This window comes from Podarcis muralis, chromosome 2 (assembly GCF_964188315.1).
Source record: "Podarcis muralis chromosome 2, rPodMur119.hap1.1, whole genome shotgun sequence".
NCBI classification, from domain to species: Eukaryota; Metazoa; Chordata; class Lepidosauria; order Squamata; family Lacertidae; genus Podarcis; species Podarcis muralis.
Genome location: NC_135656.1, coordinates 7034331 through 7093287, shown reverse-complemented (window position 1 = coordinate 7093287; position 58957 = coordinate 7034331). Strand labels below are relative to the sequence as shown.

At 45.9% G+C, this 58957-nt stretch overlaps 2 protein-coding genes across 2 annotated transcripts; one reads left to right on the top strand and one right to left on the bottom strand.

Moving 5' to 3' along the window:
* Window positions 1–19173: 19173 nt before the first annotated feature.
* Window positions 19174–42955, top strand: LOC114593010 (keratin, type II cytoskeletal cochleal-like). The gene is made up of 9 exons (XM_028721472.2): window positions 19174–19787; window positions 21257–21465; window positions 29556–29616; window positions 31887–31982; window positions 33555–33719; window positions 34525–34650; window positions 39074–39294; window positions 40461–40495; window positions 41754–42955. The coding sequence occupies exons 1-9, from the start codon at window positions 19380–19382 to the stop codon at window positions 41942–41944; spliced, it is 1512 nt and encodes a 503-aa protein (XP_028577305.2). The 5' UTR covers window positions 19174–19379; the 3' UTR covers window positions 41945–42955.
* A 7779-nt stretch (window positions 42956–50734) lies between these two features.
* LOC114593009 (keratin, type II cuticular Hb4-like) lies at window positions 50735–57962 on the bottom strand. Its single transcript, XM_077923822.1, has 5 exons — window positions 57503–57962; window positions 56439–56564; window positions 54800–55020; window positions 53274–53305; window positions 50735–51425 (listed from the first exon to the last, which is right to left on the bottom strand). The coding sequence occupies exons 1-5, from the start codon at window positions 57614–57616 to the stop codon at window positions 51133–51135; spliced, it is 786 nt and encodes a 261-aa protein (XP_077779948.1). The 5' UTR covers window positions 57617–57962; the 3' UTR covers window positions 50735–51132.
* Window positions 57963–58957: the final 995 nt, after the last annotated feature.

Below are 58957 nucleotides of genomic sequence, written 5' to 3'. Positions count from 1 at the left end.
TGTTGCTCTGTCCTAGCTCCTGCCAGTCTAGCAGTTCAAAAGCACGCCAGTGCAAGTAGATAAGTAGGTACCGCTGCAGCGGGAAGGTAAACGACATTTCCGTGTGCTCTGGTTTCCGTCACGGTGTCCCATTGCGCCAGAAGCTGGCCACATGACCCGGAAAGCTGTCTGTGGACAAACGCCAGCATCCTTGGCCTGAAAGCGAGATGAGCACCACAACCCCATAGTCGCCTTTGACTGGACTTAACTGTCCAGGGGTCCTTTACCTTTTACCTAGACAAAGTAGGGATGGGTCGGGAGCAGAGGAGGGAGGAGAGGTTAGCATGAGAAGGAGTTTCAGTGATGTAGCTGCATTCGACTTCAGGGCATCCTGTGTTATGGGTTGCATTTAATGTTCTTTCAAGACTGAGGGATTCTGGGAGACAGAGGAAGGAGGAAGAAAGACAGTGTTTGGGGACCCCTTGGGTGTGAGTTTACTTGTCTATTAAAAATATATATATTTGCCCTCTTCCACCTTGGCTCACACCATAAGACATTTTTCTTAAAAACACATACACCATAAAATAAACTGCAACAGCAAAATTAAACAAACAAAAATAGCCATACATGAGTCAAGATAAAGAAATAAAGCAACGACTTATACCGTCTGGGCAAAGGAAATATTTTTTACCTAGCACTAAATAAGAAAGGCATCAGGTCTGACTCCCTGTGAAGGGAATCTCACAAATAAAGCAGGACAGCTGAGAAGGCCTCATCTCCCCTTAAAGGTAAAGGTAAAGGGACCCCTGACCATTAGGTCCAGTCGTGACTGACTCTGGGGTTGCAGCGCTCATCTCGCTTTATTGGCCGAGGGAGCCAGCGTACAGCTTCCGGGTCATGTGGCCAGCATGACTAAGCCGCTTCTGGCGAACCAGAGCAGCGCACAGAAATGCTGTTTACCTTCACGCCGGAGCGGTACGGTACCTATTCATCTACTTGCACTTTGATGTGCTTTCGAACTGCTAGGTGGGCAGGAGCAGGGACTGAGCAATGGGAGCTCACCCTGTTGCGGGGATTCGAACTGCCGACCTTCTGATCAGCAAGTCCTAGGCTTTGTGGTTTAACCCACAGCGACACCCGAATCCCTCATCTCCCCTTACCACTTGCCTAATGCCAGACTGCAAGGGTCGGGGAGAGCATGTCTTCTGAGACCAATCCCAATGACAGGACAGGATTGTGATGGAGCAAACAGCCGTGAAGATACCTTGCTCCCAAGCCACATTCTCCTTGTTGATAAGCTGAGGTCACTTTTGCAACAACACCAATATAGGACCATCAGGAAAGTAATATTTTAGTCATCAATTTGAAGGGCTGTGAGAGGACTATCCACTGTTCGAAGGGTTGTCTAATCTTAAGTCCACTTTAAAGGTAAAGACCCATAAGAAGGGGGAATAGGGGCCTTGAAGTTGCCCATCAGCAGTTAGTTAGCATGTGGGCAGCAGGCTGAGTAGACACACACAGGTCACCTGCTCATAGTCTTCCTCAGTACGGTGAGACATGCTGTATTTCTACTCCCCCCCTAATTTGCATGCAAACTTTCAAGCAACTCAGCATCCTCTTTTGTGATGTGTGAGTGGATACCGTACAAGAAATGGAGCCCAAATGTCCCAAGTCTTGAGCAGAACTGAGCAGAAGTCTTTGGTCAACCAAATAAGCATAAAGTGCCAGGATAATAGTATGTGTGCCATTCCTTGTCTGAATGAACACATGCAAAAGTGTCATGGACCAGAAATAGATGGATCTGTCCATCTGTAATTGTTACCTCTCCCTTGAGTGATTGAAAGTTCCAGGAGTGTTCTCTTATGGGCAGTGGCATAGCGTGGGTTGCCAGCACCCAGATTCACGTTGAGGGGGGAGGGAGGGAGGGAAATGGATGGAGTACACATGCACATTCAACTGCTTAATGGTGTCTGCATCACCCAGGAGATCACAGCTGCAGAGATAAGAAAAGAAGAGTAATTCTGTTGTCTGGAGAGGTCACTTCCTGGTTCGCATGGAGAAGCCATTTTCAATGGAGCCCATGACAGAAGCATGCCGTTGTATTGAGGCAGAACTGGGTGTTGAAATTTTGTACCCCTAACAAGAGCCCCTGGGCTCCTCCAATGCTATGCCACTGCTTATAGGACTTAATTCCTTGCAGTGAATGAGAGCACTAGAGACTTATGATTCCTTTGTAATATCTGCGGAAAGTTGATCAGTCAAAAAAGCTTATGTTATAACTTTTTTTTTTTAAAGGGAGCATGCATTTTTTAAGGGAGTATGTGTTTTTAAAAGGCATGGGCATGATCCCACCTTGCTCTGTTGAACAGCCTCCTTTGCTTATGTGTAAGCAAGCAGAGTATTTTGGGAGCATATTATTTTCAAAAAGCACCAGCGTGAGCTCTGCAGACCTCACCCTTGGGTTGTTTCATGTTGAACTAGCCTGAGCTGAACTCCCAGCTCTCTTGTCTGACTTATTGTCTATGTAAATTCAAGCTGCTTCCAGCTGTCTCACTGGGTCCTCTCTAATATCTGACGGGCGTGTTATTACAAAGGCTGGAGAGAAAGTGGAAGGACCATTATGCTCCCATTGTTTACCATCAGCTGCAAGGTTTTGCAATAACATTGTTGTTGTTGTTGTTTAGTCACGTCTAGGTTTGTCATTGCTTTTCTCCCAAGAAGCAGGCGTCTTTTAATTTCGTGGCTGCTGTCACCATCTGCAGTGATCATGGAGCCCAAGAAAGTAAAATCTCTCACTGCCTCCATTTCTATTTGCCAGGAGGTGATGGGACCAGTGGCCATGATCTTCGTTTTTTTGATGTTGAGCTTCAGACCATATTTTGTGCTCTCCTCTTTCACCCTCATTAAAAGGTTCTTTAATTCCTCCTCACTTTCTGCCATCAAGGTTGTGTCATCTGCATATCCGATAAGCTAATTCACAATAATCTGGAAAACCAAACCCATAACAGTGTATTTGTGACAAGGCTTACTCCCAAGGAGATGAAGAGTTGTAGAGTTGGAAGGAACCATAAGGGGCATCTAGTCTAACCTCCTGCAATGCAAGAATCTTGTTGTCTGACATAGGGCTCGAACCCTTGAACCTGGGATTAAGAGTCTCATGCTCTACCAACTGAGGGTTTTGCCACCTCAACTACTGCTACAGAAGCCTAAGAGGAGGCTGATTATGTAAATAAAGAAGACTTCTGTTCTTATTCTACAGTGAAGGGAAACAACTGATCCCAGGTCAAACAAGCAGAGCTGTAAACAGAGACCAGATCTTCTGGTTTATTGCATTCCAGAGCCTCTCCCGCTGTACCACACACTGTGTTTGTTATGTCCCTACAATACCTGGGAAAACATTCTGAGATCCAAACGCCTCTGCATCCACCCATTTGCACAGGAAAATCCACAGTGGAAACTTGCAGCACCCAAATGGCTGTGCTTCCAACTCCAAGGAAAAGAAACAAGCACACTCCTATAAAATAAAAATGAACACTGGGTCAATAAAAGCAGCATGGGGGAAGGGCATGGCACAGACCTGGGTGCACCATTCCCACATTTGGAGTTTACTTTGGAGGAAAGGGTAGTACGATCTTCTGATATTTCTCTAATTGGGTATTTACAGATCAAGAAGATATTAAAGGGAGTGCTGGGGCAAGCACAAAGGCAACACCATCACCATGGGTCCTCTTGGTCCTTGAAATGCAAAAATATTGGCTCGAGAGATTCCTGGGGTGACTGCATTGTGTTCTGTTTCCTTATTCTGCCAAAGTAATAACCAACAAAGGAGTGGTTGCCTAAAGTTCTGGCTCAAAACCCCTTGATACCCCCTGTCAAGGAGCCTTGGAGTTGTATTCAGTGCTAATCCTACTCAGGGTAGACCTGGTCAAGTTAATAAATATGACTAACTTGGGTCCATTGATTTCAATAGGTCTACTCTGAACAGAATTTAATAGGCTGCAACCCTCGATGTTTTTGCAAAGGATTGTGGATTGTGGAGAAAACATGGATGATGGAATTGTGTGGGGAAACATATTGTTCCTGCCTGCATATTCTACTGAACTGAAATGAGAGATGAAGGATTCCCTCCGTTTCATTTGTTTATTATTCTCTGGGTTTGCTCTGCCCTATGGTTTTCTCAGTAGTGATGTATGAAAGTGAAAGCTGGACCATAAAGAAGGCTGATCGCTGAAGAATTGATGCTTTTGAATTATGGTGCTGGAGGAGACTCTTGAGAGTCCCATGGACTGCAAGAAGATCAAACCTCTCCATTCTGAAGGAAATCAGCCCTGAGTGCTCACTGGAAGGACAGATCCTGAAGCTGAGGCTCCAATACTTTGGCCACCTCATGAGAAGAGAAGACTCCCTGGAAAAGACCCTGATGTTGGGAAAGATGGAGGGCACAAGGAGAAGGGGACGACAGAGGACGAGATGGTTGGATAGTGTTCTCGAAGCAGCCAGCATGAGTTTGACCAAACTGCGGGAGGCAGTGGAAGACAGGAGTGCCTGGCGTGCTCTGGTCCATGGGGTCACGAAGAGTAGGACATGACTAAATGACTAAACAACAACAACACAATTCTTGCCTCTAATTAGGAGACTTTCTGAAATTAATTCTGGCATGGCAGCGCACACACTTAGGGGTGGCTTTTGAACCTTAAGATCTGGATTTCCCACCATCCATGTTTTATCTAAGCACATTAAAACTTGGCACAAAAATGAACTTTGATGTATCACACATGTAGCTGCATCAACATGCTTTGTGAAGTCCTTTGCTGATGTCATGTGCTCATGGGGGAACACTATTCTTCTTTGATCTCTCAGTGGTCTCTGAGACCATTTGCAGTGGCAGAGGTGTTAACTTGAATAAAATACAGGGGGGGGCAGGTAAGCCCCACCTTCCATAATTGATCACATGGCAATGGTCCTCAACTTTGGGGGGCAGCCCCCTCAAATATTTTATGAGTGTGTGTGAAGGGACCATGACCCCTAGGAGTTAGCTCCTATGTGCCATGGTATCCTGCTGCACAGACTTGTTGAGATGGACATTTGGGAATACTGTTTTACAATGGTACCTATCCTCTTTCTGGGGCCAGTGTCAGAGAATAACATTGTGAGGCTATCTTTTGGTCCCTTGGCAGTTCTGTTGGCAGGCTGGGAGGGCAGCAGGGTATTATCTTGTCCCCTAGCAAACTCATTACAGTGGTACCTCTAGATGCGAACGGGATCCGTTCCGGAGCCCTGTTCGCATCTAGAAGCAAACGTAACCCGTGTCCGCAGGTCACATTTTGGCGCTTCTGCACATGCGCGTGACGTCATTTTGAGCATCTGCGCATGGGCAAGAGATGAAACCCGGAAGTAACATGCTCCGTTACTTCTGGGTTGCCGCGGAGCGCAACTTGAACGCGCTCAAACCGAAGCACATTCAACCTGAGGTATGACTGTATTCAAGTGCAGATTCTTGTGTCACAAAATCCCACCATCCACTTCCAAGAGGGGAGATATCAGCAGGCTTGTGGGACCCCTAAGGTGTTTTAAACACCATTAAAAAAAAACTATTTAGAAAAAACCCTACATGCCAAACCCACCACCCCTACCAGTCCAATAAGAATTAAGCATGCACACTCGGCACACAGTGCTGACTGATTTTTTTACTTAGGGAGACCAGGTGGAGAACAGATAACCAGGAAGAGGAGGATGGAATGGAGTATCCTGGAACTCTGATCAGGAGCAAGTCATATTGCATCGTTTTGTTTCAGGTCCCATTTTTATTTTGAAAGATCCATTTGTCCTTTACAGGTAAATGAAAGACTTTGGTACTAGAGCCTAGATATTTTGCCTGCTTGCGAGGCAGAGAAACCTCTTCAGAGATGGTCAAAGTAGAATGACAACACTATACCATATATATTATTGTCTAACCATCTGTGGTTCCTTTTCAAGCAAGGAAGACTCCATTCGGTTGCCCATCTCTGGATATGCTTCTGGGAGGGGAGTTTCCTCTGCGGACGTCATTAGCTTCTGTTTTCAGAATTTGCTGCACAGGTAATGATGGTTTTCCTCTTAGTTGAGACATCTAGAGTCCCGGAGGCCTGTACATCCATATATTAGAATCAATTATCTCTAATTACTGCCCTTGCTATCTTAATAGTAACCACACACACGGAGTTTCCTCCTCTGCCATAGTTCACCTCGTGTGGAGGAATATCACACCCACCTTGTCCAGGGAGAAATGTCATTCCTGTGAAGAATCCTGCAGGGATCCACCTGGATAATCTCACAAATTGCCCTGGATAGACACCAGACCAGATTTACATGGCACATAATTAGCTAATAGACTTCTGCAATGGCTATGGAGATAATGACCATGATCTCAAGTGGTTAGAAAAGAGTTTGAGAAACTTGCAGAAGGCAGGGCTATCATCAGCAACTATCCATTGTAGTTAATGCAATCTCTTTATTTGTAAGCAGTATACCAGTGAATGCCAGATTCCATGGACAAAACGTGAAGGAGGGGCATCAGTTTCATGGTATGCATGTGACCCTTCCCATGTGATGTTGCTGGCCAGGAAAGAAAACAAAAAGATTTGTACAACCTTTGGTCTAATGCACCAGGGATGTTTTTTTATCCTGGGGTTTCCAGTGTGGCGTTCATGGGAACAATGCACCCTGGTACCCACAAGGCCTCTCACCCCTTTACATCAGGCATTGAGGGTGGTCACCTTTTGTTGAAGAAGGAAGCTGGAAGAGTGATGCTCTTCCCAACCTCCTCTTTCAGCTCTGTGGGTTTGTCAAGGCTCAGATTGGCACTTGAGAAGCTGCCAGGCAGGGGTGCCAACTTGGAAGAGAGAATGAAATGCCAGAGAAATAAAGATGGGGTGGAGAGATGCAGTGATGAGAGAATGGTACATATACAAGTTATATAGTATTATGGGTTTGCAAGGGGGCAAGAATCCTCTAAAATTCCTGGGTGCCTCTTCCCCCCCCCCCCATAATTGCTGAAATTCGTTAATGTGGGGTTTGAAGCCAAGCCAGCTTCCTCAGGAGATTGGCTTAGAGAGGTAGTATCAAAGAACAAAGGCAAAAGGTGAGACATTCAGCTTCAGACAAGGAGGGGTGCGATAGTTAGCAGAAGACAATAGCAAAGCTGAGAGGAGGCTGCCAGGATAATAGTGTGAGTGTGAGTGTGACTGTCAGCACAGGAAAATAAGGTGTCCTTAGACAACAAAGGTTTTGGGAGCACTGGTTTCTGAGAAGGAGGAGCAGGAAGTGGGCAGAACTCCATGCTATGAGAGGAGCAACCAGAGTCATTCTTGGGATGTGATGCTCTCCATACTAAGGCCCAGGTGTTAATATGTGTTAAAGAAACCGTATCTCTTAAAGACACTAGTCTCCGCTGTGCCTTGGTTTCGCAACGGAAACACAGCCCTGGTTAAGTGGCAAGACCCGTGGAATCTTGCTACTGATGGCAGAGATTGCAGAGGCCTACAACAATAATCTACCATCAAATCACATCTGTCTCCATTGACTGAACTAGCCTGCTGCATTTGAAGATAGTGGTAGCACAAAAGCATGGATCCAAGGCCTTGATCCTTATGGTTCCTCATAACTTTTATGGGTCCCCACAAAACTACCATCAAATCATAGGCCTCTGCTGGTGGTTATGTTGCCATCCTATGTAAAACTGTAAAGCTTCATGCCTTGGATCAATGTTTTTGTGTTGCTGGGGTTTTTTACTGTGCAGTCCACCACTGTAAATCTTAATGCTCCCAGATCTGGCTTTTACCCAGTGTCCGGATTTACGCTGTCTCTCTCACACCAAGACATGGCAAGCTGGCATTACTCTTAGATTTATTTAGTAATTACACAGCAGTTTCAGTCCGAGCCCTCCTGGCTCAATCCTCCCCTGATGAGGCAGTTGGACCCACTGGTTGACACTGTCATCGCCAGCAGGATATCCTCCACTGGTTGCCCCACCTCCTGCTAGGCTGGCCTTGTGGCTTTACTCTACTCTTCCGCCTACTACGAGGAGACTCAGGGGCAGGCTGTTGCCCCTCCTCCTCCTCCTCTTGAGCCGAATCTAACAGCGGCTGTTCCTTTTTTTTTACTGTTGCAGTTAAATTTATTAACATTCACCTAAACTGATTTATCTCTATCGGCACGTTTTCACTTTTTCTTATCCATATTACTTTTGAATGCTAGATGTTTACATGCGCTCCAGTTTTGAGGCAGATTGTTCTATTTCATTTTCTTTCTTTTTTCTTGTTTTTTTAATAAAAAATTCTTTATTGAAATTCATTAATGTCATTACAAATTTAACTTCACACATACACATACACACACAAAAATATTCTTAAATTAATTTAACATAAACTGTTAATTTAACCTTCTAATTCCACTTAGATATCTTAGATAACAGCGGCTGTTCCTCTGAATCAGACTCTGCCTGCTCTGTGCTGTCTTGAGGATATATAGCCTGCATTCCTGAATGGGTGGGGCTGGCATCACTCTCAATGTGGGAAGGAATCAACCCTCTATTCCCCTCAGCCTGCCCCCCTTCTTCTCCGGAGTCTTTGCTGTTGCTCTGGGAAGGGATGTTCCTGACACCCAGGCCCTTTGGAAAGGCAAATAAAGGAGTGCTCTCTCTGTGTGTATGCATGTGTGGACATATGTGCACTTTGCCTATTGAGAATGGGGGGAAATTGACCCTGGAAAGGGATAAGAGGAGCATTCAGAGACATGGTGCCCAAAAGGCTGGCAACCCTAACTGCAGCACAGCACCCTCTCAACAGTATAATACCATCACTGTAAAGCCAGTTATAATGCAGTGGACTAGAACAGTCTTGCAACATATTCTACTTAGGCTCTGCTGTCATTACTCCATAGCAGCAGCGCTCAGGTTCCCCTGCCATAGCATCGAGACACTGCAGCTCCACCTACAGACATCGCAAAATTAAAGGGACAAAGTTTGCCACTGAACACAGCCAAGGAGTTGGGCTCACCTGGGTCATAAATAGACAATGTTAGAGTACCTGCACGTCACCTAGAGACCTGAAATTTGGTACGCATATTGAACAGGAACCTGCAATGGTTAGTAAACAGTGTCTCTCTCCAAAATGGGAGACTCAAAATGCACCCCTAAAATGTTTGTCTCCTCCAGGTCCCTGTGAGTCCTGAAAAGACGCTGCTTATTCAGAATGCAGAATTACAGCCTAAATAAATTATTTCTTACTTCATCTTCATTCCTTTCCCATTCCCCTTTTTTGCCTGTTTTTTTTTTTAATCCATTATCTTTTTTTCTTTTATTCCTTTTTAAAGCAAATCATGTTAGGAAGGATTCCCAAAGCCTAAGACTGGCTGCTATCCAAGATAACTTATCTAACATATTGTATTTTCCCCAGCAGTTTTCCCCAGCACTCTGGGGTCACATATCTGCTAGTCATCTTAGGCTTTTAAGTTCATGTTAAAGTCTTGGCTTTCATTTCAAAAGGAAAACATTTGTTGTTATAGATGTGGAGGAAAGCTTGGAAACAGAGGAGAAGCATGCTTTAGCATTTCCGGACATGTATTTCTTAACCACATCCAACATATCGTTTATCACTTTCTGTACACAACTTTGAATAGATATTTGGCAGGGATTGTAAGTGTTCGAGTGTCCACAGAATTTTGCCTGGAGAAGGCCCTCTGCCTGGTTCCCTGTGACCTCACTTCTCGCAGTGAGGAAACTGGAGGTTCGGCTTCTGACAGTCGTTCAAAAACTGGAACACTCATTTCCAGTTTTTGATCGTTCAGGAGCCGAAACGTACGAGTTTCAAGGCGTTCAGCTTCCAAGGTTCCACTGTATTGTGATGCAGCACCATGAATCCTCCAATGGGGGCTGTGCAATGACAGTCTTAGATTTCTATGTACAGTGGTACCTCTGGTTGCGAACACGATCCGTTCTGGAGCCCCGTTCGCAACCTGAAAGGAATGCAACCCGTGTCCGAGCACGCGCGGGTCATGATTCGCCACTTCTGCACATGCGCGTGACGTCATTTTGCCCATCTGCGCATGTGTGAGCAGCGGAACTCAGAAGTAACCCTTTCCGGGACTTTTGGGTCGCCGCGGAATGCAACCTGAAAAGACGTAACCTGAACCGAACGTAACAAGAGGTATGACTGTGTATAAGAATGAAGCTTTTGCTAACTCCAGGGCAAAATTGGCAGTGAGCTGTGTCAAGCGGACACCAGCGTGGAAGTTGCAGGGCCAATAAGGCAATTCAAATAACAAGGGGAAGGCCATTCTCCCTCAGCCCACACCCTAACTTCTTTCATTGGCTCTGTGATCCCCAACTTAGAGTCTTAGTTCACTGTCACTCTCACTTTGGGGTAACATAATTTTAAAATGGTGGGCAGCCAGAGCATTCAGTTCCTCAGGTGTGACTCCTTCTGCACTGTGGTGGTGATGGTGGAGTATATTTGGGGCAGTTAGGGGAGAAGCTGGCCTAAGATGGATGCTCTGGGTTGCATGGGCACTGAATCTTTACTCTCTAGTCTTGCCCTAGTGCTGACGGAGGGAGGTCACGCCTACACCACACATTTGCCTCAAAGTATCCTGGAAAGTGGGGACGCGGGTGGCGCTGTGGGTAAAGGCCTCAGCGCCTAGGGCTTGCCGATCGAAAGGTCGGCGGTTCGAATCCCCGCGGCGGGGTGCGCTCCCGTTGCTCGGTCCCAGCGCCTGCCAACCTAGCAGTTCGAAAGCACCCCCGGGTGCAAGTAGATAAATAGGGACCGCTTACTGGCGGGAAGGTAAATGGCGTTTCCGTGTGCTGCGCTGGCTCGCCAGATGCAGCTTTGTCATGCTGGCCACGTGACTCGGAAGTGTCTCCGGACAGCGCTGGCCCCTGGCCTCTTGAGTGAGATGGGCGCACAACCCCAGAGTCTGTCAAGACTGGCCCATACGGGCAGGGGTACCTTTACCTTTTATCCTGGAAAGTAGAGTCTGTGAACTGTAGCAGGAACCCCCCCCCCCCATCATTCAGTTTGTACAAACTTCACACATACTCACACTCACACTCACACACTACATACGCTACGCTTCTGTTATAAATTAATAGAAAATCAACCATACATCGGATTTGCACTGTTCCACTTCTATTTTACTCCATGAAGGAAGGACTACAAAATGGGGAAGGTTTGATGCAGGGCAGCCATAATCCCTTCAGCATACCAGCACATCCACAGGAGCCCTGCCCAGTTGCTATGCCAACCCTGATGGTCCTAGACAGAAGACCATCAAGATCACAAAGAACTTGCATATGGGAGTGGATTCAGCACGGACTGGAACAAAGGACAATAATCAGCTCTTCCCTCTGGGGGAAGGAAACTGCAAACTCCCCTTTGTCCTCTGGAAATGACTCATGGGGAGGGGGAAAGGGGGAACCAGCCAGGTGATAGGACACTCAGGTTACCACCACAACTCCTCCCTCAACCCCTCCTTTCTGTGATGAAGGTGTGATGTACCTGTGGGGTGGTCTTGATCTACAGGGTGGGAATTTCAAAAGTTTTTATAAGGCCTTGCACACCATTTTTCTGTGTCTTTCCTCTCTCCTGCAAGTGAGGGGAGCACCCTGTTGCAACAGTTCAATAAAGGCCAAGCCTACAGGCTGCTGTTTTGCTCCAAGTTATCCTGGTTGGTGTCTTTGTTTTTGTCCAAGGGAGCCCTCGGATTTTTCCGTTAACAGAAGGATGCTGGGAACTATAGTTCTGGGGGGTGTCTTCTAATACTTCTCAGCATGCATAACAAACTACAGTTCCCAGAATTCTTTAGTGTTAGCCACGACTGTTTAAGTTCTATAAGTGCTTTAAACGTATGTTGTGGGTGTGACAAAAGAAATAAATGGTTTCAAAAGAGACTGTGCCTATTTGGTATGACTCCTGCATAGTGTTGCCTGAGTCATGAATGAAAATTGCATAGAACAGTCCTTTACAAAGTTTGGTGCCTTCAGGGAACATTTTCTACACCAACTGGTCTGCCCATAACCTTTCAGTGTCTGCTATTGAACCTGTCAGTGTTACAGAGGATTCTGGGACATATTTTAGGGTACACACTCAGTGCATGCCTGGCATGGTCTAGGCATGTGGGGCTTCACAAGTAACCCATGTGAAGTGAAAGCAAGGCCTCAGGCACACCCTTTTCTCATTTCCATACCGTCCAACATTTCTCCTGTGAAAATAGGGACATCCCATTCCATAATGATAATTTTACTATTTATAGCCTACACATCTGACTGGGTTGCCCCAGCTACTCTGGACAGCTTCCAGCACATATAAAAACATACTAAAACATTAAACATTTTTTAAAAACTTCCCTGTACAGGATTGCTTTTAGATGGCTCAGGGGCCGGATAATTCCATACCCTCCAACATTTCTCCAATGAAAATAGGGACATCCTAAGGAAAAGTGGGACATTCCAGGATCAAATCAGAAACCAGGAAGGCTTCTCTAAATCAGAAATGTCCCTGGAAAATAGGAACATTTGGAGCGTCTGCATTTCAGAGGGATACGTCATAGTATGGAAAAGCTATCTATCTAGAGATGATTATCTGCCATAAGCTTTCAGAGTTCCCCTTAAGAGGTGTGGTTCTGAGACACAGGAATTTCTCTAGCTAAAGGCCTTGTTACTGGTTAATCACAGGAGTATCTTGGAGTGTTTGCTCATGTATGGCCAATAGAAAATCTTCAGTGACTTTCTGCCGTAAACCAAGGGCCACGCAATATGCCTTGTCTTTACAAGGTTGTAAACTTTAAGCACTGTTGCGGATGACGCTTGGCTATTTCACTGTTGGACATTGATTTACTACCAACAGCTTTTGCTCAGGCACCTTCCTTTCTTTGTTCTCAACACCCTACACTGCCTTTCTTAGGGAAAACACAATACAACAAAGCAGGTGTGCAAAGAAGCTTAGGGATTTAGCGCATGCCAAAGGGCTACACCTACTGCCTAACCAGATTTTGCCCCCAGATAAAACTCTTGTTTGGCAGTGGAGCATAACAAAATTTGGGCTGTTTTGAACTGGCTGTGTTAATGCAGAGATCTGCAGGGACCAGACTTCAGCTTGTATGCCTTGGTGTTTGCTTTAGCCAAGGTTGTATTGTCTCAGAGAGAGTTCCTGTTTTCTTCCATCCTCCCCTCCCAAACCCTTATGTTCATGGAAGGAACTAGGTAAAGGTAAAGGACCCCTGGACAGTTAAGTCCAGTCAAAGGTGACTATGGGGTTACGGCGCTCATCTCACTTTCCTGCGAAGAGAGCCAGCGTTTGTCCACAGACAGCTTTCCGGGTCATGTGGCCAGCATGACTAAACCACTTCTGGCGCAACAGAACACAGTGATGGAAACCAGAGCACACAGAAATGCCGCTTACCTTCCTGCCGTAGCGGTACCTATTTATCTCCTTGCACTGGCATGCTTTCGAACTGCTAGGTTGGCAGGAGCTGGGACAGAGCAACGGGAGCTCACGCTGTTGCAGGGATTCGAACCGCCAACCTTCCGATTGGCAAGCCAAAGAGGCTCAGTGGTTTAGACCACAGCTCCACCCACGTCCCTAAGAAGGAACTAGGACTACAGAGGCACCAGGGTGATTGGGGGAGATGTACGTGTGACGTTGCAACGTCCCAGTGTCATGAACATGATATCAGGACACCAGGAGGAGCTCGGGGTGGAGCTGAACGTGACGGCCACATGGCTCAATGGCCAGCAACCACTGGAAGCATGCCAAGCTTGGCTCCGCACTATGGCTCTGTGCTTTTAGGATATTGGGGACCACTGGCCCCTATCCCAAAAATATGGGGGGGGCAAAAGGACATGGTCCCTAAGAGACAGTGCTGCTGCTCGGTTATGTATGAAGATACCACACTGTGGAGGAAAGCACACCTTTGCAAAAGACGTTCAAAAAGCTGCTCCTGTAGCTTTGACATCTTATCTAAGTAAGCATTACTCTCTATCTTGCAGGAGGAAGAGGCCTGCAAGGTCACATCTGTGGGGTGCTCTACCGCACAGCCGAGTTACCATGGCTTCTAAACAACACAGAGAAACATTGCTTCTGATAATGGCATTGGCCTGAGACTTCCCAGGGCAAATTCCTGTCTGATTTTTTAACCTGCCCAAGTGAGACTGGCTTGATTTATGAGAGGAATGCATCGCTACCACATTCCACCTAAAGCAGGCACACATCAGCTCAACATGTCTCCAGATGGTCACTGTTTTGTAGGTGGGATTCAAGCATATACCTGAAAGTTAGGTTTGCACAGTTAAAATAGATTAAAGGGCTCATTTGAAAAGAGCTACCGTACTTTTCGCTCTATAGGATGCACCAGACGATAGGACGCACCTAGTTTGGGGGGGAGGAAACAAGGGGAAAAAAATTCTGAATCCCAGAAGCCAGAACAGCAAGAGGGATCTGGCTTCTCTTGCTGTTCTGGCTTCTGGGATAGCCGCTGGGATAGCTGGTCTAATAATAATAATAATAATAATAATAATAACAACAACAACAACAACAACAACAACAACAACAACAACAACAACAACAACAATTTATTTGTACCCCAACAACAACAACAACAACAACAACAACAACAATTTATTTGTACCCCACCCATCTGGCTGGGTTTCCCCAGCCACTCTAGGCGGCTTCCACAGAAACCAAAAATACACTAAAATCACAGATTAAAAACTTCCCTGAACAGGGCTGCCTTAAGATGTCTTCTGAGTGTCAGGTAATTGTTGATCGCTTTGACATCTGATGGGAGGGCGTTCCACAGGGCGGGCGCCACTACCGAGAAGGCCCTCTGCCTGGTTCCCTGGAGCTTTGCTTCTCGCAATGAGGGAACCACCAGAAGGCCTCGGCGCTGGACCTCAGTGTACGGGCAGAACGATGGGGGTGGAGACGCTCCTTAAGGTATACTGGGCCGAGGCCGTTTAGGGCTTTAAATGTCAGCACCAATACTTTGAATTGTGCTCGGAAACGTAGGTCTTTTAAGACCAGTGTTATGTGGTCTTGGCGGCCGCTCCCAGCTAGCTTGGTCTAGCTTTGCACGAAGCCTCCGCAGGGCACGGGGAGCCTTCATCCCCATGCCCTGCGGAGGCTTCTGGGATAGCCTGCGAAGCCTCCGGAGGGCAGCGGGATGAAGGCACCCCGCTGCCCTGCAGAGGCTTTACGCAGCTAAGCCAGAAGCCAGAACAGCGAGACGGAGTGCTGTGCAGCACTCCCTCTCCCTGTTCTGGCTTCTGGCTTAGCTGCACAGCCTGCATTCGCTCCATAAGACGCACACACATTTCCCCTTACTTTTTAGAAGGGAAAAAGTGTGTCTTATAGAGCGAAAAATACGGTATTTTTGCAGTTTGGAAAGTGATAGGGAAATGCATTGAAAAGTATGGAATAAACCAATTACAAACAGGAAGGCTTGTGGATTTCTGCGCAAGCAAATTGGCATGAATGCAGACAAATGCTCATTGTCATATAACCTCCCCAGAAACAAAGCAGAATGAATGCACAATAAAGACCAGGTATAATCTCATCTCCGCCTGCGCGATGGTCAAGTAAATCAAGATGACTACTCAATAAACAGGTCATCTGGAGGCAGTGGCGGAGGAAGGGGGTGCGATGGGGGCGGGCTTACCCCTGGGTGTCTTCGCTGAGGGGGGGTGACATTTGGCGTGCCACTCGCCCGCCTCTCCCAAGCCTACCCTGAGCCGTCTGGGAAAGGGGGAGCTGCGTCGCTTTGCCAATGGCATCCCTCCCTCCCCCCCTTAGTTTTGACAGCTCAGGGGAGGCTTGGGAGTCGCAGGCGGGTGGCACACCGAATGTCTGCCATTGGTGGCTCACTCTGCTGCCACTCCGCCCCTGGCTGCAGGGCACGCACACAGCTCTGTTCACCTGAGCAGCTATTCTGTGCCTGGGAAGAAGAAGAAGAAGAGTTTGGATTTGATATCCTGCTTTATCACTACCCAAAGGAGTCTCAAAGTGGCTAACATTCTCCTTTCCCTTCCTCCCCCACAACAAACACTCTGTGAGGTGAGTGGGGCTGAGAGACTTCAGAGAAGTGTGACTGGCCCAAGGTCACCCAGCAGCTGCATGTGGAGGAGCGGAGACGCGAACCCGGTTCCCCAGATTACGAGACTACCGCTCTTAACCCATACACCACACTGGCTCCCTCCGTGCCCCACGCCCCTTGGGAGCGCTCTCTGCCCTGGGCAGCATGGGCATATGCTCTGCCACTGTCTGGAGGCACCCTTACCAAGGCAAAGGCAAGCCATGAGAAGTATGTGTGGAAAAGTTGCAGCATTTGGGACTTCTTCGTTTAGATAAAAGGTGTGTAAGAGGTGACATGATGATGGAAGTTTATAGAAAGTAAATGGAGAAACGTTTCTCTCACAACGCTCGAATTTGTGAACATCCCATCAAGTAAAATGTTGGAAGCTTCAGGACAAATAGAAAGCAAGTCTTCATATAGCACATAGTTAAGCTATGCAGCCACCCCTACAAGGAGCAGTGATGGTGCAAACTTGGGTGTCTTTTAGAGAGGATTAGACAAATTCATAGAGGATGATCAGTAGCTACAAACCATGATGGCTATGCTCTGCTTCCATGGCTGGGGGCATTAATGCTTCTGAATCCTAGTTTCTCGAAAATACAGGTGAGGAGATTGTTCTTGTGCCCAGGTTCTGCTTGCCACAGGTTCTGCTTGAGTCCAAGCGCTTTCCCACTTGACCTGTGCTTTCTAGCTGCGGGTCCAAGTAGTTCTGCCTTTGTTCCACTGCCTTCTCCCAAAAAAAAAAAAAAAAAAAAAATCTGTTCTCTAGTGCTACATCAGAACAAACAACAATCCACAGAACACCCACTTACTGTTTATTCTGATTAAACGCTTAAGATTGGAATCTTTGGGGGGAGCCACATGCTTTAAATGTGTATTGGATGTCCTTCAAAGGTATGGCATGAATCTGCCCTAACAACACAAAGTGAGAAGTTTGAGCTCATGGTGGTGATTACTGTATTATTAGAGTGATCATTTGCAAACATTAGGTTTAAATGAGAACAGAATGTGGCCAGTAATTCCTTTGCTTAAAATACAGCTTAGAGGTTATTTACATGTTGCAAATGGGTGATCTGGGCCACATTTCTGGGATGTAAGCCTCAGAAAACCTCCTGCAAGGTTGAAAGCCCAGACATGAAAGGATGCAAGGCCCCCAGTTCAGCTGCACTAGAGCAGTTTGTCTGTTTCTTCTGTCTCAGTGTAGATCAGATACAAAGAGTTTCATTGTTCATGTTGGCTCTCACAGCCATTGTACTACAGTAGACAGGGTGTTTACATTTGGGAATCTAAGTTCCAGTCTGACTTGGTGGCTGTGGAAAAGTGAAAATCTCTCAGCCTAGCCTGCAGCCAGCAAAATGAAATAAAGACATATTGACACCTGCCCATGGGATATAATAATAATAATAATAATAATAATAATAATAATAATAATAATAATAAATAATTATTTATACCCCGCCCTTCCCGGTTCAGAAAACCAGGCTCAGGGTGGCTAACAACAAATTTAAAACACTTAATTGATGCAACAAAACACAGCATAAAATACAGTATAAAATGTGAATAACAATAAATTCAGAATTCAAAAATCAATTTAGGGGGAAAACGCATCCCATAAACATTAGATGGTCACCAGGGCTAGCTGGCTAAATTAGTCCTATTTGGGCCAGCGAGGAGACCAGGGGAGAATTAGCTGTGGGATCCCAGAGCGGGTAATCTTCATAAAAAGGGGAGGGGAGGGAAGAAGGGGAATAAAAGATCAGGCTAAGTTCAAATTGAAAGCCAGGCAGAATAGCTCTGTCTTACAGGTCCTGTGGAAGGAGATCAAGTCCTGCAGGGCCCTAGTCTCATGGGACAGAGCATTCCACCAGGTCGGAGCCATCACTGAGAAGGCCCTGGCCCTGGTGGAGGATAACCTGACTTCTTTAGTAACAACATCCAAATGGTTAACTGTGAAGGTGGTAGATAAAAGAGTTGATGAGCTAAAGAAAACCCACCCTGGCTGTGATGCCACACAGATTGCACCTCTCGTCACCCCATGTATGCTAATTAGCACTGTTAGCACCTTGTCTTGGGTCAGTTGGTTGCTCTTCTGCTGGCAGCAAAATGTCTTGGATCAGCCCTGCTTACAAGCAGAACCCAATGAGTTCAATGGCACTAAGTCTGAAGTTCTAAGCTGACTTACTGAGCCCTATTGAACACAGTAGTGCGTACCCCTGAGTGGGGTTGTGCAGCATGTCTGGGCCCAGGCAACAGAACAAGGTGATAAAAATCCAAAGGTGGAAGGCTTTATCATGTCAGAGTGGAGAGATAAGAATTTGCATTCCCTGGACATTCCCCAACATGAAAACAAGCAAACAATGGAGTCCTTGTGCTTAGAAAAATAGTGCAGCAGGGAGGCAGCAGACAGAGAAAATGTCTCCCCGATTTGCTGATTTTCTACCTGTCGAGAGGCTTGCTTGTTTCTAGTGGGAGGAGGCATTCAGGAAGATACCCTCCCCCTACTTGCCGGCCAAAGAGGGACATTCCAGAATTCCCCACGCCCTCCCACACCCTTCAGCCAGCTTCCTTCTGCTTCGGTGTGGACGTTGCCTCTTACTTCCTGGTAATTGTGCTTGGAATGGTAACCCTGATATGAACTCTACAAGATAAGTGAATCCTCTTTTTAAAAATAATAATAATAAAGCCTCAGGAAAATAGCACAGAAGTGAAATGTCAAATGTGAGGCAACATTTGAAGTACACCTCTCCCATCACATTTTGTTCATCTGTTTTTCTAGTTTCCCTCACCCACCCTGGCTTTGTCTGCCTCTTAATCTTTTTGCTCGCCGCAGGAGGTTGAAAAAAATGTGCGATAGCTGCGGCACCCTTCCCTGACTCCCACACGAACATGGACAAATCGAGGAGGGAAGGGAGAATGTCCTAAGGCTATGGAAGTATTCAGAGTGCAACCTGCTCTCTCTGTGCAGCAACAAAGGGCGAAAGCCGCCTCTGAGCAAAGGTGGGGCGAGTGCAAGGTGCAGGGAGTGGAGACGATAGGGTTTCCGTGGCTGTGTTTCTCCTGTGTATGCTCAGCAGGTTGAAGGCAAGCAGTGGGACGGCCGCCAGACACACCCAGTCCAGGCAGTAAAACGATCCCTGCTCTGCCCCCAAGCTCTTTCTAACGGATAAAAGGAGAGGAAGTGCCAGCCTGCAGGTTCAGAGGGACGCTTCTCTCTTTAACTCCTCTGAGCCTCACTTGCTGTTCCTTCCCACCCCCTCTCTCTCTCCGAAATAAGGAAAGCCCTGCTTGAATAGGCCATGTCAAAATTTGGTTACAGCTCCCGCTCAGCGGCCGGGTCTGGTGGGTTCACCCAGGTCAGAGTCAGCTCCGTCTCTTCATCTCGTGGAATCGGAGGGGGCGGCAGTTTTAGCAAGCCGGGGGGCTTTGGCAGCTCCAGCCTCTACAACTTGGGTTCTGGCGTCCGGAGGATTGCCCCTGCCAGCTCCTACAGCGTCCAGTCTTCCTACGGCGCCCTCGGTTCCAGCAGACATGGAGGGATGTATGGTGGAGGGTTTTCGCCCGCAGGCATTCAAGAGGTCACCATCAACCAGAACCTCTTGTCCCCCCTCAACCTGGAAATCGACCCCACCATCCAGAAGGTGCGCAAGGAGGAGAAGGAACAGATCAAGACCCTCAACAACAAGTTTGCAACCTTCATCGATAAGGTGAGCTAGACGTAGCTTATTCTGATCCTTCTCTAGTGTCCCAGCAATCCATAGGAGCTTCTCTATAGGCCTCATGCGGTCATGGCTGTGCTTTGCTTAGAAGCGTTGTCTTTTGTTGTAAACTCAACTGTGGCTCTGCTAGATGTTTATTTGAAGCAGCACCTGGCCTTTGTTCTCTGCTTTTGATTTGTAACTCGATGACCAACATGACCTGCCATTGCTTTCTTGGGGAATCTCCCTTATTCACTGCCTGGTTAATAGCAGGGTGTGTTGCTGTCACAGCTTCAACATGATGGCTTTTAATCCCTTATGTTGTGAAGACGGTGACCAGCACACCCCACACTGGGGAAAGTGGAATGAGAAGGGGATCCAAAGTAAAACATAGATACAGTGATCTTTTGCTCGCTGCAGCTTCAGTTCTCTGAACCTGACATCTGAAATTAAGGCAGTTAAAGGATTTGATAGGTTCAATAATAATTATTTTTTAAATGTCAATGAATCTGAAGCTTCACCTCTTTTAATGATTGATCAATAAATCTCTGTTAAAGTGCACCACACTTTATAAGGTAAAAGAGGACAGATTGCAACCCCATGAAGATAGTCTATCACCCATTTAATTATTTTTAATACATGTTTTATTACACCTGCTTCTAGCTCCTCGACCATTTTTTTTTTTTAATTTTTAGTTCTCTCAGATACCTGGGAGTATCTTATTTGTTACCCTGTGGTATATCACAAGCATTCATTAGCCCTAACCTTCATGGCACATTGCAGTAGAGTTTGCATTACTTACCCAAGAAGAAATGTGTTGAATTTAATAGTCAGCCCACACTGACTTCCTGTGAAGTATTATGTCCACACACACACACACACACACACACACACACACAATGAGTCCCAGTAACTTTGTGTATTCACATCCCTCCCCCATTGCAAGTGTGATGCAGTCAGCAGGCTGTGAGTTTAGGCATGATGAACCTGGGGCAGGGGGTGGAATCAGTGATCAGTCACAGGCTTAACTGGGTTGTTTTGAGGGGGGGATGCAGTAAAAGGTATAGTTAATCAATCTTGATGTAGATCAAAAGAAATCTAAATACATATCGGAAGTCCAAAAGTTCTGCAAAACATGTACCTGAATCCAAGATTCTACTATTTACACTGTGCTCTGGATCTCACTCACCTGATAAATGCAAATACTTGATATGAAAAATCTCCATTTTCAGCATAGTTTTACCCAGAATGTTGCAGTTTTAGCTGTTCCTCTCCCACAAATAATCAGTGAATCTCCTTCCTCCCACGCCCTCATCTATCTACATTCCTCGGAGGACGCCTTCCCCCAGCCCCATCTACCCCCACGTCTAAGAGCTGAGAGGCATGAAGGGCCATAATCTTCTACTGTTTTGTGGTATTTCAAGTCCTGCTGGCAGAATGACAGGCTTTATGGAATTTGCCTCGGGGGCTTTTTTCAGGTCCGATTCCTTGAGCAGCAAAACAAGATGCTGGAGACCAAGTGGAACCTCCTGCAGGAGCAGAAGACCACACGGAGCAACATCCCTGCCTTCTTTGAAGCCTACATCAGCAACCTGCGGAGGCAGCTGGATGCCCTGCTGAATGACAAGGGACGCCTGGAGGGAGAGCTGAAGAACATGCAGGATCTTGTCGAGGATTTCAAGAACAAGTAATGTATTCATAACGGTTTTTGCAGAGATGAGCAGATTCAGGTGGCCCATTCACAAAGCATCACCTGGCTCTAAATGGGAGAGCTTAAAGCTGCGATCCTATGCACGTTTCTTTTGAGAGCAAGTCCCATTGGTTTCAGTGGGGCCAACTCCCAAGCAACTGTAATTGTGCACTGTGAGCCTCTGCACGTATACTCCAAAATATCTCCCACTAGGCTTGTCAGGTGCAAAAAGAGAGGTCAGGATTCCTGCATTTTTAACAGTTAATACCAAAGAAAGGATTTCGGCAGATTTAGCTGGCAAGGCAAGCTACACCTGTTGAATCCCCCTATTCTAAGGGCACATACACAACATACATTTAAAGCACATGGCTTTCCCCAGAGAATCTTGGGAACTGTAATTTATCCCACAGAGCTACAGTTCCCATCACTCTTAACAATCCACAGTTCCCAGGATTCCTTGGAGGAAGCCACATGCATTAAATGTGCATTATATCTGTGGTGTGGATGTGACCCAATGCAACCTGCAAAGGTGTAGAAATCCTGTCCTCTTTTCCCCCTTGACTGCTGCAAGCCCCACTGAGCTTGCTAGGGGTTACTTCTAAGCAGGTCTATGCAGAGATACCCTGAGATGACTCTCATGCTGTGAACAGTGTGAGCATGCAAGTGTCTGCTCAAAACTACAAACTATTGAGTTCAATGGGACTTCCTCCCAGGTAAATGAGTGGAGAATTGCAACCTCAGTATGAGGGTTTGCTGCATCTTCCAAAGCATGCAAAAAATTAATCAACTGTTTAAGAAACTGCACTGGGTATCCAATAAACCTAGCACAGGCAACACCAGGCATATATAATCTTGGAGTGCTTTCAAGGGCCCAGGTAAGTGCAGGGTTGGGGAACCTTTGGCCTGTTAGATGTTCCTGGACTACAGCTCCCATAATCCCTGTCTACTGGCCATGCTGGCTGGGGCTGATGGGAGCTGGAGTCCTGCAACATCTGGAGGGCCACGGGTTCCCCACCCTTGACTGAAAGCACCCAAGATCTGGTAGCCTTTTAGTGTCTGAATATATTTCGTTGTGATCCCCCTCCTTCCTGCATAGATGCCAGAAGCCTGCCTGCCTGGCATTGAGCGTCCCAAACCGAATATTGATGCAATGGTTTGATTGCATCCTTGTTAGACTCTTCTCATTGGAAGCCACACATTGCATGGTCCCTTATTGTACCTGCTCCTGCTCCCCATCCTTGGAGCAGGACCTCAGAGTGCATTCATGTGGACACATATTTTGCTTAAGATAAGGGTGTTAAATAAATGTCATAAACTTAAAGGTATGGAAGAGGATAGCAGCAGAATGACTTTGCTTCAGCCAGGGTTGGGTACTTGCAGGAGTCCAGTGTTTCTGAACTACATCATCCCTGACCATAGATCTTGTTGGCCAGAGTTATGGTTCACCAATATCTGGAGTTTGGAAAGGTTTACCACCCCAGTGTTTCTGTGTTCATGGGAATCCATGGTGGCTGCATCCACAGTTTTTATCTACATTAGTTCCAGGAAGAATGATTGAACAAACATGTCTCCAACCTAGTTGAATTTTATTTATTTATTTAACTTTAAAAATACTTATATACCACTCTACCACCAAAATGTATCAAAGCAGTTTACAAAAGCATTTTTTTAAAAAAAGAAAAATATTAGAATGCAGTAATGTAATACATTGGCAATAACCACAAAAAGCACAAGGAAAACACTTGGGCTGTATAACACAAGGCTAGGAAATCTGCAATCATTCAAGTATTGCTGGACTACAATTCCCATCAAACCTAATCATTGGCCAATGGCTATACTTCCTGGGGCTGATGTTGCTGAGTTGGGAATCCATCCACATCTGGAGGATCACAGGCTCCCCGTCGGTGGTATAGCAGGTATTGGTTGGTTAAAAAGCAGGCTTTTACCTTGCTAGAAGCTAGTCGTGGAAATCTTCTGGAGTCGATCTGGGATGGGCAGCAGGACTGTGCTGATAAAAACATATTTGTGATGTCAAATTGAGAGGTATTTCTTATAATGAGACATGAGAGGACTCTACAGCCACATAAGAAGCAATAACATATTAGAGGAGAGACTTCAGATTGAGACTTACTCTTTTGTTAAAGTGCAAGAACATTAAACAGCAGCGGAAATTGTGTGGGTATGTGTCAAAAATTTAGAAAGAATATATGGTTTACTCCCAATGGGCCTGCATGCATGTCACATGAGACATCATTAAGCTCTCCTGATTTGCCTTTTAAATATCAAGCCTTAGGGCTGATTTCCTCATGCCGAAATAGTACCTGGGTGTGGCACAGCCCACTATGGACTTCAACATTTCAGGCTGTGGAGCGGAAATCGCATGTCTGAATGCTACCCTCACCCATATGCTACCCTCTCCCACACCTGTAGCTCTCTGTGCATGAAAAGCAGTCCTGCTGGGCTAGGTTAAAGCCTTCTTCTCTGATCCGGCTAGCTTTTTTGGCATATGGCAGGAGAAGGAATTTCCAGCAGGTTTATGGGCTTAAACACCTCCATCTTCTAATAATTTCCCGGTATACATAACTTATTAGAGAGGTGCAGTGACCTTAAGGTTAAAAGCTTGCTCACGTCTACCCTAGCAGCAGTTTTAACAAGATTTGGCTTCTGGATTCAGTTGTGGTCTGCAGATTGTTATGTGTGTGGTGGTGGTTGTGATGGTGTTTTACTTCCTTTTGCGTTATGTGCCTTTGGATTAGTTGCACGACTCTTCTGGGGCTGTTGTCACAGGCTCTCTCTCTCTCTCTCTCTCTCTCTCTCTCTCTCTCTCTCTCTCCCCCTCCCTCCCTCCCTCCCTCCCTGCCTCTCCCTCTCTCTGGTTTGTATTAGGAGGGTCAGGTGTCATCTGTGAGGTTGTGGATCAAATGTTTTCCCCGCACAGTCACAACACAGAGTTGGGTTAGATAGCTTTTTGCCCCTGCCCTTCCAGCTCAGATGGTTTATTCCATCTGTAGCCACCCCCATTATTTGCCCCCTCAAGGTGGGCTAAGCCAAGAGAGAGTAACTGGCCCCAGCTTGCCCAGCCAGCTTCAAGGTTGAGTGAGGATTTTCGCTCAGCTCTCCCCAGACCACTCCCCAGCCCTCTTAACTACTATGCCGCACCCTGAATCTACAGAACTTAAACCAAGCTCCTGCTCTATCACATATCCGGTTTTTTAAAGCTTTAGTAAATCAAGTTTCAGCTGTTACGCTTTCACTGTGTACCCATATGCTGCGTTCATGCACGGCCACGCATTTAAAAAGCAATGTGTGTGCATTTCGTGTCCTCTAACAATTGAGATTAGCTGCTTTGTGCAATTAATTCAAAGAGGAAAATTCGAGTGAGTGAAAGGTAGCTCCCACCCCTCCCTGGCTTTCCCTCTCCCTTGGCAAAGAATTGCTACAAGGCCGGTGGGGGGGGGGAGTTTAGACGTTGTATCTGTCGACAAACTTTGCAGTTCACAAAGGAACACACCTGGTGTTATTAAAAAGAGTTCCATGGAGACGAGCGGAGCAAAGGTTGGCAGTTTGATCTTGTACAAGAGGTCCTTCATGCGCCTAGAGGAAGTCTCAATGGGAACCAACTCCTCACCCTAGCCCCCGCCCCACCTATAGTGCTTTAAAATATATATGAGTTGGCAAACTGGCTCAGACCGGAACGGAAAGCAAACAGTACTGATAAACCCCCAGGGTGTGACCCACAGAGGAGAAAAGTCAATAACTAGTAATCCTTCCCCAGGTGCAGCCGTATTATGCATAGCTAGGATAACTGGGGGGGGGTGCAGAGAGACAGCGACCCTGGGTAGGGCTTGGTTAGGGTTGCTATATTATTAATCATCTGAATTACCCCTTTGAAACAGCTGCCAATGCTTTACAATCAAAGGGCGTTTTCCTGAACCAAGGGCATATCTATAATGCATATTTAAACTGGTATAAAAGTCATTCTTTTTCAACAGTCACCCCTGGGATACATAGTTCTGTGAGAAGGGCGTACTTAAAGATATGCAATGTAGAGAATTCTCAGCAGCCTCAGCAAAACTACAGCTCCCACAATATTTTGGGGGAAGGAAGAGAGAGCTATGACAATGAGCATCCTATAAAAGTGATATAGATTTGTGGAGTAGTTTTTCCCCCTCTGATATAAGTGAATTTGAAACAGTCTCATATTTCTTGCCTTGTGATTTCAAACAGGGATGATTCAAAGACCAAGTGTGAAGACAACTTTAGCTGCGCTCAGGCTGCCAACAATATTATTGGGGAAACATAGACATGGGTAATATCTAAAAAGACAGGGGAGTAATTTGAATCAGTTTAAGGTGAACTTCCCATATGTGTTGTTTACGAAATACAATGCAAACCGAAAGACAAAATTCACACTTCTCCGAATTTGGCAATGCTGTTCCCCTGCCAAGTTACATGTTCAAAAATGCACATACAAGTGTGCATAAAAATGAATGCATTTGTGAAAATAACATACAGAAATGTCTTGCATTTGGGAAATCTGCTCTGCAGAAATGTGCCTCTTCAGAGAAATTCTCATGGAAATGCTGATGAATTTTTGTGAAGACTTTCTTTGGGAATGTGGAGAAACCAAAATTGACAGATTTGTCCATCTGTAGATGTGGGAGACCTAGGTTTTTCAAAGGGAAGTGCCTTTTGCTCTTCATCTCCCCTGCAGCGTTCAGCACCTTAGTCCACATGATGTGGGGAAGGAGGAATAGACAAAAATCACCTTATCTTATTCACCGGTGGAATGTGCCCTGAGGAGAACTCGGGGGCTGCTGCTTCCACTGAGAGTGAAGCCAAGATCCAATCCATTTATTTTAGTACAATTTTATCACGCCTTATACCAAAGTTGCTCAGGGTAGCCTTTCTTTATTTTCAGGGGTGGGCAGAGCGCAAGATAGTGAGATCCACTCTGTTATTTGCTAGAGGGATAAGGAGCAAACATAGAATTAAAGAACAGGGTACCAGAACTGGGTGTACAGTCTGCTGACTCACAAATCCACTCCTGGTTTTCCCCTTAAGCTTTCTTCATTTCAGCAGCCTAATTCAGAAGAGCGTAGGTACGAGAGAGGGAGTTGCTATTGTTTTAGCAGCTGGTAGTAGAAACCCTTAGTGATTTGCTGGAAATCACTCAGAGATCTACCAGTAAGCCCCTAATCTACCTTCTGCCCCCCCCCATCCCACCCTTAATCTCTGGACTCCATTCAAGTCTTATTCACAGAATGCATATAAGGGTTGCCAAATTTTGATACCTGAGCAGGACCTGTGCTCAGCTGATCAGTGACCACATGGAAGAACATTTAGTTGTGAAAGTGCTACTTCATATTTCAAAGAAATCCTGTTCACCAGATCACTTGTGTGCATGCAGCATCTGTCAGCCTGTGGCCCAAGGTTGTTCTTCCCGTGATAGCCACAATCTTGGATAGCTTTAAAGTGGGGTCAGACCAATTCATGGAGGAGAAGACTACTAGCCATGCTGCCTGGGTTCTTCCTCCACCACCAGAGACCCCTTTGCCTCTGAATACCAGTTGCTGAGGAGCACCAGTGGGGAGAGAGGTGTTGTGACCATGTGCCTCTTGTGGACTTCTCATAGACATCTAGTTGGCCACTGTGAGACCAGGGTGCTGGATGAGAAGGGCCTTCAGTCTGAAGCTCCTTTTACATTCTATGCAATGTTGCAGAGTTGTTCTTGAGACTAATATGTGCTGCACAAGCTCCTTCAGGGAAGGGCAAGGTATTTTAAAATCAAAAGGGGGGGTGAGAATCTATGTGATCTATGCTGGCTCAATAGCCAAGGGTTCTAGGCTAGATTTGATATTATATATATTGTGGAAATAATTTGCCAAAAACAAAAGTAGTAGTAGCAGCAATTTATGAATTGCTTCCTGTGGTGCATCTCAAAGTGACTTACAAGACACTAAAAACATATATAAGTCAATTACATACATATAAAAAGTTAAAATATTGCATATATAAAATCGGTTGTTTGCAAGAGGCCAGATAGGATAACAATCTCCACTGAGAAGGCTTGTTGAAAGAGGAAACTGTTCAACAAGCACCAACAAGACAATAGAGAGGGGGATATGAAGTACTTTGAAGTCATGATGGCTGTGCAAAGTCCGTTTACACGAACACTGTAAATGACACAGAGGAAGGCCTGCCCTTAACTACACTATCTTTGCACAAAGGCCTTTGAACTCTCTCTCTCTCTCTCTCTCTCTCTCTCTCTCTCTCTCTTGCCAATAACCTCATGAAAAGACACTGGCAGGCATCTGAAGTGCAAACAGGAACAGCCCCACTTATGCAGCTCTGGCAGCACTGAAGGGGCAGAGAATATTATTGTTCTATCTTTTGCCTTTGGGGTTTTGCAACAGTATTGACCAATTATGGAAACTGAAATCCATTCCACTCCTCTGGTATTTATGCTTAAGGGCCATTGCCAAACCAGTTATCCGCCTTCAAGAGCGGAGAGAAGGGAGGGGACGACTGTTTCTTCCTCTTTCTTTGAAACAGTGCCACATTCTTGACTCTTACATAGTTGAAGGTCAACTCTAATCCTTAGATGCTTCTCAGAAGGATGGTTGCCTGATTAGTTATCATCCATTTTGTACCTACTGAATCTTGTGCTTGTCAGTGTGGAGTCTGAATAGTGTTTCTTCTTGGTTAAGAGCAGAAGAAATTGTGGCCGCTGCAAACCACAGCACTATTTTCATGTTTTTTTCCCCCATGTCAGGAAACTTAGGGTATCTAATTTTCACAAAGGTTTTTTTTATTATTATTGTTCATCATCACACTTTTTCCATTCCATCTTGCTCTTCCATCTTTTGCATTTCCTGCCATGCTGTGAAATTGGTCTAGCTATGTAAAAGTGTTTCTTAGAGCAACATCTTTCTCTCCCTCCCTCAATCTCCAAATTTCCAAATCCAAAATAACTGGCTTCCTAGATTTAGGACACACCTTTGCAATTATGAACAGACCAGTTTTGCTCCTGAAAATGAAAAGTACAGATGTTTGTTGTGTTCGCATTTGGCAAGTTTGCTCAAATTGTAGTTTTGCTCCTGAAAATGAAAAGTACAGATGTTTGTTGTGTTCGCATTTGGCAAGTTTGCTCAAATTGACAGCCAAGTAGCAAAGGCTAAACCAGAACGCTATATTGATGTTGCATATTGCAGGTAATTGGTGCCTAGAATTTATTTGATTTAAGGACAAAGTGCTAAGACTGGTGGGCGGAGAAATTCAAAGGTGGTTTCACCCTCAGCCTTGCTGGACTCTCACAAGCAGGCTGGAGGTGCTCCTGCAATTCTCTATCCATTTCTTAGGGGTATTCTTTTCTTTTTTGCTTCATTGGGGGCACCAGGAGGGAAATTCCCAAGAGAGATTTGGACCAACTTAGTGGGAACAACCAAGCTGTTACCAAATCCCCACCCCCCAACATATCCCTGAACCACAAACTAGCACACATCCATTTTGGCCATACCAATGTCAGAAATCTTACCTTTATTTGGGCCATGTTGTTGCCAGTTTCCCTGGTGGCAGGGAGGCTGGATCAAACATTCAGTGCTCCATCTCCAAGTTTGAAAAGGTGGAAAAGAATGCTCTCCCAGGGGCCACAGGATTTCACCCTTTAAACTCTGCAGCCCAACTTAATTAGTAGCTTTCAGGACTGGAGAATCTGGAATGAAGGAATATTTTACAAAGTACAGTTGTTGTTCTGCAAAGGGAGGAGAGTGAAAGAGAGAAAGTTGGTTGTCATTGAAAGGGAAGGGAGATGAAATACGGTTAATGGTCTTGATTTGCTTGAGAACAGAACTGCAATCTGGAGCTTGTGTGCCATGATTTTTGCCTTGTTAGTTCAGTTGGTTAGACCGTGGTGCTGATAACACCAAGGCTGCAGGTTCGATCCATGTATGCAAGAGCTTCATATTCCAGCATTGCAAGGGCTTGACTAGATCTTCCCCAGGGTCCGTCCCAACTCTACAGTTCTATGATTCTACTAACCTACATGTACATTTAAATGATGTATTTTAATTCCCTTTTCCTGACAGATACGAAGATGAAATCAACAAGCGCACAACAGCAGAAAACGACTTTGTTGTGCTCAAGAAGGTGAGAAGCCATAACTGTTTTTTAGTCACAGTGAAATTGGTAATCATATGTGTTCTGACTCAAAACCTATGGCTGGCTGGTTGTGTGCCTTGATGGCCACACTCAAGATGCAAGCTTTACCAGTAGTATTTCTGCAGCTCTCTATGAATTGAGATCTGCTAAAGTGAAGGAGGCGACAAAACTGTTTTGAGACGGTGCACTACAAAGTGGAGATGAGGGGTCACATAGCTAAATGTTGGTCCATATTGGAAAAACCCACAATGCACATAGAAAATTAGACTTGCCTTCTCCCTGATATGCTAGCTTCCCATACATAGGGTCTTCCTCTTGCCCCATGAGAAGCATTCAGTGATGTTCTCCCCACCTGCAATATTAAGTGGTACAGTTTTTGTATCACCGCTCCACTTGCTCTTTGTAGGAGCTAGAACCGAATGCAGCAAAGATTCAGAAAAAGCAACCTTAACGAAGATCAGGCTTACATTCATGGAAGGTGGGGGAGATGGAAAGGCCAAAGAATCATTTCTCAAGAGTGATCAGTGTGCTGCAGACTTCGACTTCTACTGGGGGAAGGATGCTCCAACACCTTTGAAGATCATTTTCAGTAAAGAAAGAATTGTTGGGCACCTCTGATGCACTGAATCACACTGAATATTGCGCACGCTTCCTTATTATTTGGGCTGGACACCCAAAGCACATTTTCCATTGTGTAGACACGGCCTTTCTCTTCCCTTTGTTTACAAATCAAACAGACAAGATAGACAAGGAGAATAATAAAAGACACACAAAGAGGGAAGGTGACTTACCCAAAGTCAAACAGGCCGTTGGCAATGTTGGAAACAAACTAGGGCAAAGGCAGCCAACGTGGTGACTGTGGGCACACATGTGCCCCCAGAGCCTTCCCTGGAGCCCACAGTGTCTCCTCCTCCTACTGAAGTTAGTCTTGAAATTAACTGTTGTAACCAAAAGAATAGATGGCTGTGTGTGCTTGGTTGATGTGTGGTGCCTAGGAGAATTTCTCCAGGTTGGCAATGCACCTACAGACCCAAAAAAGGTTGGCAACCCCTGGACTGCCTGCTGAGGGCCTGAAGGGCCCCACCCTTGCCTCTTTCCACCTGGCTTGGGGCGGGGCTTGACAGGCTTCACAAGGACTGCAGCTGTGGCTTAGCACCGAGAGCTCCTCTTTTAAACTGTTTTTAATTTTTATCTGTGTTGTTTTAAATGAGACCATCTTGGCTGTGAGCCCTGGAAGACCTGCACCCTACCTTATTGGCCCTTTCCCATCTGGCCTGGGAGAGTGGAGTGCGGACTGACTCCAGCTACAAAAGCTGAGGCAGTTGAACAAATCCCTGGGCTGGAGTATTGTTTTCGGGGGGTTGAGACAGCTATTGCCGTTATTGATATTATTGTCGGTATCTTTAATTTTAGATCTTATGATTTGTGTGGAAATTGTTTTCATTGGGTTGTGTATTTTTGATGTGTTTTATTGTTTATGACTTCTGTTATGTTTGTAATTATGTAGATCTTGTCATGTTGTAAGCCGCCTTAATCATAGTTTCAACTATGGAAAGACGGCATACAAATAAAATGATGATAATGTTGTTGATGATGATAGATCACCCTCAGTCCGAGGGTGATTAACTCTTGGTACATGGAGGTGGAATTCTCCATCAGTTGCACAAGGTGACAATAGTTTTCTCTTCACCATAGTCCTCACTCCAGTGAAATCTCATTCAGTGTACTTGGTTTTCTTTATTTTATGTATTTAAGGAACATATACTTCAATAATACACAAGAATAATGAAAGCCAATTAAAATTAAAAACACACACAATACAAATGTGGGTAATTTTGTTCACAGTCCCTGGGAAAAACCATAATTATTTTATTTATAAATATCAGGATATTTTCCTTGATGTATTACAACAGTCTCACTTAAAACTGCAAAGTTACTAATTCCTATTTTTCAGCAATAGCTATGGACTAAATTTGACTGTACCATAAATCCTTATTTGATCCCTCTAAATATTTTCTTGCAATAACCATCCTGACAGCAAATAGCAATTAGAGAATCTATTCTTTATTCAAACCATCTGCATTTGGCCCCATCTCATATCTCCAGTAATGCTAACAAAGGGGTTGGTATCAATTCTTGCTTTGTTATTCTTGCTAGGAACACCATCTCTCCCAAAACTGCCAATGGGTGACACTCCCACCATACATGTAAATATGTGCCTTTATGTTATCAAACTTGATTTTCTGATTGTGTTTTAGGATGTTGACGCATCCTACATGAACAAGGTGGAGTTGGAGGCCAGGGTGGATGGAATGACTGATGAGATAAACTTCCTGAGGGCACTCTATGAAAATGTAAGTAAACTTCTCTATGCTCTTTCCACCATTTAGGATATCCTTTTCCAATCTGGTGCCCTCCAGATGTTGTTGGATTCCAACTCACATCAGCCTCCCAGCTAGCATGGCCAATGGTCAGGGGTGACAGGAGTTGTAGATCAAAATAGCTGGAGGGCACTAGGATGGTGAAGGTCTCTGCAGTTCTCCAGAGTTTCACACGGTAGCCTTTCCTAGCCCTACCTGGAGATACCATGGATTGAACGCTGGAAGCTTCTGCAGATGAACCAGGTGCCGCCTTCCCAAATTGAGCTCTTAAAATGGGAGGGAATATTTTTGCTCAGACCCTGACTTAAATATTCTAACATTGGTTAGGAAAAAGAAAAGAACATGGTTATGTTTGCATGCGTCCTTTCAAGGAACAACAAAAAAGTATTGTTAAGTAATGTATTGTAGCGAAGAAGACAATTGGCCCTTGCTTAGCATATCCGGTTGGTTTCCTCACATGTTTCTCATCTGCAGCAGATGAAAGTCAAAAGGAGTTTGCAGATCTTGTTGGTTTAATGACTTAATATTGATATTCTTGTGGCAGGGTGAACTCAGTATAGGCCACGTTGCAGGAACAGGAGGAGATAATACCTCTGAGCCTGTACCAGTTGATAATTGAAACTGGTGTCTGGGCTTCAGTGGGACATTTGTCTCCATTATTCTCTGTGCATTCTAAGTCGCATAACCAATAAAGATGCAATAATGGTTTATCTGGATATTATGTCCACCATTTTGCAGCAACTTTAAAATGCTGCGTGCAAGCAGCTATGTTAACCTTGTGGTGAACTGAATAGATGAATCATTCAGTTATCACCACAGGCACCCCAAAAGGGAAGTTAAAGTTGGTGTGCTGAAATTGGCACATTTTGAGTTATAATTTGAACGAGAGGGTGTTCATGGTGTTGTTGGACTTCAGCTCCCATCAACCTCAGTCAGCATGGTTAATGGTCAGGGATGATGGGAGCTGTAGTCCAGCAACATCTGGAGGACCCACCTGTGCTTTAAGAGTTGGTTCCAGATTCTCCCCCAGGTGGAATCAGGATTACCCTGAAAAATGGAGGGCTCCAAATCTGCTCCAGATATCATTCTGTGTCAATGAAACCTGGGTTAAATTGGCACACACTTTCACATGACCATTAATTCTGGCAAAAGTGGGGAACTATTCAGTGATTTGCAGGGGCAAGGAAAATGTAGCAGCGGAGTGCCCTTCCTCCCTTTCAATACTGCCACTAAGAAGAAATACCCTTAAGACTTTAAATGCAAATTGAAAATAAGCCAAGGGAGATGAAAGTGATAGAGGATGGGATTCCCTTAAGAAGTCCTGTCAGCAGAAGCCTTGTGTAAGGTCTTCTGATTGCACAACAGGGCTCCCCGCCCTCCCACTACATGCCTGCTGAAATTGCCCGGGGTGTGTATGTGTCTTTCCCTCTACCCGCCAGACTTTAATGTTGTTACTCATAAACCCTAATGGTTCCTGATCTGAAGGAAAGGCAGGATGTTAAGAAGGATAACAGACAATGAATGCACATCTCTTTAATTTTCCAGGAACTGCGTGAGCTGCAGAACCAGATCTCAGATACTTCTGTGGTGCTTCAGATGGACAACAACCGAAACCTGGACTTGGATAGCATCATTGCTGAAGTCAAAGCTCAATATGAGGAGATTGCCAATAAGAGCAGGATTGAGGCAGAAAGTTGGTATCAAAGCAAGGTGAGCCATGGTGGCAAAGATGAACTCATAAGGAAACAACTGTTTGGGGATATGAATAATATCCTCCCATAATGAGTTGGTTACCAATTACAGTCTTGACTAATGAGAAGTCAATGACATTTCATATTTGCTGCATTCCCTGATTTGATCTTGTTGAGGAGCTGCCTTATCCACAAAGGAGACCCCCCTCCCCATGATGATCACAACTACCTTTTAAAGCCTCCAGGACTTCTATAATGGAAGTGCATAGTTTCAGGCTCTCTGATCTGCCCATTTTGATGTCATAATTTCCACCTTAACCAATTGTTCCTCATCCTCCTCTGCATTGTGTTATTGTGTGATGCCTGTTGGCTAATGCACTCAGGATACTTCACACAAATAATCAAAGAGACAGATGAACTGATCTTTGTAACAATGAAAGGGTAACGTCGTTTTTGTAATCTCTTTCTGTACTCATTTTCCTCTTTCCACAAACACATTAACTCTTCCTGAGTGCATACAATGGGTTGCATTCACTGCAGTAATAAGCAAATAATTTCCATCAGTGCAAATTTCTCCTTGTGCAACAGAATGCTCTCTCCCTCTCCTCCCCCTGTGCCCACCCCCTAGACTTGGCAATGGTGCCAGGAGAAATCCTCTTGCACTAGCACATTATTTAGTTAAATGCGGCCCTATAGGCACCATGTGTCTTTGGCACTGGCCCTGTCACCAGAAAGAAGAGCCTGTGGTGAGGAAGGGAGACTGTTTTGCTGCAACAAATCCCACCTGCACCTTCAACAGCATCTCTCCTCTCTGTTAATCTCAGTATGAAGCCCTGCAAGCCAGTGCTGGGAAGCATGGTGATGACCTGCGGAACACGAAGAATGAGATTGCTGAGATTAACCGCACAATCCTTAGAATGCAGGCTGAGATTGAGAATGTGAAAAATCATGTGAGTAGATGGAAAGAACTCTTTGTGGGGTTTTCCGTGATACAACACACTCCCACTGACTTAAATGAATTATGGGGATGTCCCTGCATAGGCCAAACAGGCCCCACTCCCCACACCTCTTGTGACTTTGTGCTTCTATAATTGCCAACTTGGGGTGTGTGTGTGTGTGTGTGTGTGTGTGTGTGTGTGAGAGAGAGAGAGAGAGAGAGAGAGAGAGAGAGAGAGAGAGAGAGTTAGTTCCCTTTCCTCCACCCCTGGAAGAAACTGATGCCCCCCTCAAGAACAGGGGTCAGCAAGCTTTTTCAGCAGGGGACCAGTCCACCATCCCTCAGACCTTGTGGGGGGCAGGACTATATTTTGAAAAAAGAAGAATGAATTCCTATGCCCCACAAATAACCCAGAGATGCATTTTAAATAAAAGCACACATTCCACTCATGTAAAAACATGCTGATTCCTGGACCGTCCACGGGCCGGATTTAGAAGGCGATTGGGCCAGATCCAGCCCCCGGGCCTTTGTTTGCCTACCCGTGCTCAAGAACTGTAATTTCAGTTTAAAGTTGTGGGTTTCTCATTAACAGGCATTGCATTGGCCACTATGATAAGGTAGCCTTTTGGTCTGATCCTGCAGGTCTCCTATGAATGTTGGCTCCATGACAGTTCTGGCCAGGAAGTTTACTACTCTTTCCTTCTGTCTTCTGTCAATCATTGGCAGTTCGCTGAGTGAATGACATGTTGGTTTTTTGTACTTTTTTTAAAGTACGGTAATTGTGCTGATGAGTACCCGCAAGGACTGGATATTTCATGATGAATTAACCAGAAAGCTTGCTTGCTCAAAAGCTGGGGAGATAAGCCATTGTGAATCACTCCCCATAGTGTTTGTTTGGCTTTAGGGCAGGGCGGCTCCAGCAAACAGCCACACCGAAGCAAACAGTGAGACCCAATTCACCGCCTCTGAATAATGAATGGAAGCCCAGATGCTCAGCAATACGCCCTTCCTCTCCTTTATATTTGCATTGCACGCTTTACATTGCATTACAGGAGAGTCTAGTACTGATAACAGAGCAATGGGTGCGCAAGAAATAAATGAGTCATTGGCAGCAATGCAGTTGGCTAGTCATCTTAGTCTCAGTCATCTTTGCCTCCTACAAGCAGCAATCTGATTGTAAGCAGTTGTTGCAGCATGGCCATGCACTCCCCTGCTGCAATATATATTGTTGTTGTTGTTGTTGTTTAGTCGTTTAGTCGTGTCCCATGGACCAGAGCATGCCAGGCACCTCTGTCCTCCACTACCTCCTGCAGTTTGGTCAAACTCATGCTAGTAACCTCGAAAACACTGTCCAACCATCTCGTCCTCTGTCGCCCCCTTCTCCTTGTGCCCTCCATCTTTCCCAGCATCAATTTCTTCTCCAGGGAGTCTTCTCTTCTCATGAGGTGGCCAAAGTACTGGAGCCTCAGCTTCACGATCTGTCCTTCCAGTGAGCACTCAGGGCTGATTTCCTTCAGAATGGATGCGTTTGATCTTCTTGCAGTCCATGGGACTCTCAAGAGTCTTCTCCAGCACCATAATTCAAAAGCATCAATTCTTTGGCGATCAGCCTTCTTTATGGTCCAGCTCTCACTTCCATACATCACTACTGGGAAAACCATGGCTTTAACTATACGGACCTATATATATATATAACTATATATTGTTATGAACCAACTATCCAAGTATCAAAAGTCAATTAAGTCAGGACTGTATGAGATGTTAGCCCGGGGTAATGAGCCATTAGCACAACAAAGGGAAATTTTAGCAGGCAACAATCAGGTAAAGGTAAAGGGACCCCTGACCATTAGGTCTAGTCGTGGCCGACTCTGGGGTTGCGGCGCTCATCTCGCTTTATTGGCCGAGGGAGCCGGCGTTTGTCCACAGACAGCTTCCAGGTCATGTGGCCAGCATGACTAAGCCGCTTCTGGTGAACCAGAGCAGTGCACGGAAACGCCGTTTACCTTCCCGCCGGAGTGGTACCTATTTATCTACTTGCACTTTGACGTGCTTTCGAACTGCTAGGTTGGCAGGAGTGCAGGCAACAATAGGTGGGACCTATTTATCACAGATAAAGCCAAGAGCAATGTGGATTGGCAGTGCCAGATTTATGTATAAGCTAAACAAGCTATAGCTTTGTTGTTGTTTAGTCGTTTAGTCGTGTCCGACTCTTCGTGACCCCATGGACCAGAGCACGCCAGGCACTTCTGTCCTCCACTGCCTCCCGCAGTTTGATCAAATTCATGTTGGTAGCTTCAAGAACACCATCCAACCATCTCATCCTCTGTCGTCCCCTTCTCCTTGTGCCCTCCATCTTTCCCAACATCAGGGTCTTTTCCAGGGAGTCTTCTCTTCTCATGAGGTGGCCAAAGTATTGGAGCCTCAGCTTCAGGATCTGTCCTTCCAGTGAGCACTCAGGGCTGATTTTCTTAAGAATGGATAGGTTTGATCTTCTTGCAGTCCGTGGAACTCTCAAGAGTCTCCTCCAGCACCATAATTCAAAAGCATCAATTCTTCGGCGATCAGCCTTCTTTATGGTCCAGCTCTCACTTCCATACATCACTACTGGGAAAACCATAGCTTTTACTATACGGACCTTTGTTGGCAAGGTGATGTCTCTACTAGGGCCCCACTATCTTGGCCCCCCCCCAAAAAAAAATTAAAGGAAAAAAACCTGTATGTACATTTCCAAAATATAAGATAAAAATCAAATCAAATAAAACCTACATACAGCAACAGTGTTTTGTGTTGTGTAGGCTCCTATGATGTACATATTTTGTTATGCGCAAATGGCTTTATATACCTATTAGGTCCATCAATTACCATATAGCATATATTCAACGCAAAAAAACAGCAACAATTTGTTGTTGACAAAGAACAGCTGGACATATTAAGGGCCCCATTACCTTCAGTAGCTTAGGGCAGGCATAGGCAAACTCGCCCCTCCAGATGTTTTGGGACTACAGTTCCCATCATCCCTGACCACTGGTCCTGTTAGCTAGGGATGATGGGAGTTGTAGTCCCAAAACCTCTGGAGGGCAGAGTTTGCCTATGCCTGGCTTAGGGCCTTATCAAACCTAAATCTGGCCCTGTGGATTGGTGTGAGTGTTAAGAGTGACATGACAAATTGAGGGCAGGAGCAGAGAAACCACCCAGTGTCTTTTTGAATAGATACTGCTGTGTCTACTATGGGAGAAGCCAGCACCTCTTGGGGTATGAATGCTGTGCAATCCTCCATGGCAGGCTCAGGTTGGGTGTATGTGAAAAGGAACCATTATCACAAAGGCACCACAGCCTCAGCTGTGCCTCATATTCTCAAGGAAACAGACCCATGCCTGGAATCTCTCACTGCTGTGGAGACTGGAACAGGTGGCATGTAGCAATAGGAGGACACTTTGCATTGTCATACGACAGGCCCATCTAGGCCAGTGCTCTCCGTTCTGTCTGGTGGGTAGGGTGACCGTATGTCCCAAGTTGCAGAAGGCAGTCTTGTGTTTGGAGAGCTGTACAACCCAAGTCAAGTTGAAAGAGAAAGAGCCCTGAACAGGGAGGGGACATGAAGTTGCCCACCCACAGTTAGTGCCAGGACAACAGGCTGAGCAGGCACACACTGGCAACCCAGCCACAGTCGTCCCTACAATGGTGAGCTATGCATACCAATTAGCACATGCCAAGGTTATGCCAATCCATGCCCTCTTTTCTCCTCGCTCTATGCAGAGGCTTGTGAGCCCACCCTACTGGCAGTGGTTCTCCAGGCTCTCAGGCAGAGGGTCCTTCTGGTTACCTGATTACTGACCATTTTGACCGGAGATGTCACTGGGGGTTGAACCTGGAAACTTTTGCATGCAATTCATGTTGTTGTTTTTTAGTAGTTTAGTCATGTCCGACTCTTCGTGACCCCATGGACCAGAGTACGCCAGGCACTTCTGTCTTCCACTGCCTCCCGCAGTTTGGTCAAACTCATGCTGGTAGCTTCGAGAACACTATCCAACCATCTCGTCCTCTGTCGTCCCCTTCTCTTTGTGCCCTCCATCTTTCCCAACATCAGGGTCTTTTCCAGGGAGTCTTCTCTTCTCATGAGGTGGCCAAAGTATTGGAGCCTCAGCTTCAGGATCTGTCCTTCCAGTGAGCACTCAGGGCTGATTTCCTTCAGAATGGCTAGGTTTGATCTTCTTGCAGTCCATGGGACTCTCAAGAGTCTCCTCCAGCACCAGAATTCAAAAGCATCAATTCTTTGGCGATCAGCCTTCTTTATGGTTCAGCTCTCACTTCCATACATCACTACTGGGAAAACCATAGCTTTTACCTCTGCCATTTGGGCTGCTCTTTCTCCTTTGGGGCAGAGTGATGGAGAGGCAGAACTTCTAAACAATCTTACGCCTTGGTTTCCCCCCCAGCGTGCTAAACTCGATGCTGCCATTGCTGAGGCAGAGGAACGTGGGGAGATGGCTATCAAAGATGCCAAGGCCAAGCTAGCAGAGCTGGAGGCTGCTCTCAACAAAGCCAAGCAAGAGATGGCCCGCCAGCTGAGGGAGTACCAGGAGCTGATGAATGTCAAGCTGGCTCTGGATATTGAGATTGCCACCTACAGGAAGCTGCTGGAAGGAGAGGAGAGCCGGTGAGTGCCAGATGCCATGCTCAAATCATCTAACCTCTTCACTAGGGCTGCAATGTTTGCTCCATCGATTGGTTAGCCTCAGTTGGGCTGCATCCAGCTAGCTCCTACTCAGCAGACCCATTCAAATGAATGGATCTCAGTTAGTCATGATCATTCATGTTAATGTGTCTCCTCTGGGTATTACTGTTATGGGATAAAACCCATTGTTTATTTTAAAAGCAATAAGCTGAAGAGGTGTTCCCAAGCAGCAAATTTTTAAAATAGATAATTGCTTTTTAAAACATGTACAGTGGTACCTCGGGTTACATACGCTTCAGGTTACATATGCTTCAGGTTACAGACTCCGCTAACCCAGAAATAGTGCTTCAGGTTAAGAACTTTGCTTCAGGATAAGAACAGAAATCGGGCTTCGGCGGTGCAGCAGCAGCAGGAGACCCCATTAGCTAAAGTGGTGCTTCAGGTTAAGAACAGTTTCAGGTTAAGAACAGACCTCCGGAACGAATTAAGTACTTAACTCGAGGTACCACTGTACTTTTAAAGCAGTGCAGGTGGCGTGTCCTGTAAGATCTTAGGAGGGGCATCACCCTATTTTAATGTCTTGCGTAGCTGCTGTCTGCTCTAGTGCATGCACACATCATCCAAAAGCAAAGTTTGCTTCTTGCGTTCAAACTGCTGGTTTTACCCATTTGCAAATTCACACAAATGTGACTGATCAATTGATCCACGAAAAATCATAAGGTTGCCTGGCTGAGATCTCTTGATTTGGGACAGGACTGTTCTTTACCCACTGTGCTTCCACAGTTCACATGCCACTAAGGCTTGTGCAAGCTGTTTCCATACAGGGCACACCTGGTTCATTATTACTTCAATTTTGCCTTTCCACTTGCAGGCCACTTGCCCAAGCTGGCTGGCATTGGAAAGAGAAGATTGGAGGGCGAAGTGGACTTGTAGCCTGATCCAGCAGGGCGGTTCCAAATGGTTCCCCCCAGGACTGGAACGTGTCCATTAATTATCAGTCGCTATTTACAGGCACACAGCTGTCTCTTCTGAATATTTTATATAGACAACCATTTATTTTGTGTTCCCTTTCTGTTGCCAAGATCTATAATCCTTCAGGCATTAAAAGTTAAGAACTAACTGGAGCTCTTGATTTCTTTTCTCAATAGGCTGGCTGGTGATGGAGTTGGTTCTATGAGCATGAGTAAGTTTGTTTTTCCCACCTCCTCTCTCCCTTCAGTTCCCCTTCTACCACAATTGTTCATAATACATCCGGACTATTTGGCAAGCACAGCCTACTGTAAGCACTGCTTAGCAGATAGAGAAGTGGTAGAATCTTAATACATATGCGATATGTGTGTATTAATATGAATATACACAAGTATAATGCAGCCTCAGGTCTGACTCTTTTATACATATAACCATATAATTTTAATTCAAATTATTTTGTGTATAATTAAGTTGGGCAAACCAAACCAAAAATGCACAAGCTGTTTGGATATAAGCAGTTGCTCAATATAAGAATTGACTCAATGTGAGCAAAGCTTGATCTGGTCAGAACCACCAAATTCTGTGTATAAAACTATTTAAAATATATTCCTCCTCCATCATTAGAGGTTCTGCAGTTACGGGGGAGATTCCCATCTTTGCTACCTGGTAGGAGTGTCAGTTGGATGAGGGTGGTGCTGTGGTCTAAACCATTGGGCTTGCCAATCAGAAGGTCGGCGGTTCAAATCCCCGCAATGGGGTGAGCTCCCGTTGCTCGGTCCCTGCTTCCTGCCAACCTAGCAGTTCGAAAGCATGTCAAAATGCAAGTAGATAAATAGGTACTGCTCCAATGGGAAGGTAAATGGCGTTTCCGTGCGCTGCTCTGGTTCGCCAGAAGTGGCTTAGACATGCTGGCCACATGACCCAGAAGCTGTCTGCGGACAAACACCAGCTCCCTCGGCCACTAAAGTGAAATGAGTGCCGCAACCCCAGAGTCGTCCGCGACTGGACCTAATGGTCAGGGGTACATTTACCTTTACCTTTAGGAGTGTCAGTTGGGGCCTAGATTGCTATTGAAACGAATAGCGTATGACCACAATCAAAAGTGTTTTTCGCTTGGTGCTGCTTCCTGGATTGGTCACATGGGTAACCCTAGTTCCTCAGGGATCACTCAGTGAGCTGGATAACAACTGCAGCACTATGTAGCCAATCAGATTTGGCAAGATGATGTCATCTCTTAGAAAAAGGAATATTAGCTGGATGTGGGAGGAAGATAGGGGAATTGAAATGTTTTTGCAAAGAGTGCCCAAAAGCTCATAGAAAAGGTAACGGGCAGTTTCTGCTGAGCCCTAGTTAATAAACCCATTCCATGTTATTGGAAACAGTCCCTTGTTATTAGAAATTCATTTCCCCAAAAAGAGGCCACACTGTTACTGTATCAAAGCTTAATACGTGTTTTCCCTGGTGTCCTACAGCTGTGCTCAACTCCAGTTCTGGTGGCTCCTATGGCAGTGGAGGTGGCTATGGTTTCGGAGGAGGAATTGGCTTGGGAAGTGGAATGGGCAGCGGCGGAGGCCTCAGCTTCTCCTCTGGTGGTGGCTCAGGTGCCCTGAAATCATCGTACAGCGTGACAACAAGCACATCCAGACGAAGTGTCAGAAACTAAGCTCAGAAAACCAAGGTCATCACTGCCTGAACACATCTCCATTCCTCCCACCCCTTCCCCCAGAACAGAGGTAGATAAAGTAAAGAAGAGACAGGGAAGATGAGATCATTATCTCCCAAGAACCAAACTGGCTGCTAAATCCAGCAGTAATGAATGGAATGATGATGTCACATTCTGCAAGTGCATCATCCCACCTCCCACATCAACAGCCTAAATCAGGGATGAGGAACCTCCAGCCAGATTTGGCCCATGAGACCCTTTCCCCCAAAACCATGTCCACCTGCCCTACATCAGACATCGTATGTGATGTCAGGTTTGGCCCAGGAAGCAACATGGCTGGCTCAGCTGCTCACACAGCCTGTCCTTGCAGAAAGCAGGATTGAACTCCCCGTAAACCAGCTGATGCCTTGAGTCCTGCTTGGTTCAAGTCTGCAAGAGGGTTCCTTATGGGCAACTCTCTTGGGCACCTGAACCCTGCATAAATCAGGACTAAATTGCCCACTCATCAGCTGATGTGCAAGGAGTTCAATCCTGCTCTGTTGCTATCTTACCCCAAAGTTCCATGGACTAACTTTGACAGGGAACACCCACCTGTCAAAGTTGGCCTGTAGGATGGTGGCAGATAAAGATCTGGCCTGTTGAACCAAAATGGTTCTCCAGTCCTCTAGCTGTTGTGGACTACAGCTCCCATCACCCCAGCAAGTATAGCCAATGAATTCTAGAGAGTTCCCCATTCCAGCACTTTTGAAACAAGTATACTTATAGTGCACTGCTGTTATGGGGTGGCTCCACAGGTTCCCCATCGCTGGCTTAAATTGTGGTGCTGCTCCCATTGAGATCAAGGGGAGTTTCGCTGAGAGCAAAGTATAATTGGAAAATGAAGTTCCAAACTATACAGGCAATTTCCATGTCCTCTGTTTTGGATGCAGAAATCGATTACCACCCCCTCCCAATTTTCTTGGGGGAGAAAATGTGGAAGTCACAACAAATAAAATTCTTCTCTGAATGATATTCTGTTTCGTGATGGCTTTTTCCTCCTACTCCACATTGTAGTCACAAACCACTTAAGAGTATCCAGTTCTCACATGGGGCCACATGTTCTCACATTCTGCTTTTTAAAAAAATCATGGATTTCAAGACACCATTTTAACTCTTTATATATCACAGTTGAGCTACAACTTTAGTGAGTGCTTGTAGTGGGAGGGGGGTAAGTGAGCAATCAATTACCAGATTTTCCCGTGTATAAGACTAAGTTTCCCCCCTAAAAAATAATGTCAAAAATTAGGGGGCATCTTATACTCTGGGCCATCTCCCCCCCATCTTCTTAAATTTGAGTCTCTCAAAATAGGGGGCATCTTATACATGGGGGTGTCTTACAGACGGAAAAATATAATAACTTATTCAGAAATATAGGATTTGAGAGCTGGAGCAATGACTTCACTGAGAAAACAACAGAAAGGTCTGTTTCTGAAATTCATTACAAGATGATTCACACAGCTTAGGGTTGCATTACTTCCAGAACTGCCCGAACATATCCAGAATACTGCTGTGTCTGGGTGGAAATTACAGTGTCCAGATGGAAATTACAAAAATGTCAGGGAAAATTCAGACTCCCAGCATCCCTGACCCCTGGGCAAGCTGCTTAGGGCTCATGCAAGTCCCAAACATCTGTGGCATGCCACGTTCACTAACTGTACCAAACATTCAAAGAAGTCCAAGCAAGAAAGAATTATTGATTTGCATGCTTAATATCTCCAGTTAAAGAGGACCACTGGAGGATGCATGGCCTACTTGTGACATTTCATATATATCATTGCAGGAATCCTTACAACCCCCCTGCTAAATAGGCCAATATTATTACTCTCATATTTCAGAAGGAGGATTGAGACAAGAAGGTAGTGGCTTGATTGAAAGTCAAAATAGTGCTTGGGATAGTGGGCGATAGGATAAAGTACATTGTTTTGATAGGTGGTTATGGGTATAATTAATAGGATAAGGACTGAGAATAGAAGGGCTAGAACACCATCTAGTTTATTAGGGATTGAGCGAAGGATTGCGTAAGCAAAGAGAAAGTATCACTCTGGTTTAATGTGTGGTGGGCTAACTAGGGGGTTTGCAGGGGAGAAGTTTTCTGGGTCTCCTAGAAGATTTGGTGAAAAAACAGTTAGGAAGAGGAGGCATGATGATATTATTAAAGCACCTAAAAGGTCTTTGTAGGAATAGTAGGGGTGAAATGGAATTTTATCTGTATTAAAGTTGAGGCCTGCGGGGTGGTTTGAGCCTGTTTCATGGACTATGGAGATACCCATAATAATAAAGAGCAGTACAGTGGTACCTCAGGTTAAGTACTTAATTCGTTCCGGAGGTCCGTTCTTCCGGAGCATGATTCCTGTTCTCATCCTGAAGCAAAGTTCTTAACCCGAGGTACTATTTCTGAGTTAGTGGAGTCTGTAACCTGAAGCGTATGTAACCCAAGGTACCACTGTATAAAGCATGGGTCGGCAAACTAAGGCCTGGGGGCCGGATCTGGCCCAATTGCCTTCTAAATCTGGCCCGCGGACCGTCCGGGAATCAGCATGTTTTTACATGAGTAGAATTTGTGCTTTTATTTAAAATACATCTCTGGGTTATTTGTGGGGCATAGGAATTTGTTCATTATTATTTTTTTCAAAATATAGTCCGGCCCCCCACAAGGTCTGAGGGACAGTGGACCAGCCCCCTGCTGAAAAAGTTTGCTAACCCCTGGTATTAAGTGAAGGGTATTAAGAATTGAGTTAAGGTTGCATTGTCTACTGCAAATCTGCCTCACACCCACTTACTGAAGCTGGGGTGTGGAGGGGTGTCGAGGGCAAGGCACGGCAAGCCCTGCATGGTGTCAGTGCGGTGTTAGAGCCAATCTGACGCTCCTGCCACTGTGTCTGCACCATGCTGAACTCCTCTCCCCTCTCGCTCTCCATAAGAGCCAGTGATGCTCAGCATCAGAAAGCCAGGCACTCAGCACCACTGCCAACCCCACCCCACCAACTGTGTCTGCCCAATGGTCTCCTTATGAGCTTGCGGCTCATATCTGGGAATCTAATTGCAAGCCTTTGTTTGGCAAGTGGGGAGCCAATTACATTGGTACCTTGGTTCTCAAACGTAATCCGTTCCGGAAGTCCGTTCCAAAACCAAAGCGTTCCAAAACCAAGGCACACTTTCCCATAGAAAGTAATGCAAAATGGATTAATCTGTTCCAGACTTTTGAAAACAACCCCAAAAACAGCCATTCAACATGAATTTTACTATCTAACGAGACCATTGATCCATAAAATGAAAGCAATAATCAATGTACTGCCATCACACAATCAATCGGTAGCTGAACTGGGTTCCACACAGTCACAAAAACAAAACAAAAAGAGCCGCAGAAGCAAAAATGCAAAATAAATAGCAAAAACAGACAGACCTCAGCGTAACACTCAAAACCGAAGTGTGGCTCTCAACACGGAGCATGTTCGGCTTCTGAAAAAAGTTCGCAAACCACTTACTTCCTGGTTTGCAGTGTTTGGGTTCCAAGTTGTTTGAGTACCAAGGCGTTTGAGAACCAAGGTGCCACTGTTATATCAAACTTGCTACACAGTGTGAGAAGGATTTCAGGCTGGAGCACACCAGCTATTATGTATATTAAACTTGTAAATTTAGAACCCCTTTTTGCAGGCTCTAACATGCTAGGATTACTTCACCATCCTTAACTATGCCTCTTGCCTCTACCTGGGGATGTGGGGAGAATCGTGCTGATACAAATGACAATGCAATTATTACATTTAAAACTTGTGGGAAAGCTGGAAAAGGCAAATGAGATAATTTTTGTTGTCATCCTTGCTTCTGCTGCCCCCACCCCCCTTTCTTGGATAATCATAGAAGGATCATAGAATCACAGAGTTGGAGTCCTCTAGTCTAACCCCGTCCAAACACACAGTCCCCCATCCAATTTGAAACCATACTGGACCCTGCTTAGCTTTGCAAATGTGCTAGCAGTTTTACTGCAGCACTACTAATGCTGGTGGCACATATGGAAGCAGAAGCAGCGTGTGGTGGAGTCTCCTTCTTTGGAGGTCTTTAAGCAGAGGCTTGACAACCATATGTCAGGAGTGCTCTGATGGTGTTTCCTGCTTGGCAGGGGGTTGGACTCGATGGCCCTTGTGGTCTATTCCAACTCTATGATTCTATGAGTCTATGATTCAACACAGCTGTATGCCAGGATGCTGTAAGCAACTCCCAGCAGGTTGCCCAGGAAAGTAAAAAGACAAGGGAAGGTTTCTTACCATCCTTTTTTATTTGATATTTACAGAGAGAGGTTATAGAAGCAAAATGGTTGCTTCAGTCTGTCTCATGGGTAGGTCTGCTCTAGCCATGCTATCTGGGGCTGATGGGAATTGTAGTCCAATTGGGCCTATTTACAGTGGTCATACAACAAGGACTGGGCAGGGGGAGGTGCTGTGTTGCCCATCCCCCTGCCCAGTCCTTGTTGTATGCACTGACGTACGAAGGGGGGGCAGGGGAGCGCACCGCCCTGGGCACCATTTGGGGCAAGGGTGGCATTGTGGCCACCCCCCGGGACGCATGCCGCATGCCGCACCCTCCCGAGACACGCGCCGCATGCTGCGCAAACCTGGATGCGTGCCATGCCCCCGCGGGCACCGCACCATGCCCCTGCACCGCTCGCCACACCCCCCGTGGGCACCACGCCACACCCCTGGGATGCGCGCCAACCACGCCCCCACCTGTTCTCTGCTCTGGGGGCTGCAACATGCCCATCAGAGGACTGGCTAGGTCTCACCCAACTATGATTTAGCAGCAAACCACAGTGTTCCATGGAATACAAGAAGGGGAGGTGAGGGGAAGTTGTGGAAAGAAGTTATTGAAAATTTGAACTGTAATGAGTGAACCTTTTTTTTCTTGTTTTTTCTTTTCTCTTTTCTTTTTGTTTTTTGTACTATTTGAAACTTTAATAAATATTATTAAAAAAAATAAATAGCAGCAAACCACAGTGGTACCTCGGGTTAAGAACTTAATTCGTTCCGGAGGTCCGTTTTTAACCTGAAACTGTTCTTAACCTGAAGCACCACTTTAGCTAATGGGGCCTCTCACTGCCGCCATGCCACTGTTGTGTGATTTCTGTTCTCAACCTGAAGCAAAGTTCTTAACCTGAGGCACTATTTCTGGGTTAGCGTCTTTAACCTGAGGTACCACTGTACTCTTGAACAAAGGTTGGAAATAATTTCAGGGACTTGGAGAGGGAACCCAGGAGAGATAGCATGAATCATAGGTTGCAGCAGTGTCAGGAGTTGCTGAAACACAATTTTTAGGGCCAGATGTGTCTTTGGTCCTATTGTTGTTGTTTAGTCGTTTAGTCGTGTCCGACTCTTCGTGACCCCATGGACAAGAGCACGCCAGGCACCTCTGTCCTCCACTACCTCCCGCAGTTTGGTCAAACTCATGCTGGTAACCTCGAAAACACTATCCAACCATCTCGTCCTCTGTCGCCCCCTTCTCCTTGTACCCTCCATCTTTCCCAGCATCAGTGTCTTCTCCAGGGAGTCTTCTCTTCTCATGAGGTGGCCAAAGTACTGGAGCCTCAGCTTCACGATCTGTCCTTCCAGTGAGCACTCAGGGCTGATTTCCTTAAGAATGGATGCGTTTGATCTTCTTGCAGTCCATGGGACTCTCAAGAGTCTCCTCCAGCACCATAATTCAAAAGCATCAATTCTTCGGCGATCAGCCTTCTTTATGGTCCAGCTCTCACTTCCATACATCACTACTTGGAAAACCATGGCTTTAACTATACGGACCTTTGTTGGCAAGGTGATGTCTCTGCTTTTTGAAGATGCTGTCTAGGTTTGTCATTGCTTTTCTCCCAAGAAGCAGGCGTCTTTTAATTTTGTGGCTGCTGTCACCATCTGCAGTGATCATGGAGCCCAAGAAAGTAAAATCTCTCACTGCCTCCATTTCTTCCCCTTCTATTTGCCAGGAGGTGATGGGACCAGTAGCCATGATCTTCGTTTTTTGATGTTGAGCTTCAGACCATATTTTGCGCTCTCCTCTTTCACCCTCATTAAAAGGTTCTTTAATTCCTCCTCACTTTCTGCCATCAAGGTTGTGTCATCTGCATATTGGTCCTATTAGCAGGGCTTTTATGTCTAGAACCTGCCGCCTTCTTTGTCTGCTTGTTCTGTGCTTGCCTTTCCCACCCATATATGACAATCTCTGTTCCAAGACTGTGTGTGAGATTTGGGTGAGAAAAGTTCCTAATTGCTGTATGTGCCAGCATAACTCTCTACTTAGCACCATCGCTTTGTCCTTACTTGTTTCCTTTGCATTCCTGCCAAGAAAATCTGCAAGGCACCGAGTCAAAAGAAAATGAGAAAATCCCTCGGAAAGCTGCTTCCTAGACCAGTCGTGTTCTTCTTCCCCTCAGCCAGTTTCATTCCCATGATTTTAGCATAAGAGATCCTGATTTCATCCAACTGTGTAATTAGAAATGTTTACAAATTAACTGTCACTCAGCCAGTCATTTTGGCTTCAGTATTTTGAGTCCAGGACTAGTAGATATTGTACACAACAAATTGTTCCACACATCACAGTCTCCAAGCAATGAAAAGCTCCAGGGGCTGCAGCTTTTACCCAGGGTTCCCTTTCCTTGGAAAGTCAATGGAGACTGTGGCGTCTTTGGGATGTATCGTTTTATTTACACCTTAGGGGCTACCCCTCCTGCTTGCTCCACTCTAGTACAACCACTAGAGGTCAAACCTCTAAATTTGGCCAGGCTTCAGAACACCCAGGTGTTTTGTGGTATTTATCTACAGACTTCAGCCAATGACTGATAAAATGGTGGATGCCCTAGAATCTCATTTCGACAAGGGGTTAACCCCCCCCCCCGATATTTCCTCTGACAGTCATGAAATATTTTGCTCCCAGGACAAACTGCTCTGGATCGGCTCCAGAACATAAAACCGTGTACAATATTTAGAAAAGGATATATTGCATTCAGTTTCCATTTGCATCTAATGTGACCTTTCCTCCTGTGAGGTCAGGCAGCACACATAGGAGTCATCAAAACAAGAACCCTGAGAGGTCAGTTGGGTCTAGTGAAACTATTATTTGCTCAAGGCCAGCATATTTCAGGAAGTGCTAAAGAAGAGGGACTAGCAAGGGTCCGGGCAGGCTGTAGCTTCTCAGACCTTAGTTATGTTGGCTGGGGCTGATGGGATCTCGATTTCAATCACATGTGGAAGTCCAGAGGTTTTACAACTCTGGATTAGATTTCCCTCTATTCTGCTTTTCTTTCTTCGTTGAATTCTTCACTTCGTCCTGTAAATTCAGATTTAACCAGGAAGAATTCTTAAAATAATTCAGGAACTGATGCATGTGTGGTTTGCCGCAGTGTTTGCTTGCAGATGTAACTTACATAACCATCACATTTTGCATCTGGCCGTCATATCTTTGCATTATTTCTCCCCTCTGCAATAGCATCAAAATCCTCATTGTACCACATTCTACTCATGCAGAAATTCATGCTTGCTTGCTTGCTAGTAAAACCCCAAGCCAAAAAAAGAATTTCATCACATCAATGGGAGTTTTTGGCAGTGCTTTTTATCCAGGTACACAAGCATACTTTAGGGCCCTTAGTCATCTTTTTTTCTAAACAAATCACACACACACACACACACACACACACACACACACACACACACACTTAAATGCTTTATCCTTCCCTTTATAGGGACAATAGTCTGGCAATAATGAAGAGGGGGAAAACATGGAATCCCTCAAACCATTTTTTTATTTTTATTTTTTTTTATGCTCAGCACAATCCATTTATTAGAAACAGAATTCCAAAACAGGATGGGAAACAAAATGCATGCAGAAATGTATTATACAGAAGCACTTAGGGCAGTCAGTTGGAGGTAGAATAGCACACTTGTCTCATTATGCACATTGCAGGGCAGAGATGGAGAACCCATAGCCCTCAAATTGTAATTGGATGCCAATTCCCATCAGCCCCAGTGGGCAAAGACAGTGGGAGGTGCAGTCCAGCAACATCTGGAAGGCCATACGTTTATCCATCCTTGTTATAGGGAATGAAAATTGATCATTCTTCTATGTTAATGCCAGTTGGAATATTTAGAAGAGAACATGTATGTTTTCTGTTGTCTTTGTCCATGGAGTTTTTTGTTTTGTTAAAGCTATGGTTTTCCCAGTAGTGATGTATGGATGATGTATGGAAGTGAGAGCTGGACCATAAAGAAGGCTGATCTCCGAAGAATTGATGCGATTGAGTTATGGTGCTGGAGGAGACTCTTGAGAGTCCCATGGACTGCAAGAAGATCAAACCTATCCATTCTTAAGGAAATCAGCCTTGAGTGCTCACTGGAAGGACAGATTGTGAAGCTTAGGTTCCAATACTTTGGCCACATCATGAGAAGAGAAGACTCCCTGGAAAAGACCCTGATACTGGGAAAGATTGAGGGCACAAGGAGAAGGGGACGACAGAGGACGAGATGGTTGGACAGTGTTCTCGAAGCTACCAACATGAGTTTGACCAAACTGCAGGAGGCAGTGGAAGACAGGAGTGCCTGGCGTGCTCTGCTCCATGGGGTCACGAAGAGTCGGACATGACTAAAAGACTAAACAACAACAACAACATGTATGTTTTCACCCACACAGGAGTTTCTGGCCATCTTTATACTTAATCACAAGTATTATGTCCTGGGAAGACAAGCTCTTTGATCAGGTTTGGGCTTCAAGTGAAACCACACAGCCAGACTGACAGGTTAACGGAGGGAGACCCTGCCATCCAACAGCAAGAGGAGGGTGAAAATTGCAAAATAGCTCCCAGTATCCATAGATGGTACAGCTGTGTTCTGTGGCCCTAAGCCAATTTACTATAGCTACCAAGAAGACACATTTGTGTTGCAACAGCCAAGTCATTAAGCAAGATTGGTAGTTCATACAGCTTCTAGAAATGTATGGTGGGAGCCATCACTTTAGTGTTTCTGAATAAATACCATATTGACAGCAGGGCATTTGTAACATCTGCAAAGGGGTTTGTTTGGCAAATCTGCTGTTTTGAGTATTTGCTATTGGTAGGCAGTAATAGGGGGAGGTTGCCATTATTGGTCATCCGCGGTGCCAGCTGCCTATTGACCTTCCTAGTATCTTCGTCCGCAGTAGCCAGAAGGGGCTACGAACTTAACGCTGGAGCCCCTGCCACTCCCACAACTGAAACCCCGTGGAGGGGGACATGGTTCTCCGCAAGGTGGGCCACAGGGAGGAACACACGTCACCCCATCCCTGCAAGGATGCATGGCATCCACACATGAATCTCTGCCTGGCCCGCAGGTTGTCACTCGAGGGCCACAGGTTGTCGTGATCTTGCCGCGGGGCCCACACGCAGGTCGTGGGTCGGTGTCACACACAACTGCACCCTGGCTCCTTCGCACAGCTGGTGTGGAAGAGGGAGAAAAGCAACATGGTGGTTAGAGGTCAACTCACAAGAACATAAGAATAGCCTGCTGAATCAGGCCGATGGCCTATCTAGGCAGAATCCTGTTCTCACAGTGGCCAACCATATTCCTGACCTCATGCAGGATCTGAGCACAAGAGCCCTATCCCCCCCTTTGGCTTCCAGCTGTTGGTATTCAGAAACATTACTGCCTAAAACTGTTGAGGCAGAGCATAACTCGTATAGCTAGTAGTCATTGGTAGCTGTCAGGGGTTCAGGAGCAGAGGGACAGGAAAGGGAGGAATTAGAGACCGAGGGAGAGGAATCCGAGGGAGAGGTCAGCGATGATAGCCATCCGAGGTCTCTAAGTCTCTCCAGCGAATCAGAGGATTCACAGAAAGGGGCTCCCGTGGTCAGAGCTAGGGGGTTGCCAGAGGGAACACCCCAGGAAGGAGGGGCCAGAGGGGACTCAGAGAGCAGCAGCTGGAAATCGGGACCAGCTTCCCCACCGGAGAGCAGTAAGGGGGAGGAGTCCCAAACATCGGCAGCAGGCAGCTTTCCGTCAGCGGAAGGACATGAGTCAGGGTTAGCCACGCCTGCATCAGAGAGCGAGGAAACGGTCAAAAGGAAGGTCAGGGGCAGCGCGCGCGCGCCAAGTTCAAATGTACAAGAGGGGGGCGCAATGAGCAGCCCGGAGAGGGAGCCGGGTCCCAAAGCCCGCCGAAGAGAGGGGGAGGAGTCCGAAGGGTCCGCTTCCGAGGCGTCCAGGAAGGAAGGCACCCAGGGGGGTAGTAGGACCCAGAGGCGGAAGGAGAAACGTAGAAGGTGGAGTAAGGCTAGAGTCTTAAACTGGTGTACAGGGGGCGGAGACTCAGACGAGGCTTCGCTGGTCTAGGGTCTAGACGTAGAGACGCACGCTAGGGTTTGAAAATGGGAACTAAACTTCAATAAAGACTTTGTACAGTTCTGCTGGCTAGCGTTGGTCTTCTGTGAGCTGGGACCTGGAGGCAGTCTCTGACAGTAGCCCTATCTATGAATTTGTCCAATCCTCTTTTGAAGCTGTCCAAGTTGGTGTCCGTCACTCTCTTCCGTGGAGTGAGTTCCATAACTGTGTGAACTCACAAAACTGTCAGGAGCAGGTCAGCAATAAATCACACGGAGTCAGTGAAGTTAACTCTTCATTCAAAGTAACAAGACAGCTCGAGAGACCAGGCCCAGTGAGTGGAGCAACGCTTCCTGGTAGATCTTACCCCAATGGGGAAGTTGTGAGGACTGAAGGTCCCCACCTTCCTACAGTTCCTTAAGCCTCCTACTCCCCTCGGTGCTTCCCAAGCAATCTGAGACTTTGCCTGTATTTTCTCTGCCCTCTTCATACCTCTACTGGTTCTAGGAGACCAGGGAGAGGGGACATTAGGGCAGAGGTCAGGGCCCCCACATTTTGGAGTAACATCTAATGAATTTGATATTTAAGGGCATGTATTTTGTATCTTCATATTTCTGAACCACTCTAGGGTTTTCTTATGAAGTGGGACACAGAAATGTCATAATGACAGTAAAATTTTTAAAAAAAATGTGCACATTTCCCATAACGAGGGGAGTCATCCTAAGTACCAACTAAAGAGCCCCCCATAAGACCACTATTCCAGAGTCTAAACCTGTCTAATTGCACCACTGTCTGGCCTTCAACTCTCTGGCCTCACAGAAGTCATTATCTCATAGCTTGGGCCCCTGTCACTTTTCCTTGCACCCCCCCCCCAAATACTCATGATGAAAACATAATCATATCTCACTTCTCTAATAACCATCATCCCCAATATCACCCAAGAAGGGGGTCATCATAATACTTACAGATGTTCACAGCACATTCTCCCTCACCTAACCTAAAAAGCAAATCAGGGTATAAATAAAAATTATTATTATTAGTAGTAGTAGTAGTAGTAAATAAATGGGTTATTTCCTAGGAAATCACCATCACTGCTATGGATCATTCATCGACTGAAAAATCTTGGCCTGATATCACACATGAAGGATGTAGAATGGCCCTGCCAGCTTGTGTCTCATCTCATGACCTCTCTCTAGGGCTTTCTGACAATGGCCACCAATGAGTCACCCAAAGCTTCTTTCTATACCCTCCAAGGCACCATGGGGCAGAGCAGGGAGTGTTGTAGCTCAATGGCGGAGCACCTGCTTTACTTTCAGAAGGCCCCAGGTTCGAATCCTGTCATCTCCAGCTTGCCTTTCTTTTTCTTTTTTAAAAAAATTGAGTCGCAGATAATGGGGAAGATATCGTCCTCTTGAGGCTCTCAAGAACTGCTGCCAGTCTGAGCAAGCAATGCTAGACTTGAGCAGGCAAACAGTCTGATCTGGTATAAGGCAGCTGCTAAGTGCCACTGTCACTCTTCCTTGCTGGTTCCACTGGCAAGGAAGGATATTAACTGAACAATGTATCCTCTCCTAGTGTCTAAATCCCATTTCTACACGGCTGAAGTTAGCCTAATGGGCCAGCCTCCACTTTTGGCCAGTAAAGTGATAGGAAAACGTAGCCTACTGTACTTCTGCATTGCAGATTGCTGTTAAAACACCTAAAACAACTTTTAAAAGCCTGCAACTATTTAGACAAATCCACAAGGATTCAATAATGGTTTAGTGATTTCATCTGTTTCCTTCTCCTATGGAGACTTAACAGTGATATGGAACAACTTCTGACCCATTGAGTCAAGCATGCCCCATACAACTATTCTTTATTGATGATATGTATTTATTTACTGTGGACGTGGGTGGCGCTGTGGGTTAAACCGCAGAGCCTAGGACTTGCCGATCAGAAGGTCGGCGGTTCGAGTCCCCGCAATGGGGTGAGCTCCTGTTGCTCGGTCCCTGCTCCTGCCAACCTAGCAGTTCGAAAGCACGTCAAAGTGCAAGTAGATAAATAGGTACCACTCTGGCAGGAAGGTTAACGGTGTTTCCGTGCGCTGCTCTGGTTCACCAGAAGCGGTTTAGTCATGCTGGCCACATGACCCGGAAGCTGTACGCCGGCTCCCTCGGCCAATAAAGCGGGATGAGCGCCGCAACCCCAGAGTTGGTCACAACTGGACCTAATGGTCAGGGGTCCCCTTTACCCCCTTTACCTATTTATTTACTGTACTTATATCAGTTGCCCAATAACATATGCTCTCTGAGCACCATGCATTACGCTCTTCCAGGTGCTTGATATCCTCCTTTTTGCAGTTGTGGGCAGGCACAACAAACACACACAATGCATTTATCCAGCCTCATGTCTACAATACATAGCTAGTGTGCTACTTTTTGCTAGGTGGGCTCTAGACTGTGCTGCAGTGCAGCCGGTGTGCTAATTCACTCAGTCCTATGGTGCTCACCTGCATTCCTCTCCTTCCAGCAGCTTCCTGTAGGTGGCAATCTCAATATCCAGGGCCAGCTTGACGTTCATCAGCTCCTGGTACTCTCGCAGCTGGCAGGCCATATCCTGCTTGGCCTTGTGCAAGGCATCTTCCAGCTCAGCCAACTTGCATTTGGCATCTTTCACAGCTATCTCCCCACGCTCCTCAGCTGCAGCCACCTCCTCTTCCAGTTTTGCTTTCTGTGGTGGCAAAGGCAACAGCATCATAACAGCACATGAACTCAGCTATATTGGTCCCTGGACTGTGGTTTGCCTAGTTAATGTAATGCCTTATTTGTTGCAAACTCTAAAGAACTAGAAGGAGTGGTTTTGGGGGACACCCATAATTTCTCTGCATATTCCACAACACTTCAGGAGTTCCCCTGGAGATTTTGTGAGCTGACGAAGTGATAGGCTAATTATTGCTTTGTATATTCTTTCCCACACTGTGATCATTCCTTTTCAAAATGGTTAAACACAAGGAGCGGGGGGGACGGCGACGGGGGGATGGACTTTGCTGGATCAGGCCACTGATCCATCAATTCTAATGTCCTGTTCTTTGGTATGCATAAAAACTAAATAAATCTCCCACCCCTTGCTCAGCCTCTTATCAAAGAACAATGGCATAATTCAGATCCATGTTTCCTAACTATGATGATGATGATGATGATGATGATGATGATGATGATTTATTATTCATACCCCGCCCATCTGGCTGAGTTTCCCCAGCCATTCTGGGCGGCTCCCAATCGAGTGTTAAAAATAATACAGCATTAAATATTAAAAACTTCCCTAAATAGGGCTGCGTTCAGATGTCTTTTAAAAATAGGATAACTGCTTATTTCCTTGACATCTGATGGAAAGGCGTTCCACAGAGCGGGCACCACTACCGAGGAGGCCCCTCTGTGTGGTTCCCTGTAACCACATTTTTCACAATGAGGGAACTGCCAGAAGGCCCTCAGCGCTGGATCTCAGTGTCTGGGCTGAACAATGGGGATGGAGACGCTCCTTCAGGTATACAGGACCGAGGCCGTTTAGGGATTTTTGAATTGAATTGTGCTTGGAAATGTACTGGGAGCCAATGCAGATATCTCAGGAGCGGTGTTATGTGGTCCCGGCGGCCACTCCCAATCACCAGTCTAGCTGCCGCATTCTGGATTAGTTGCAGTTTCCGGGTCACCTTCAAAGGTAGCCCCACGTAGAGCGCATTGCAGTACTCCAAGCGGACGATAACTAGAGCATGCACCACTCTAGTGAGACAGTCTGCTTAACTAAGCTTAACACTCTTAGTTTCATTTAAGAGAATTCCCCACCCCACCCCCGTACTATTTATTCACATCAGATCTCCTACAATTTTACCTGGAATTGTTTTCAAGCAGTATTGAGGACTAAAAAACTGGAACTTTTTTTTTTTAAAAAAAGAAAAAGATGAGAGTAGCATTTGTTCTACATGCTGAACTCCGTACCCAGTAGTGATCTGTTGTGATCAAAGAAAATTCCTGCTTGACTGAAGTCACTTGGTTCCTTGGTAAGCAGCTGTGATACTTCAATTGCAAGTTTCTAATCTGCAGCTAACCTCACAATTATGACTTCCAAAACTCAACACTGTCCCGTCTTACCTGGGCTTTGACATTTGAAACTTCTGCCTCCAGCCTGTGGACCATCCGGGTCAGCTCACTAAGTTCTTCCTTGACGCTACGCAGGTTGTCACAGTGTTTGGCCGCAGTCGTTTTCAACTCTTGATACTAAGGCGAAAGAGAAGACGTTGGAACCACTGAAAGCCGGGTGTGGTGGGGGAAGTCACACAATTTCCCCTTGTTTCCCCTTCAGAAGCCCAGCTCTTACTGTGAAGCTCTAGCCAATGTATGTGGCCTCAGTGGGAAGTGATAGAGGCCAAGGAGAAGGGAAGAGAAGAAGAGTTTTGGATTTGATATCCCGCCTTTCACTCCCTTTAAGGAGTCTCAAAGAGGCTAACAATCTCCTTTCCCTCCCCCCCCCAACAAACACTCTGTGAGGTGAGTGGGGCTGAGAGACTTCAAAGAAGTGTGACTGGCCCAAGGTCACCCAGCAGCTGCATGTGGAGGAGCGGAGACGCGAACCCGGTTCCCCAGATTACGAGACTACCGCTCTTAACCACTACACCACACTGGATGGATGAAAAGGCCCCACCCCAAAGCAATCTAGAGAGGAGGCTGTGAATGAATATCAGGGAAATAGCTCCAGCAAAGGGAGATACTTCAAAACAATGGAAACTGAAGAGCACCCCTATAGCATCCTTTGACATCCACCCATCCTTGAGGGAACTCCCTTCTCTAGATTTCTTCCCATACCACGAGCCTCTTCTATTTATACCATCACTCATTTGCCTTGTCTTATCTCGTGCTTCCCATCCACAGCAGAATCTGCTCTCCCTGCAGTGCCTCATTCTGCCAGGTCCCAATGCCCAGTGATTCCTCCCAGTCACCAGTTGTTTTCCTTCCCCCTCCTTCTCCAGTTGATTGACACTGTACACATCTTTGCATGTGGGAAACACAGTTCTGTCTTAAACCCAGCAAAATGCAAAGGGCACAACTCTCCACTGCTGAAGGCAGAAATGTGGAAGCTGTATGTCCACCGTATGGAATGAGAGAAGTTTCCCATTCCTGCCTTAAGGCAGGCTAGATATTTCCACCACAGGGTTCACCTGGCAATGGCACCAAGCTTCAGCCTCAGCCCGGCTCCGAGAGGCAATATCTTCATACCGACGCCGGAATTCCTCGATGACACAGTCCATATTCAGGCCTCGGCTGTTGTCCATCTGCACTGTGACACAGGTGTCCGAAATGCAAGACTGCAGCTCGCGGATTTCCTGTCAGAGGGACAGAACACGGCCTGTCAATACTATGGAGTTTTACTTTCATGAAATTGCCTCCAGATTTGGCCTGCGCTTTTCAGAGAAGATGGAAGAATTCCTTTGAATATACCTGATCCCACACCCCACTCTATGTTCTCTAGCCAATGTGGGAGGATACCTCTGGTGGCCTGTTTGGGACAGAGGTAGCCAATACCTTCCAGATGTTGCTGGACTCAGCCCTAGCTAGCAAGGCCAGGGATGATGGGAGGTCAAGAACAACTGGCCAGAACCAGGCTGGTTTTGAATCTTCAGCTGCCCTGATAAGACTTGATGGTGCTAAAGGTCAACCACCCATACTGCCTTCCTATTATTCTGTGAGCATGATTTAAGGTGTGGGAGATTTGCACTAAAATGGCCTTAATGTCATGAGCTCAACCCAGTCTAGAATGCCCCCTCCTGCTCCTCTTTACCTCATAGTCTCCTCTAATCAATCACATTTTATTCCACCCAAGATGATGAAGTTGCCCCATGAACCTTGACAGAAGACCCTGGCCTAAGTCACCCACACCCACCATGCTGTTGTCATCCGCTGCTGCATCTGAATAGTTGGGGCCTCCACACAGCTGAAGAAATGTTTGATTTGCCTTGAGCTGGCTGTATTGTGAACTGGTTGAATACCAGGGGCAGAGATGGCAGTTGATGGTCTTGGCATCAAAAAAAATCCAAATGTTCTCTCAGCTACATGGAGGCTCACACCAAAGCTTCTGCTTTCTGCCTGAGAGGTCGAGAATATGTCTGTCTGATCTAGTTCTAACATGGTTTTCTTTCTCAGCTCTTACCCCAATTCAAAAATCTTTGTGTTTGCCTTTTGGGCTACAACCTGTCACAACAGACAGGAGCTGTGGTCCAAAAACAGGTTTTCCATCTCTGTAGTGAATGGGAGAGTGCCTTACCTCCTCAAAGGTAGCTCTGAAAAAGGAGATGTCTTTCCTCATGGCGTCCACTTTAGTCTCCTTTTCTGACTTGTCCATGAAAACACAATCCACCTCCTACAGGAACATGAGAATGAAATGAAGAAATATTGATAAGAAGCCAAGACTCTTAACAACTACCATTCAAGGTGCTAGGACAAGAATAGTGCTAAAACCCACTCAGGTCTAGAAACAAATGCCATATTTTGGAAGATTTGCCACTTGCCTTTTTAATAGTCACATACTCATTTTCAGCACATGTGCGGCGGTGACACTCCTCTTCGAACCTGATGAGGTAAGTGAAACATCTGAATGTTTATTTTATTTATTATAA

What these genes read in the sequence shown, in the direction of transcription:
- LOC114593010 (XM_028721472.2), top strand. Translation starts at nt 19,380, where the DNA reads ATGTCAAAATTTGGTTACAGCTCCCGCTCAGCGGCCGGGTCTGGTGGG. An exon ending in GTCGAGGATTTCAAGAACAA is followed by an intron (nt 21,466 to 29,555) that starts GTAATGTATTCA and finishes TTTTCCTGACAG; the next exon opens with ATACGAAGATGAAATCAACA. An exon ending in TTGAGAATGTGAAAAATCAT is followed by an intron (nt 34,651 to 39,073) that starts GTGAGTAGATGG and finishes TTTCCCCCCCAG; the next exon opens with CGTGCTAAACTCGATGCTGC.
- LOC114593009 (XM_077923822.1), bottom strand. Translation starts at nt 57,616, where the DNA reads ATGGACAACAGCCGAGGCCTGAATATGGACTGTGTCATCGAGGAATTC. An exon ending in AAGCTTGGTGCCATTGCCAG is followed by an intron (nt 56,565 to 57,502) that starts GTGAACCCTGTG and finishes CTTTCGCCTTAG; the next exon opens with TATCAAGAGTTGAAAACGAC. An exon ending in TTTCAAATGTCAAAGCCCAG is followed by an intron (nt 55,021 to 56,438) that starts GTAAGACGGGAC and finishes TTGCCACCACAG; the next exon opens with AAAGCAAAACTGGAAGAGGA.